Genomic DNA, 72,089 nt, shown 5'->3' on the forward strand with positions numbered 1-72,089 from the left:
TACCTGAGCATGAACAGGAACAAATCCTACGCAAGTGTCACTCCGAGGCTTATGGAGGACACCATGCTGGAGATAGAACTGCACATAAGGTATTGCAATCCGGTTTTTATTGACCTACTCTCTTCAAGGATGCCCGTAAGTTTGTCTTATCTTGTGATGAATGTCAAAGAATTGGTAATATTAGTAGACGCGAAGAAATGCCTATGAATTATTCACTTGTTATTGAACCATTTGATGTTTGGGGCTTTGATTATATGGGACTATTTCCTTCCTCTAAAGGGTATACACATATTTTAGTTGTTGTTGATTACGTTAGTAAGTGCGTAGAAGCTATTCCAACTAGTAGTGCTGATCATAACACCTCTATTAAGATGCTTAAAGAAGTTACTTTTCTAAGGTTTGGAGTCCCTAGATACTTAATGACTGATGGTGGTTCACATTTTATTCATGGTGCTTTTCATAAGATGCTTGCTAGGTATGATGTTAATCATAGAATTGCATCTCCATATCATCCACAATATAGTGGTCAAGTAGAACTGAGCAACAGAGAGCTTAAATTAATTTTGCAAAATACTGTTAATAGATCTAGAAAGAATTGGTCAAAGAAACTTGATGATGCATTATGGGCCTATAGAACTGCATATAAAAATCCTATGGGTATGTCTCCATATAAAATGGTTTATGGAAAAGCATGTCACTTAACTCTCGAACTAGAACATAAGGCATATTGGGCCATTAAAGAGCTCAACTATGATTTCAAACTTGCCGGTGAGAAGAAACTATTTGACATTAGCTCACTTGATGAGTGGAGAACCCAGGCCTATGAGAATGCCAAACTGTTTAAAAAAAAGTTAAAAGATGGCATGACAAAAGGATACAAAAACATGAATTAATTGTAGGTGATTATGTATTGTTATACAACTCTTGTTTAAGATTTTTTGCAGGAAAACTCCTCTCTAAATAGGAAGGTCCTTACGTTATTGAGAGGTCTATCGTTCCGGTGCCATAAAATCAATAACTTCGAAGGCACAAATCCGAGGGTGGTAAACGACCAAAGAAAAAAAACATTATATCTCAGGCAATCCTATAAATGTTGAAACTAATGTTATTGAAACCGTAACCCCAGATGAGTATATAAGGGACACCTTCCAGAACGTTTCAGCCTCCGAAAAGGAAGAGGTATGTGGTACGGTAAGTAAATCGTCTCCAAGACAGTTCTAATAGCATTTTTTCTCCATTTTGGAATATTTAAGAAAATAGGAAAATAAGAAGTAGTCCGGAAAGGACACGGGGCGTCCACAAGGGTGGAGGGCGCACCCCCTGCCTCGTGGGTACCTCGTGTGTCCTCTAGACTCTGTTTTCTTGCACGATACTTCTTTTGGTCAGTAAAAATTCATTATATAATCTCCCGAAGGTTTTCACCACCGTACCACGAAAATATCTCTTGTTTTGTTTCGAGCTGTTTTTCTAACAGATCTAGATCACCATGACGTCTTCAAGCGCCCCCACGGACAAGTCTTTCGAGAGGGTCATCAACCCCTACCTCGCGGAGGTGCTGCAACACCCTCAAACCATTGAGTTGCGTGAGGGGGTGCTGCACATCCGCGATGTTGAGGTACCAAGGAGGACCGGAAGCGTGGAGACAAGACTCGAAGCAATGGAGCAACAAGTTTTCAAGTGCCAGGGGATGGTGGAACGCGGACTCGACGTCAACCACATGATGATCGCGGAGTTCGCCAACAATCACAAGCTGGATGCCAAGAACATTGGGGAGACCATCTTCAAGCTTCACGAGAAAATCGAGCACCTCCAAGCCCAGATCTATGACCTGCAAAACCAAAACTGTGAGTATGAATATAGATTCAAGAGGATGAGTTTGGCTACAGATATGAGGATCCCGGAGACTCGATCATCCATCTATGATGGTGATCCTATGACTTGGAAGATGGAAGACAAGCCTACATCATCAACAACTCCATCATCACTACCACCAAAGGAGAATTGAGTATCGGGTATGGGCACTCCCCTTCACAACTTCCAAGCTTGGGGGAGTGCCCCGGTATTATATCACCATCACACTTTTATCTTTACCATTGTTCTTAGTTCGATCGTTTTGGTAATATCTTGAGCTAGTAGAATAAAGTTTAGTATGATCTAGTTTTGAGTTTTGCTTTATGATCCTTCTATGTAATCGAGTCTGTGAGCTATATATAATAAAGATTAGTGTTGAGTCAAGGGCTTTGCTATCGTGCTATGATCTTGAGAAAAAAGAGAAAGAATAAAAATAAATAAAGAGATCATATTGATCTTATGGAGAGTAATGACTTCACATATAAAGAGTATGATGAATAAAAGTTGTTGAGAGTTGACAAACATAGTTTTGGTCATAGTTGCAATTAATAGGAAGTAATAAAGAAAGAGAGGTTTTCGCATATAAATATACTATCTTGGACATATTTTATGACTGTGAGCACTCATTAAAATATGACATGCTAAAAAGTTGATGTTGGACAAGGAAGACAACGTAATGGGTTATGCTTTCTTACATCCGAAATAAATTATGTTTTCATGGATCATCCAACATGTTGAGGTTGCCTTTCCCCCTCATGCTAGCCAAATTCTTTGCACCAAGTAGAGATACTACTTGTGCTTCCAAATATCCTTAAACCCAGTTTTGCCATGAGAGTCCACCATATCTACCTATGGATTGAGTAAGATCCTTCAAGTAAGTTGTCATTGTTGCAAGCAATAAAAATTGCTCTCTAAATATGTATGATTTATTAGTGTGGAGAAAATAAGCTTTATACGATCTTGTGATGTGGAAGAAATAAAAGGGACGGACTGCATAATAAAGGTCCATATCACAAGTGGCAATATAAAGTGACATTCTTTTTTATTAAGATTTCATGCATCCAACCATAAAAACACATGACAACCTCTTCTTCCCTCTGCGAAGGGCCTATCTTTTATTTTTGTCCTATACTTTATACAAGAGTCATGGTGATCTTCACCTTTCCTTTTTACATTTTATCCTTTGGCAAGCACTGTGTGTTGGAAAGATCCTCATATATATAGCTAATTGGATGTGAGTTTTCATGAACTATTATTGTTGACATTACCCTTGAGGTAAAAGGTTGGGGGGCAAAACTATAAGCCCCTATCTTTCTCTGTGTCTGATTAAAGTTTCATACTCATAAGTATTGCGTGAGTGATAGCAATTGTGAAAGACTAAATGATAGTTGAGTATGCGGACTTGCTGAAAAGCTCTTATATTGACTCTTTCCGATGTTATGATAAATTGCAATTGCTTCAATGACTGAGATTATAGTTTGTTAGTTTTCAATGAAGTTTCCGATTCATACTTCACATCGTGAATAGATTGTTACTTTCGCATAAGAGATCATATGACAATATATATATATATGTTGTTGTTCTAAGAATGATCATGATGCCCTCATGTCCGTATTTTATTTTATCGACACCTCTATCTCTAAACATGTGGATATATTTTTCGTTATCGGCTTCCGCTTGAGGACAAGCGAGGTCTAAGCTTGGGGGAGTTGATACATCCATTTTTGTTGGGGATATTACTACCAGTATGACCCGCCCAGGAGGGGCCGGGTCAACCCTAATGGCGGTTTACATAAGAAGCCCAATATGCATTCAAGATGATAGTTTATTAAACATATACCAGGCCTAAAGCCCTGGGGCCGGCTTAAGGCCCGTTGTTGTAAACCGCCGTATGAAAGGAAAGACTTGTAAAGAAAGGCATGAAAAGGAAGTCACCGAGCCGGCCGTGACTCTATAGGCCACCAGGCGTCAACCCGTGTATATAAGGGGACGACCCGGTGGCGGTTTAAGGGCAAGAGACAACAGATCAATAACCAAGCCAGCGAGTTGAGCCTCTTGGAGATCGAAACCTCAGCAATACCAATCCCAACTAGATGTAGGCTTTTACCTTCATCGTAAGGGGCCGAACTAGTATAAAAACCCTCTCGTGTCCTTTGTCCCGATTAACCTCTTTAAGCTTCCTAGTGCGATGGCCCTACGACTAAGTCCTTGCTCTAGGACATCTGCCGTGAAAATTCCATGATAGTTGGCGCCCACCGTGGGGCCAGCGCACGGTGGATTTGAGTTCTTGAAGGGCAACTTCGAAGGGCTCAAGGGATACGTTGTGGGCCGGATGACCAAGAGTCGTCGCGGCAAACTCTACATCGACGACGAAGGCTGGGCCCCGAGGCCGGCTCAATCGAGTACGGGTACTGGGTCCCCTTCGGCAGAATTCATGTCTTCATCAGCCGGATCGGTGAGTCGGGCCCTGAGCAGGACGTCCACACCAACCTCATCGAAACGGCTCAGCGCGCCAGGACCGCCCGTGTTCAATCCGTCGTGAAACATACCTTTGTAGGCTGCATCCATGGCGGTGAATACTTCGAAGGATCGGTGGAAGGCGGAGAGACGGCCATCTGCTCTGATACGACTTCGTCAACAGGTGAAACGGACTCATTGTACCAACTGCAAGACGACATACTCGGGGCTATTCCGATGGCAGCAGTATTCCAGATCCCCTTGGGCCGCCGAATTGGGCCGGAGTCTTCATGGCGGGGACGCAGCCCAGGCAGAACTCCATCGCAGCGGCAGCAGCAACTACCGGGTCGGCAGCAGCCGGGTCAGGAGTCCCCGCACGCCCCCCGGCTCAGATTCTAATGGACCTAATGGATAGGATGATGACTCTGTTAACCGCTGTGGTAGAACCAGCGGATAAGGCCCGGCACGATGTAGAAGTGGCACGCGTGCGGGAGGAGATGGTGCAAGCTAAGGAAAATCTAGCCGCAGAGGAAACCCGGATAGCGGCAGAACGAGCAGCTCTGGTTGCTCGTGCTCAGAAACTTCAAGCAAAAACTTTCCGGCTCTCGGTGGACCTTAATGTGTCAAACGAGGTCATGAGGAGGAGGCATCAGAAAACTCAGTTGCGTCTACCTTTAATGCTGGATCCGAGGAACCTGTTCCATACACCCGGGGCTAGGGGGGAGCAACCCGCCGGAGGCAAACCGGGTCACGACACCCGGTGCACCAATTCAGCCACGCGCTATGGAGCCACCTCATCTAAATACAGCTCCTCCTCGTTATGTATCAACACCTCCTGGTCACTTCTCCAACCCTTTAGAAAACCTCATTGCAGCATCGGCTCGTTTGGCGGATCTCCCAATGGAAGGCGACTCGCCAGCAGCAATTGAAACCCGGAGGGTGAGAGAACTACTTCAGATAGCTCTGGCCCAGTAGGATGCATACTCCTATAGTCGAGACAGGATTCATTCAACTCCTCGCCCAAGCCGGAGCCCGAGTTACAGTAGGCACATGGAGTCTGCAGAGATGTCAAGTAATGCTCAACGCCACAACCGGCCATATAGGCATGAGCCGGTGCTGGCTGGAGCCCTTAACTTGGCGGATCAGGAGAGGATTCGACAAGAGGCAGAGCGAGCAGCTCAAATAGCGGCAGAGAAGGTGGCTCACCAAACCTTTCCGGCTTATCCAGCAACCTCGGTTGAGGCAGGAGTGGCCACGAAAACCGGAGGCGTGCCTTGCTTGGTACCAGCCATACGCAATGAGCGGTTGCCAAAGGATTTCAAGGGGCCTCGTAAGGTGCCTAACTACACGGTCGACCTACAGCCGAGGGCTTGGATTGTGAGTTGTGAGATGGCTATGGAGCTATTGGAGGTGAGCGACGCTGCAATGGCCAAGTATTTTACCATGATGTTAGATGGAACAGCCCGGACTTGGTTGAAGGGATTGCCACCCAATTCTATCGGCTCATGGGCAAAGTTGAAAGAGCGGTTCATCCAGAACTTTAAAGACACGTGTAAGCAGCCAATATCGATTGTGGATCTGACCAATTGCAAGCAAGAGGATGGTGAATCTAAAACCCATTGGGTGCACCGGGTCAAGGAGATAATACATTCATCTGATAAGATGGATGCCGGTTCAGCAGTTTTGATGTTGGAGAAAAATTGCCGTTTTGAACCTCTGAAGCAGAAGCTGGGGCGGCTTAAAAGTGACTGTAATGACATGGGAACGTTGATGGCGGCTCTTGTCAAGTACGCTGATTCTGATACCACCAAGGACCCGGTGTCTGACAAAGAAAAGGCAACGAAGGGAAAGAAGAACGGCAACGGCAAGAGTCACCAGCATAACCGGGCGAATCAGGGAGGTAATAAACGTAAAGCTGATGAGTTTGTTGCTAATACTAATGCACAGGGTGGTAATCAGCGGCGCAAGGGCAGATAGCCCCCTCGATCGGGCGGGCTAGGGCCTACCCTTGAGCAACTGTTGAATGAACCTTGTCCGAAACATGGCACCCATGAGAAGCCGGCCACCCATCTGTGGAAGGACTGCATGATCATGAAGGCATTTAAAAATTCAAACATGTTTGATGGGGGACACGGCCCAGGTGGCGGTTCAGGTGGCGGCGGTTTTCATGGCCCGGGCGCCGGTTCAAGTGGAGGAGGTTTTCATGGTCAAGGTCATCCTGGTCACCAAGGCGGATATAATCAGCAACCCGGCCAAGGGAATCAGCAGCAGCAATCCGGTTATCAGAGCAACCCGAAGCAGTTGAGTAGTGGACAGTATCATGTATTTACTACCAGTTTATGCAAGAGGGACCAGAAGCTTCACAAGAGGGCCGTCAATGCCATTGAGCCGGCAATTCCGCGTTATCTACGTTGGTCAGAGCAGCCTATTGTGTGGAGCAGAGAGGATCACCCGCCCCGGGTTGATAATCCGGGTCACTTGGCTTTGGTAGTGGCACCTCAGGTTGGTGGATACAAGTTTACTAAAGTACTCATGGATGGGGGCAGCGGCATCAACATCCTCTACTATGAGACATTCCACCGGATGGGATTGACGGATAAGAATCTTAAACAATCCAACACTATTTTTCACGGGGTGGTACCTAGTAAGTCGGCATACCCAGTTGGTAAGATTGAGCTGGAAGTGGCTTTTGGGGATGAGTACAATTCCAGAGCGGAGAAATTAACCTTTGAGGTGGTTAAGATCAAGAGCCCATATCATGCTCTATTTGGGCGATCGGCTTATGCCAAGTTCATGGCTCGGCCGTGTTAGGTATATTTGCAGCTCAAGATGTCGGGTCATAAGGGCACCATTACAGTACGTGGGAGCCGGAAGATAGCCTTGGAATGTGAAGAAGGTGATGCTGCCTATGCGGAATCTGTCTATGCAACAGAGGAGTTAAAATTCTACAAGGACCATGTTGACCCGGCAGACATGACATCATTAAAGAAACCAACAACAGAGCATGAGACGGAGTTGAAATTCAAATCAGCTAATGACACCAAGATGGCTGACTTTGTACCTGGCGACTCATCCAAACAGTTCATCATCAGTGCAAACTTGGATCCGAAATAGGAAAGCGCGCTCATCGAGTTCATCCGTGAGAACCGGGACATCTTTGCATGGAAACCTTCAGACATGCCGGGTGTCCCGAGGGAACTCGCTGAGCACACTTTTAACATCGATCCAAAGTTCAAACCTGTTAGACAGTTTCTCCGACGGATCAATGAAGAAAGGCGCAAGGCCATCGGGGAAGAGGTGGCCCGGCTCTTGGCAGCCGGGTTCATTGTGCAAGTCTTTCACCCTGAGTGGTTGGCTAACCCGGTGCTTGTACTCAAGAAGAACGGCACCTGGCGTATGTGCGTGGATTACACAGATCTGAACAAGGCTTGTCCGGTTGATCCTTTTGCTCTCCCCTGTATTGATCAGATCATCGATGCTACGGCGGGTTGCACACGGTTGAGTTTCTTAGATGCTTATTCCGTTTATCATCAGATTAAGATGGCAGTCAAAGATCAGGAGAATACAACTTTTATAACTCCTTTTGGAGCTTTCTGCTATGTATCTATGCCTTTTGGGCTTAAGAGTGCCCAGGCGACTTAGCAGCAGTGTGTGCAGAATTGTCTTCATAATCAAATTGGGCGCAATTTTCCTGCTTATGTGGATGATATAGTGGTGAAGTCCAGGGAGGAGGAAACCTTGGTCACGAACCTGAATGAGACTTTTGATAATCTCCGGGTTTACAAAATGATGCTTAACCCGTCCAAGTGTGTTTTTGGAGTGCCAGTCGGCAAGCTCTTGGGTTTTTTGGTGTATAACCGAGGTATTGAAGCTAACCCGGAGAAAATCAAGGCAAGTACATCCCTAGCCAAACCAACATGCGTCAATGATGTTCAACAACTGGCGGGCGTGTGGCTGCTTTGAGCCGGTTCATAAGCGGGTTAGGGGAAAAGGCTATGCCTCTGTATCAGTTGATGAAGAAAACAGATGCTTTTGTTTGGAGCGATGCTGCGAGCGCTGCTTTTGAAGATCTGAAGGCACAACTGGCTGAGCCGCCGGTCCTGGCTGCTCCAATTGATAAAGAGCCGCTATTGTTATACGTGGCTGCCAATTCACGGGCTGTTAGTGTGGCTATTGTGGTAGAGAGCAAGGAGGCTGACAAGGAGCATCCGGTTCAACGGCCGGTTTATTATGTCAGTGAAGTGCTAATTGAGTCTAAGCAATGATATCCACATTGGCAGAAGCTTGTTTACGGGGTGTTCATGGCAAGCCGGAAGCTTAAGCATTACTGTCAGGGACATCCCGTTACTGTGGTTAGCTCTGCTCCTTTAGGAGACATTATTCAAAACAGAGAAGCCACTGGGTGAGTCGCCAAGTGGGCAATTGAGCTTGGGTCTCAAGGGTTGAAGTATGTTCCATGTACTGCAATTAAATCTCAAGCCCTGGTTGACTTCATCAATGACTGGACAGAGATGCAGATGCCAGAAGAGAAGCCAGACAACACATATTGGACTATTCTTTTTGATGGATCCAGGCAGTTGGAAGGTTCGGGGGCTGGAGTCGTGTTAACTTCCCCACGAGGTGACAAATTTTGTTACGTGTTACATTTGATGTTTCCTTGCACTAACAACGCAACAGAGTATGAAGCCTTGCTCCATGGTCTTCGAGTGGCAAAGGAGACGGGCTTGAGCTGGGTAAGATGTCTTGGTGACTCAGATCTAGTGGCTCAATAGGTATCTGGCAAGTGGGATTCCAAAGACCCTCTCATGGCGGCTTATCACCGAGAGGTCGATGCTGTTGCCGGATATTTTAAAGGATATCAAGTAGAACACATTGACCGTCGAAAAGAACGAAGCAGCTGATGCTTTAAGCCGGCTGGGGTCTCAGCGTAAGCCAGTGCCACCCAACACCTTTTTGGATGTTTTGCATAACCCCTCTGTCAAGTTGCCCACGGAAGAAGATTTGGCTGTTCCTGACTCGGAGGCGCAGTTGGTAGCAGCTCTTCATGTCATCCCAGATTGGACGGTGCCGTTCTTGGCTTACATGACCCGGGGAGAGTTGCCAGACGATGAGACCCTAGCTCGACAGATAACCCGGTGGTCTAAGTCCATGACTATTTCAGATGGAGAATTGTTCCAGCGCAGTGTTTCCAGAGCGTTTCAACAATGTGTTTCCCCTGAAGAAGGTCAAGAAATTCTTCATGAGATCCATGAAGGTGATTGTGGTCATCATGCCGGGTCAAAATCTTTAGTGGCCAAGGCGTTTCGTCACGGTTTTTACTGGTTGACGGCTCACGCTGATGCAGAAGATCTGGTCAGTAGATGTGATGGACGTAAAAAATTTGCACGACGAGCGCATGTGCCGTCTCATGAACTCCGGATGATTCCAATCACTTGGCCGTTTGCAGTCTGGGGGCTTGACATTGTGGGACCTTTCAAAAGGTCTAAAGATAAAAAGACGCATCTCCTAGTAGCGGTTGATAAGTTCACTAAGTGGGTTGAGGCGGAGCCTGTGAGTAAGTGTGATGCAGCCACGGCGGTTTAGTTCATGAAAAAAGTTATCTTCCGTTTCGGTTTTCCACATAGTATCATCATAGACAATGGCACCAATCTGTCTCAAGGAGCTATGGAAGAGTTTTGTCAGCGAGAGCACATCCGGTTTGATGTTTCTTCTGTGGCTCATCCTCAATCCAATGGGCAAGCTGAGAGACCAATCAGGAAATTTTGAAAGGGCTAAAACCCCGTGAGGGAGTCCTGGATTAGGGGGTGTCCGGATGGCTGGACTATACCTTCAGCCGAACTCCTGGACTATGAAGAGACAAGATTGAAGACTTCGTCCCGTGTCCGGGAGGGACTTTCCTTGGCGTGGAAGGCAAGCTTGGCGATATAGATATGTGGATCTCCTACCATTGTAACCGACTCTATGTAACCCTAACCCTATCCGGTGTCTATATAAACCAGAGGGTTTTAGTCCGTAGGACAACACATTCATACACAACAATCATACCATAGGCTAGCTTCTAGGGTTTAGCCTCTCTGATCTCGTGGTAGATCTACTCTTGTACTACCCATATCATCAATATTAATCAAGCAGGACGTAGGGTTTTACCTCCATCAAGAGGGCCCGAACCTGGGTAAAACTTCATGTCCCTTGCCTCCTGTTACCATCCGGCCTAGACGCACAGTTCGGGACCCCCTACCCGAGATCCGCCGGTTTTGACACCGAGATTGGTGCTTTCATTGAGAGTTCCTCTATGTCGTCACCGTTAGGCTTGATGGCTCCTACGATCATCAATAGCAATGCAGTCCAGGGTGAGACCTTCCTACCCGGACAGATCTTCGTCTTCGGCGGCTTCGCACTGCGGGCCAATTCACTTGGCCATTTGGAGCAGATCGAAAGCTATGCCCCTGGCCGTCAGGTCAGATTTGGAAGTTTAAACTACATGGCTGACATCCGCGGGGACTTGAGCTTCGACGGATTCGAGCCACTGCTGAGCACGCCGCACTGTCACGACGAGCATGATCTAGCTCTACCGCCGAACAGTGCCCTGGAGGCCGCACCCGCATCGGCTTCGACCCTTAATTTGGAGCCTACTGCACCGATCGAGGATGGGTGGTTGGACGCCGCCTCAGGGGCTGCGATCCCAACGGCGATTGAGCCGAACACTAGCCCCGCACTCCGCGAGACTCGTGACTCCAAGGAGCCGGACTCCTCTCCGGACTCCGAACCCTCCGCGCCCCTGTCGATCGAATCCAATTGGCCGCCGATCATGGAGTTTACTGCCGCGGATATCTTTCAGCACTCGCCTTTTGGCGATATTCTAAAGACACTAAAGTCTCTCTCTTTATCAGGAGAGCCCTGGCCGAACTACGGTCAGCAAGGTTGGGATATGGACGATGAAGAAATTCAAAGCCCACCCACCACCCACTTTGTAGCCACTGTCGACGATTTAACCGACATGCTCGACTTCGACTTCGAAGACATCGACGATATGGACGCCGATGCAGGAGACGATGAAGAACCAGCGCCTATTGGGCCCTGGAAAGCCACCTTGTCATATGACATATACATGGTGGACATCCCAAAAGAAGGAGATGGGATGGAACAGCGGTGGATGACCCCTCCAAGAAACAGCCTAAGCGCCAGCGTCAGCGGCGCCGCTCAAAATCCCGCCAAAACAAATACGATGAGTCCAGCACGGGAGATAATAATACTCCGGAGAGTGCCGAAGAAAACCCCCTCCAGCAAGATTCAGCACAGGAGGATGGAGAAGCCAGCCCTCATGAGAGAGCGGCAGACAGAGAGGTCGAGGATGATAACTATACGCCTCCCTTCGAAGATGAGGCAAGCCTCGACGATGATGAATTCGTCGTGCCTGAGGATCCCGTCGAGCAAGAGCATTTTCAACGCAGGCTTATGGCCACGGCAAGAAGCCTCAAGAAAAAGCAGCAACAACTTAGAGCTGATCAAGATTTGCTAGTCGACAGATGGACTGAAGTCCTTGCGGCCGAAGAGCATAAACTCGAACGCCCCTCCAAGAGCTACCCAAAGCGCAGGTTGCTACCCCGATTAGAGGAGGAAGCACTTAAACCTACATCACCAGAACTTGATGAGGTCGACCGGCCACCTCGTGGCCGCGACAGAGAGGCCTTTTGGCCCTCCACTCAAGCCGCACCCTGTACCAAGGCACGGGAAAATGCGCCAGACCTGCGAGATGTGTTGGAGGACAAGGCAAGGCAAACAAGATCGATCTACAGATCGCGTGGGCGCCCCATGACTCGAGACGATAACCGTCATGCCGGACACAAATCCGGTAGCGCCGGACACAGTAGACAAAGCTCATTGGAGCTACGTCGTGATATAGCCCAGTACAGAGGCGCCGCACACCCACTATGCTTCACAGACGAAGTAATGGGTCATCAAATCCCCGAGGGTTTCAAACCCGTAAACATCGAATCATATGATGGCACAACAGATCCTGCGGTAAGGATCGAGGATTATCTCCTTCATATCCACATGGCTCGCGGCGATGATGTCCACGCCATGAAATACCTCCCACTCAAGCTTAAAGGACCAGCTCGGCATTGGCTTAACAGCTTGCCAGTAGGATCAATCAGTTGTTGGGAGGACCTGGAAGCCGCATTCCTCGACAATTTCCAGGGCACTTATGTGTGACCACCAGACGCCGATGACCTAAGCCACGTAATTCAGCAGCCAGAGGAATCGGCCAGGAAATTCTGGACACGGTTCCTAACAAAGAAAAATCAAATAGTCAACTGTCCGGACGCAGAGGCCCTAGCAGCCTTCAAGCACAATATCTGTGACGAGTGGCTTGCTCGGCACCTTGGCCAGGAAAAGCCGAAATCTATGGCAGCACTCACGACACTCATGACCCGCTTTTGCGTGGGAGAAGACAGCTGGCTTGCTCATAGCAACAATATGACCAAGAACCCTGGTAATTTGGATACCAGGGACAGTAGTGGCAGGTCGCGTCGCAACAAGCAAAAGCGCCGCATTAACAGCGACAATGCCGAGGATACGACAGTTAATGCCGGATTCAGAGGCTATAAATCCGGTCAGCGGAAAAAGCCATTCAACAGAAATCCTAGGGGCCCGTCCAGTTTGGACCGAATACTCGACCGCTTGTGCCAGATACATGGCACCCCTGAAAAGCCGGCCAATCACACCAACAGGGATTGTTGGGTGTTCAAGCAGGCAGGCAAGTTAAATGCCGAAAATAAAGACAAGGGGCTGCATAGCGATGACGATGAAGAGCCCCGGCCGCCGAACAAACAGTGGACAGAAGGGTTTTCCCCCACAAGTGCGGACGGTGAACATGATATACGCAACCCACATCCCCAAGAGGGAGCGGAAGCGCGCGTTAAGGGATGTATACGCGGTAGAGCCAGTCGCCCCAAAGTTCATCCCATGGTCCTCCTGCCCGATCACCTTTGATCGAAGGGACCATCCCACTAGCACCCGTCATGGCGGGTTCGCCGCATTGGTTTTAGACCCAATTATTGACGGATTTCATCTCACTAGAGTCCTTATGGACGGTGGCAGCAGCCTGAACCTGCTTTACCAGGATACAATGCGGAAAATGGGCATAGATCCCTCGAGGATCAAGCCCACCAAAACAACCTTTAGAGGCATAATACCAGGTGTAGAGGCCAACTGTACAGGCTCAGTCACACTTGAAGTGGTCTCCGGATCTCCGGATAATTTCCGAAGCGAGGAGTTAATCTTCGACATAGTCCCATTCCGCAGTGGCTATCACGCACTGCTCGGGCGAACCGCATTCGCCAAGTTCAATGCGGTACCGCACTACGCATACCTTAAGCTCAAGATGCCAGGGCCTCGAGGAGTAATTATGGTCAATGGAAACACCGAACGCTCCCTCCGGACGGAGGAGCTCACGGCAGCTCTTGAAGCGGAAGCATAAAGCAGCCTCTCCAGGCAATTCTCCAGTCCGGTCATTAAACGTCTGGACACCGTCAAGCGTGCCCGGAGTAACCTACAACAAGACCGCCTGGCACGTTCCGAGCAGGCGTAGCAATGCGGCCCCAACCCTAGCCCTCGCAAACATGCAACACCAGTGCTTCGCGTACATACTATGCTCTAGAAATACCATGGGTACAGGGGGAGGGGCACCACCACGGCACGCCCGAAACACGGCTTAAACCGCACTAGGGGCTGCCGATTTTTTAATTTTCTCTTACTTTCAGGACTCCATTCTTCGGAAGGCCTGTTCGGCAATTCAATTGCCGCACAAACGATGCAAGAACCAGGGAAGCAGACAAGCCATGCCGCATTACGGAACTCCCAGGTGGTCTCTATCACGAGCAGTATACCTGTTTCACATATCATTCCGCAGCCTACCCCTGGAGCGGACATGTTAAATAGTCCAACCTTTTGCTTATCACATTATTTGTATCGTTCTGCTTTGATCGCAGCCCTTTTTAATAAACAATTCATAGATTTTGTCTATTTTTGCATTACTCTTTTTTTTACAAATATATGTTCCTTAACGACATGTTGCACCCGTACACTTTGGTACGGCCAAAATACGCCAGGGGCTTTAGTACCCCTCAATATGGTGTGAGAAGTCCGAACACTTTAAACAAGTGCGGCACCCCGAACTTATAGCATTATATGCATCGGCTCCGAATCATGTCTTGGGTCAATAGATGGGTTTGCCCGGCTCCTATGTTTTGGTGCCTTACGTTCCGCTATATCGGCTAAGGTAGCACTAGGAGAACTACTGCGATTGTGCCCCAGTTAAGCTGGGTCGAGCACCTCAGTAGAGAAAGCTAAAACTGACTGTCATGATGAAGCGAGAGCTGGTCGCTGTTCGAGAGGTTTTTCGAGTCCCTAAAGACTTATGTCGCTTAGAGCGAGGAGTCGGCTCTGTCCGGCCAAGGCGTGGATAGCGCCCCGACCTCGGTCTTCCGAATACCAGGGGCTTCGCCAAAATTTAAAATTATAGAATTCTATGGCTAAGTGAGAGTGTTCAAGCATTATAGTCTGATTGCCTTGTTCGTTGCGCTGAGCGCCTCCCTCGAAGGACCCAAACATGGGAAAAAGAGCGCTCAGGTTTATCCCCGAACACCAAAGCACTAGCAGCACGGGGGCAGAAGCCGACGACTCGCCATCTCTCAGAATTGATAAACAGCCGCACAGAAGGTAATATTTTAAATTCCAACAGCATTGCTTAGCGCATATGAACAAGTTTTCAGCGCACAGGACAAAAGGAGCGAGTTTTACTCAAAAATTACATCCCGGGAACATTCATCCGCCATAAGGCGGGCACCCTTCAGAACATCCTTATAATAATTCTCGGGCTTGCGATGCTCTTTCCCCAGCGGTGGCCCGTCCTTCACAAGCTTCTCAGCATCCAGCTTGCCCCAATGCACCTTAGCATGGGCAAGGGCCCTACGGGCACCTTTAATGCAGACGGAGCGCTTGATGACTTCGAGCCTTGGATAGGCCCCCACCAGCCGCCGCACCAGCCCGAAATAGCTCCCAGGCAGAGCCTCTCCAGGCCACAGCCGAACTATGAGGCCCTTCATGGCCTGTTCGGCCGCCTTGTGGAGCTCGATCAGTTGCTTCAGCTGGTCGCTCAGGGGCACGGGGTGTCCGGCCTCAGCATACTGAGACTAGAACACCTTCTCTGTCGAGCTGCCCTCCTCGGCTCGATAGAATGCGGCGGCATCGGACACGCTACGGGGAAGATCTGCGAACGCTCCTGGAGAGCTCCGGATTCAGGTAAGTAACAAGTAACTCACGTTTATGTGTTTGCTTTGCATAAAAAATGCCTTACCCACCGCTATCTTTTTCGCCTCAACCAACTCCTGGAGGGTCTTCTGGGATTCGGCCTTGGCAGACTTGGCATTTTCAATAGCCACCGCGAGCTCGGACGCTCGCGTCTTTGAGTCAAGCTCCAAACTCTCATGTTTTTCCATGAGAGCTTGGAGCTCTTGCCACACCTTGCCAACCTCGGCCTCATACTTCTCCCGCTCGGTGCGCTCCATGGCCGCCGTCTTCTCGGCCTCGAGCAGCGCTTGCTTAAGGGTCACCACCTCAGACGTGGCCCCTACAATAGCCACGATAATCCTGTCATTTTTTGCAATTCCACCTTTATATATATATATTTATATTTAAACAAGGTATTTCTTACCTTCCTTGTCCTCGAGATGCTTCTTGACACGCCCGAGCTCTTGCTTGGACTGCTTGAGGTTCTGCTTTAGCATGTCCACTTCCGTAGTCTGTGCGGCGGACGCCAATAGAGAAGCCTGCATACGCATATTGACTCCTTTTTGTTAGGCTCCTGCGAATTTCATTTGATCCTCTATTCGGCTTTTCTTCCCGAACGCCAAACAGAGCATTAGGGGCTACTGTCTATGCGGTAATATTATTTACACATTCTTTACTTACCTCAAAGCCTGTTAAAAGGCTAGCACAAGCTTCAGTCAGTCCGCTCTTGGCGGACTGAACCTTCTGGACCACCGCACTCATAATGGTGCGGTGCTCCTCGTCGATGGAGGCGCCTTGGAGCGCCTCTAATAGATTGTCCGGCGCCTCCGGTTGGACGGGGGTCATCGGCACGGAGGTCTTGCTCCTCTTGGAAGGAGGTCGCCCACCAGACTCTGGAACCTTTGAAGGTTCCGGAGTGGCGTCCGGCCTAGAGCCGAACTTGGAGCCCTGGGGATGTTATCCCCTTTACTTCTGGAGTCCGGGAGGTCGCCTTGCGGCGCCTCCAGGACCACCTCCTCCTGGCTTGGAACCTGTTGGGACAGCACCTCGGTGTCGTCCGTAGGGTGGGGGAGGTAGCAGGCGGAAGTGAATTCACGTCTGATGAATCCAGGGAGCCGCTCGATGACTCGTCGAGCCCGGCCTTGGGGGGTCTGTATAATCATATTCGACATAAGGGAAAGCTGTGCAATAAAGGAATACTATGAATCACTCTGGTATCCGGATACTTACGATTTCGCCAGGGGCTTGGCCCTGGGCGACCACTCCTCTTCGCCGTCATCGGCGTTGGTGGAGTAGTCCGGAGGAAGGGTTTTCCCCCTCTTGGACCCTTCGGCCTCCCCAGTTGGGGCGACCTTCCTTTTCTTCCCTTCCCCCGCTGGAGGGGGAGAGGTCTCTTCTTCCTCCTCCTCGTCTTCATGGGAGGAGTGCGTCTTGGAGTTGTTGGATGATGGATCCGACACCTCCTGGTGCCGGGCACTCTTTCGAGTCCTTGTGGCCTTCTTCTTGGCCTTCTTCTCCGGCACCACATAGGGTGCCCGAACCAGCAGCTTCGCCAAACGAGCGTCCGCTGGGCCTTCGGGCAAAGGAGCCGGACAGTTGATCTGTCGGGACGTCTCCTGCCAATCCTGTCAAAGGTAAGGGAGCTTAGATCCCGCATGGAGTCAAACTATGAAAAACTGATACCCTGTAGAAGGTAAAAATAGCTTACCGCACGAGCATGATGCTGCATGCCGAATCCGCGATCCTCGGTAGCGGATGCGGGGGCCTCGGCGCCTTTGAAAAGCACCTTCCAGGCATCTTCGTACGTCGTGTCGAAGAGCCTGCTCAGAGTTCGGTGCCGCACTGGGTCAAACTCCCACAGGTTGAAAGCCCGTTGTTGACACGGGAGGATCCGGCGGATGAGCATAACCTGGACTACGTTGACAAGCTGGAGCTGCTTGTCCTCCAGGGTTTGGACGTATGTTTGGAGTTCGGTCAGCTCTCCCTTTTTACCCCACGACAGGCCCGTCTCCTTCCAGGAGGTGAGCCGCGTAGGGGGTCCGGATCGGAACTCGGGGGCTACGACCCACTTAGGGTCGCGCGGCTCGGTGACGTAAAACCACCCTGATTGCCACCCCTTTAGGGTCTCCACAAAGGAGCCCTCGAGCCATAAGACGTTGGGCATCTTGCCCACCATGGCGCCTCCGCACTCCGCCTGGTTGCCGCGCACCACCTTTGGCTTGACATTGAAAGTCTTGAGCCATAGGCCGAAATGCGGGCGGATGCGGAGGAAAGCCTCGCACACGACGATAAACGCCGAGATGTTGAGGACAAAGTTCGGGGCCAGATCATGGAAATCCAGGCCATAGTAGAACATGAGCCCCTGGACAAATGGGTGGAGAGGGAAGCCCAGTCCACAGAGGAAATGGGGGAGGAACACCACCCTCTCATGGGGCCTAGGGGTGGGGATGAGCTGCCCCTCTTCGGGAAGCTGGTGCGCAATGTTGTTTGACAAGTATCCGGCCTTCCTTAGTCTTTTGATATGTCCCTCTGTAACGGAGGAGACCATCCACTTGCCTCCCGCTCCGGACATGACTGGGGAAGGTTGAGGTGGGGAGTGCAGATTTGGGCATTGGAGCTTGAGTGCGCGAAAATGGATAGGCAAAGGAGGAAGAAGGCGTAGGTGAAAAGGTGGATCCTTATCCCCTTGTATGGGTGGACGCGACTATGCGTCCCCACCAGCCTGGTAAAACTCGCTTATCTCCCAAGCACCGTAACCAATGGCGCGGTTGGGTTACCCACGCCCATATTGATGAGAATCCCGGAATAAGGGGACACGATCTCTGCTTTAACAAGACATGCCAAGGAAACCGCCTCGCATAACACGCTGAGGTGGGACAATGAAACGATTCGAATAAAGGCTTGGCCGTGGTGTGATCTCACGCTACGGAATACGTCAGCAGATTAGATTTGTGTAAATTTTATTCTCTCTATGGCAATATGTGGAAACTTATTTTGCAGAGCCGTACACTATCTTTGTGTTCAAAATCTTCTATGAAGTACTTCGAGGAGGAACCCGCCTTGCAATGCCGAAGACAATCTGCGCGCCGGACTCGTCGTCATTGAAGCCTGGTTCAGGGGCTACTGAGGGAGTCCTGGATTAGGGGGTGTCCGGATGGCCGGACAATACCTTCAGCTGGACTCCTGGACTATGAAGATACAAGATTGAAGGCTTCGTCCCGTGTCCGGGAGGGACTTTCCTTGGCGTGGAAGGGAAGCTTGGCGATACGGATATGTGGATCTCCTACCATTGTAACCGACTCTATGTAACCCTAACCCTATTCGGTGTCTATATAAACCGGAGGGTTTTAGTCCGTAGGACAACACATTCATACACAACAATCATACCATAGGCTAGCTTCTAGTGTTTAGCCTCTCTGATCTCGTGGTAGATCTACTCTTGTACTACCCATATCATCAATATTAATCAAGCAGGACGTAGGGTTTTACCTCCATCAAGAGGGCCCGAGCCTGGGTAAAACTTCGTGTCCCTTGCCTCCTGTTACCATCCGGCCTAGACGCACAGTTCGGGACCCCCTACCCGAGATCCGCCGGTTTTGACACCGACACCCCGGCTTATGGTTCCTTTATAGCGAACGCCGGGTTGTTGGGTAGAGGAATTACCTTCAGTGTTATGGAGCATCAATACTACGCCCAATAGGTCTATGGGTTACACACCCTTCTTCATGGTTTATGGAGCAGAAGCAATGTTGCCTAGTGATATCCGTCATGACTCGCCCCGTGTGGCAGCTTATGTTGAAGCTAACAACGAAAAGGCCAGACAGGACGCACTTGACTTGTTGGATGAAGAAAGAGACTAAGTAGCGGCCTGGTCAGCAATTTATCAACAGGACATGCGTCGTTATCACAGCCGCCGGGTTAAGTCTAGGACTTTTCAGGAAGGCGACTTGGTGCTCCAGCTCATCCAGGATCTATCAGATGCACACAAACTATCCCCACCTTGGGAAGGACCCTTTGTGGTCAGTAAGAATTTGAACAACGGGTCATATTACCTCATTGATGTTCGAGAGCACAAATATTCATGTAAGTCGGAGGAAGAGACCCGCTGGCCGTGGAACATTGCTCAACTTCGGCCATACTACACCTGAGCCACCGGCTCTCATCATGTACATACGTTCACATTGTATATACTATGATAAGCAATAAAGTAAGATCATTGGTCTCTTTTCTTTTCAAATACTATGCATCTTTGTTATTTCTTATTTTCAAATGACTATTAAGGAGCTGATCATATTTGAATCAAGTTTAACCTTTTTGGTCTAGCTTATGATCGTATCCGAATCTAGCTGCAAATCTCAATGTCACTTGGGGGCTTCCTGTTCAAACATAGGTCGTATTCGAACCAAAGAGAACATAGCTGTCTCTTGATCGGCTCAAGGCCAAACTCACTTGGGGGCTTCTTGATCGTATCCGAATCATAGCTTAACCCCTTTCGAGTCCGACTTGGATCGTATTCGAATTAGGGTCGTTAAAAACCTCTCAAGGTCATTTGGGGGCTTCCTGTTCAAACATAGGTCGTATTTGAACCAAAAAGAGAACATAGCTGTCGGTACCCTCTTGATCGGCGCAACGCCAAAGCCACTGGGGGCTATATGGTCGTATTCGAACCTTAGCTTAACCCCTTTGGTCCAGTTTACTGATCGTATTCGAATCAGAAACCCCTAACCTTTTGAATACAGAGTCAAAATTATGTTGCTTGCCCTTTAGTTTTTGTTATTTCAATATTACAAATAAGTTAGCCTGGTTTTCTTGACCGGCTCAATTATTCGACAACACAGCCGCCTGGGTTATTCAAGCCGGTGGTTCAAGAATCTAAAGGTACGAGCTGCTAAGATATGATCATCATTGGGTATTCAAGAAGTATTAACTTTTCATACATATTGAATTATCAATTTCATCACCCGGGTTATTTACATCGGCGATCTAAGGATCAACAAGGACAAGGAACAGAGATTTAAACATTGCAGAGACAAACGTTAAGCAATGCATACATTGACATCTGAAACACAGATTCACATATAAGTATTTTGTGCACGATAGCACAAACAAACATGCAGTGTTTTAACAGATAAGTTATTACAAGGCTTTATAAGCCTACGAAGATGATCATTGTCCCTCCCTCGCCAGCTCAACATCTTGAATCTGCCGGAAGTTGGGTTTTGACCAGTCAAAGCCGTTCATGGTGACAAATTCAGCTTCATCGTCAACCAGGCCAACCGGGTCAACCTCCGGGGCAAATGTGTCTTCTCTCACCGGTGGGATCAAGTCTGTTACTTTATATGAGGGAGGGGCCATCTTCTTATTCTCACTATCAAAACCGGGCTGATACTTGTCCACATTGGTGTCATCTCCAAGGCTAGTAACCTAAGGCCGGACTTCACGGACGCAGGCTATAAAGTCATCCTGATCAAAAGGAGACCCGTCCTCCTTCATGGTAGGATAGCCCCTTGCCATGTCCGCCGGGTCTAGATCTGGCACCCAAGCCTTGGAGCGGCTTAGGGCAGTCAAAGCTCCGGCTCGCGCGCAGGAGCGTTTCACTTCTTGGAACCTGGCAGGAAGGATGGACAGGTTCTTCAGGACGTCACTGGTCCGGTTAGACCCTTGATTAGTAGGAGAGATGGCAGCCAGAGCTCGTTGTGCGCCGATATACAATTGTGCAATTAAAGTGTATACTGCCTTCAGCTTAATCAACGGGTCTTGGTTCAGATTCTTACTTCGCGGACCTACATATATTTTTTCACAGAGTCAGTTGGCATATTATACTCTGGTTTGACAAGGAAAATATACGAAATATCAAATCAGGAAGCTTACCATAGATAGCAGCGACCATCTGGGACACTCGGCCCTTTAAACCGTTCAGCTCTGTTGAAATTTCTTTCAAAGCTGTTTCGGCTGTTTCAGCTCGTCGGGTCAGAAGTGTCTTCTCATTTTCCCAAGTCTTCTCTTTGGTAGCAAAGCCGGTCTTCAAATTTTCCATTTCAAAAAGACTTATTTGCAGTTTGGAGGTGGAAGATTTGATTTCTGACTCCTAACTCGCTAGCCGGGTCTTTGCATCAGTCAATTGAGAGTTCAGTTCAGACAATGCATTCTGTGAAAACATTCAGATAAGTCAAGACTTGGTTTCAAATTCCAGTATTCAATTTCAAGATTCAAGTCTCAAGTACTTTACGAATAAACCACACGACACTTGGGGGCTAATGTATGCCAAATCAAATTTTTACGACTCTATCAACATATTTGAAGTCCCAAGTCCTTTACAAAGTAATAGCACTTGGCACTTGGGGGTTAATGCACGCAGTTCAGCAAGTCTATCAAGGTTAAACCGGAGTGGTAAGTACTTTAAAGATGGTTTTAAATTCTAAAAGTACCGATTCATTAACGATCGAAATAAACCGGTCCTTGGGGACTATGGGTGAAGTTTTGTTCTATCAATATCAGGCAAAGATTCAGAGGTAAAAGTCTCGTCCTATATTTTAAGTCTACAGGTTATTCCGTTTCTCTCATAAATCTGAAGACTTGGGGGCTGAAGGAATATTGGTAAACCAGAAACAACATACCTCATACCTCAACTGAAGCTGCTTGACCATCTAGATCTTAGACTCACGACTGGAGTGTACATGACTGAGATAGCCGGATAAGATATCACTGGCATTGAGACGATCATAGTTGGCAACTTCAAAGCAAACTTTCTGCCTCTCTAAAGCTTCTTGCTTTGCGGTACACCGAGCCAGCACCGTCGGGTTCCCCGGCTCAACAAAGCGGCTCCCAGTAATCTGAACATCTTCAGCAGGTGGAGACGGCGGGTTGGTTGAGCTTGACGGTCCAACTGTGGAAGGATTCACAGTGGCTTCGTCAAGGGACGGCTCCGGAGGATTTGCTTCATTGTTAATAAGCGAGTGTTCTGGAGCGTTAGCCAAGGGAGAAGGAGGCCTAGCCGGTTCAGATGATAGTACTGGCAGGTCTTCCGCCGGTTTAGCCACCTTCGATTTCTTGGATTTAGCCTGGCCACTAAGGAATAATATTGCAGAATTGTCAGCATAAAGATACAATTGAGCAACCTGGAAGAAAGGAGGAGTTCTGATTACCCAGGAGCAGTCTTGAAAGCTGGAAGTTGTGTTTGTGATGAGTCACCTGAAGAACGAGACACCTCCTGAAAAGATAGAGAAAAGAGTTAAAAGAAATGTAAGGAGCAGGATTCATTAAAACGAGTTAAAGACAGCAATAAATAAAAATCGTTCGGGCGTTTCCGAGGGGTCTGTTGAAGGACAACAGCCGGTTCATCCTCAATTCCAACTTCACGGCGGCTTTCATGTTGCTGTTTTTTCAAATGAAAGTTGGGATCCAAGTAAGCTAAGGGGTTAGAAAACCTTACTTTACGGATCACTCGTCGAACTTTGTGTCTTGGTAAGGGCTCTGAGTCGGAGGAAATGATAGTTACCTCTACTTCCTCGGCCTGACTGGCCCCATTGTCGTCCTGGTAAGGATCAGTGTCAATAAGATTATTAAAAAATTGGCCAAGGGAGTCAAGGGCTACCTCCGAGTCAGACGTGTCATCAAGTTTCATTAAATGTTCAGCAGTGGTCCTCTTCTTCTTCTTCTTCTTTGATCTCTGGGTTGATTTCTTGGTGTTCATGGCGGCGAGTTTCGCCTTCTTGGCAGCTTCGTGATCGTATTTCACTTTCCAAAAGTCAAAGTTGGCCTACAAAGACAAGAGGAAGGATCAGTAATAAACAAATATGGCTGGACAAAATACAAAGGAAAAAAGATCAGAATATCCTTACTTTTGGTACCGGGTTAAGTCTACAGAAGGGATTTAACCCAACAACATAGCAATCTTCATACTTCGCATTCACCAGAAGGTTTGACATTGCGACAATATCCTCCTCGGTTAGTTGGACCGGGGTATGATGGAGAGAATCATCCGGGTCTCCACCATATTCATACATCAATTTCGTACGACGGCTTAATGGAATAATCCGCCATGAGATCCAGCAGCGGGTTAGATCGACTCCGGTTAAATCGTTCCCCAACAAACCGTTGATTCTTCTGATGGAGGGAAGCAACTTCTTGCATTCATCAACTGTAAGTTTGTCTGGCAGTGCGAACTTGGAGTCAAGATGATCGGGGTAGTAACCCGGCAGTGGCTTCTCATTGGCGGGTGAGATGTCCTAACAGTAAAACCAGGTTTGATTCCAATCCTTTGGGTGACTTGGCAAAACTATGAGAGGGAAGACAGCACCCTGCCGGCACTGAATAGAGATGCCTCCAAGCTCTAAACTAAAGCCGTTGGTGCACTCATTTTGCCGGTTCAGATAGAAGTATTCTCTAAATAGTTCCACAGTCGGCTCTTGCTGAAGATATACCTCACAGAGCACTTGGAAGTTACAAATTTTGGATATGGAATTGGGCCCAATGTCCTGAGGATGGAGTTTGAAAAAGTGAAGAACTTCTCTGAAAAACTTTGAACCGTGCGGTGAGAAGCCCCGGTTCATGTGGTCAGTAAAGACGATCACTTCGCCGTCTTTTGGATTTGGTCGTTCTTCTTCCGAGTCAAGAGCACGATAAGACATGATGTTTGTTGAGGGCAGAAACCCAATGAGGAAGAACTCTTTTAAACGCTCCGCGGTTATGGTTGAGGGAACCCAATTGCAGATGGTGGGTGTCTTTGACGGCATGATGTGCAAGGGACTGAAAAAGAAAAAACAGCTTGCTGGTTTAGTTTACGGAAAAATTAACAGTTAAAGGTTGAAGGTGTAAAACAAGTAACGGCGGCTTAACTAAGGGCTAATGACATATATGGAAAAGAAAGCCGGACTAGTAAGCCGCCATGACTACAGATTTTATCAGAAAGCAGATTCAGCTAAGTGTTGGCATAAACAAGTTTCACCAAGCTATCATTATTATTTTGGATCAAATGGCTGTTCCAAAAAGGAAATATTCTAGACCTAAAAACCTAGTACAGATGAGTTCGTCGGCTATAAAGAAGCATCTATACAAGTAAAAGGGATCTACTGATATCAAAAATGAATGCCAAACAGCTACCGCGCAAAGTTATATCTCTTTTTTGGATCAAAAGAAGTTGCGGAGAAGATCTACAAGATGATCCATGGCAAACAAGTGAAGAACACTGAAGAACTCGCAAATCTAGAACAGATCTAGGTGCGTAAGAGAGAAGAAACTTGCAAGATGTAGGCCTGCCGCGAAGAGTCGCCGCATTCTCTGGATGGACTCAGGGTGATGCGGCCAAGCTTGAGGACGACGATGAGAGTTGCGGCGGCGGCGGAGCTCGAACAACAGCGGAGGTTGCGAGAGGAAAAAGATGAAGAAGAGAGGAGAATTAAAAAACCGGCCGCGTGCCTATTTATAAGGGCATATGCAAACAGACGGGCGCGAAAATCAAGGAAGGACCAAAATAATGATTATCCAGCTAAACGAACGCCTCGATTCTCGGGAAGCATTAAAGATAAAAGATCTGTTAGAAGATGACATGATGAAAGTTTTTTGTGTTTTCAAAAGATGACGTCACGGCGGGTCATAGAGTTTTTCCAGATAGAAGATGGATTTCATCTAAGTATTGAAGATTGACAAAGAACAAAGTTCAAAGTCAACCTGGGGCCTAATGTCGGGGATATTACTACCAGTATGACCCGCCCAGGAGGGGCCGGGTCAACCCTAATGGCAGGTTACATAAGAAGCCCAATATGCATTCAATATGATAGTTTATTAAACATATAGAAGGCCCAAAGTCTTGGGGCCGGCTTAAGGCCCGTTGTTGTAAACCGTCGTATGAAAGGAAAGACTTGTAAAGAAAGGCATGAAAAGGAAGTGACCGAGCCGGACACGATTATGAGCCGGCCGGGACTCTGTAGGCCACCAGGCGTCAACCCGTGTATATAAGGGGACGACCTGGTGGCGGTTTAAGGGCAAGAGACAACAGATCGATAACCAAGCCGGCGAGTTGAGCCTATTGGAGATCGAAACCTCAGCAATACCAATCCCAACTAGACGTAGGCTTTTACCTTCATCGTAAGGGGCCGAACTAGTATAAAAACCCTCTCGTGTCCTTTGTCCTGATTAACCTCTTTAAGCTTCCTAGTGCGATGGCCCTACGACTAAGTCCTTGCTCTAGGACATCTGCCGTGACAATTCCATGACAATTTTGCATCATGCTTTTATATGGATATTTATTGCATTATGGGCTGTTATTACACATTATGTCACAATGTTTATGCCTATTCTCTCTTATTTTACAAGGTTTGCACAAAGAGGGAGAATGCCGGCAGCTGGAATTTTGGGCTGGAAAAGGAGCAAATAGCAGAGACATATTCTGCACAACTCCAAAAGTCCTGAAACTCCATGGAAGTTAGTTTTGGAATATATAAAAAAATATTGGGTGAAGAAAGCACCAGAGGGGGCCACCCACCATCCACGAGGGTGGGGGCGCGCCCTCCCCCTAGGCGCGCCCCCTGTCTCGTGGGCCACCTGGCAGGCCTCCGGTGCCCATCTTTGGCTATATGAAGTCTTTTGCCCCGGAAAAAATCATAAGCAAGATTTCAGGACAAAGCACCGCCGCCACGAGGCGGAACCTTGGCGGAACCAATCTAGGGCTCTGGCGGAGCTGTTCTGCCGAGGAAGCATCCCTCCGGGAGGGGGAAATCATCACCATCGTCATCACCATCGATCCTATCATCGGGAGGGGGTCAATCTCCATCAACATCTTCACCAACACCATCTCATCTCAAACCCTAGTTCATCCCTTGTATCCAGTCTTTGTCCCAAAACCTCAGATTGGTACCTGTGCGTTGCTAGTAGTGTTGATTACTCCTTGTAGTTGATGTTAGTTGGTTTATTTGGTGGAAGATCATATGTTCAAATCCTTTATGCATATTAATACCCCTTTGATTATGAACATGAATATGATTTTTGAGTAGTTACATTTGTTCCTGAGGAAATGGGAGAAGTCTTGCTATAAGTAGTCATGTGAATTTGGTATTCGTTCGATATTTTGATGAGATGTATGTTGTCTCTCCTCTAGTGGTGTCATGTGAACGTTGACTACATGACACTTCACCATTGTTTGGTCCTCGGGGAAGGCATTGGGAAGTAATAAGTAGATGATGGGTTGCTAGAGTGACAGAAGCTTAAACCCTAGTTTATGTGTTTCTTTGTAAGGGGCTGATTTGGATCCATATGTTTCATGATATGGTTAGGTTTACCTTAATACTTCTTTTGTAGTTGCGGATGATTGCAAGAGGGGTTAATCATAAGTGGGATGCTTGTCCAAGTAAGGGCAGTACCCAAGCACCGGTCCACCCACATATCAAATTATCAAAGTACAGAACGCGAATCATATGAACGTGATGAAAACTAGCTTGACGATAATTCCCATGTGTCCTCGGGAGCGTTTTCCTTTATATAGGAGTCTGTCCAGGCTTGTCCTTTGCTACAAAAAGGATTGGGCCATCTTGCTGCACATTATTTGCTTTTATTACTTGTTACCCGTTACAAATTACCTTATCATAAAACTATCTGTTACCGATAATTTTAGTGCTTGCAGAGAATACTTTACTGAAAACCGCTTGTCATTTCCTTCTGCTCCTTGTTGGATTGGACACACTTACTTATTGAAAGGACTACGATAGATCCACTATACTTGTGGGTCATCACTTGCACACTTTGTTACCACCTATAGGAATGACAAAACATTCTTGTTGCATCATATACAACTCTTCTTTAAGCAATCCATTAAGGAATATCGTTTTGACATCCATTTGCCAGAATTCATAAAATGTGGCAATTTCTAACATGGTTCGGATAGACTTAAGCATCGCTACGAGTGAGAAAATCTCATCATAGTCAACATCTTGAACTTGTCAAAAACCTTTTGCGACAATTCGAGCTTTGTATATAGTAATACTACTATCAGCGTCTGTCTTCCTCTTGAAGATCCATTTAATCTCAATGGATTGCCGATCATTGGACAAGTCAACCAAAGTCTACACTTTGTTATCATACATGGCCTCAAGCCATTTTGCGGAATTTGGGCTCATCATAGCTTCCTCATAGTGCGTAGGTTCTTCATGGTCTAGTAACATGACTTCTAGAAAGGATTACCGTACCACTCTGGTGCGGACCATACTCTGGTTGACCTACGACTTTCAGTAGTAACTTTATGTGAAGTTTCATGATCATCATCATTAGCTTCCTCACTAATTGGCATAGGAATCACTAGAACTGATTTCTGTGATGAACTACTTTCCAATTCGGGAGAAGGTACAATTACCTCATCAAGTTCTACATTCCTCCCACTCACTTCTTTCGAGAGAAACTTATTCTCTAGAAAGGATCCATTCTTAGCAACGAATATCTTGCCTTCGGTTCTGTGATAGAAGGTGTACCCAACAGTTTCCTTTGGGTATCCTATGAAGACGCATTTCTTCGATTTGGGTTCGAGCTTATCAGGTTGAAACTTTTTCACATAAGCATCATAGCCCCAAACTTTAAGAAACGACAGCTTAGGTTTCTTGCTAAACCACAGTTCACATGGTGTCGTCTCAACGGATTTAGATGGTGCCCTATTTAACGTGAATGCAGCTGTCTGATACGTCTCCAACGTATCTATAATTTTTGATTGTTCCATGCTATTATATTATCTGTTTTGGATGTTTATGGGCTTTATTATGCACTTTTATATTATTTTTGGGACTAACCTATTGACCCAGAGCCCAGTGCCAGTTTCTGTTTTTTCCTTGTTTTAGAGTACCGCAGAAAAGGAAAATCCAACAGAGTCCAATTGACCTGAAACTTCACGGAACTTATTTTTGGACCAGAAGAAGCCCACGGAGTATCGGAGATGGACTAGGAGAGTCTCGGGCTGCCCACGAGGGTCGGGGTGCGCCCCCTGCCTCGTGGACAGCCGGGAGATCCACCGACGTACTTCTTCCTCCTATATATATACCCATATACCCTAAAAACTTCGGGGAGCATAATAGATCGGGAGTTCCGCCGCCAGAAGCCTCCGTACCAACCGAAAACCAATCTAGACTCATTTCGGCACCCTGCCAGAGGAGGAATCCCTCTCCAGTGGCCATCTTCATCATCTCGGCGCTCTCCATGATGAGGAGGGAGTAGTCCACCCTCAGGGCTGAGGGTATGTACCAGTAGCTATGTGTTTGATCTCTCTCTCTCTCTCGTGTTCTTGATGTGCTACAATCTTGATGTATCGCGAGCTTTGCTATTATAGTTGGATCTTATGATGTTTCTCCCCCTCTACTCTCTTGTAATGGATTGAGTTTTCCCTTTGAAGTTATCTTATCATATTGAGTCTTTAAGGATTTGAGAACACTTGATGTATGTCTTGCGTGGGACACCCGTGGTGACAATGGGGTATTCTATTGATCCACTTGATGTATGTTTTGGTGATCAACTTGCGGGTTCCGCCCATGAACCTATGCATAGGGGTTGGCACACGTTTTAGTCATGGCTCTACGGTATAATCTTTGGGGCACTCTTTGAAGTTCTTTGTGTTGGTTTGAATAGATGAATCTGAGATTGTGTGATGCATATCGTATAATCATACCCAGGGATACTTGAGGTGACATTGGAGTATCTAGGTGACATTAGGTTTTGGTTGATTTGTGTCTTAAGGTGTTATTCTAGTATGAACTCTATGATAGATTGAACAGAAAGAATAGCTTCATGTTATTTTACTACGAACTCTTGAATAAATCGATCAGAAAGGATAACTTTGAGGTGGTTTCGTACCCTACCATAATCTCTTCATTTGTTCTCCGCTATTAGTGACTTTGGAGTGACTCTTTGTTGCATGTTGAGGGTTAGTTATATGATCCAATTATGTTATTAATGTTGAGAGAACTTGTACTAGTCAAAGTATGAACCCTAGGCCTTGTTTCCTAGCATTGCAATGTCGTTTACGCTCACTTTTATCATTAGTTACCTTTCTGTTTTTATATTTTCAGATTATAAATACTCATATCTATCATCCATATTGCACTTGTATCACCATCTCTTCGCCGAACTAGTGCACCTATGCAATTTACCATTGTATTGGGTGTGTTGGGGACACAAGAGACTCTTTGTTATTTGGTTGCAGGGTTGTTTGAGAGAGACCATCTTCATCCTATGCCTCCCACAGATTGATAAACCTTAGGTGTTCCACTTGAGGGAAATTTGCTACTGTCCTACAAACATCTGCACTTGGAGGCCCAACAACGTCTACAAGAAGAAGGTTGTGTAGTAGACATCAAGCTCTTTTCTGCCGCCGTTGCCGGGGAGGTTAGTGCTTGAAGGTATATCTTTAGATCTTGCAATCAAGTCTTTTAGTTTCTTGTTTTATCACTAGTTTAGTTTATAAAAGAAAATTACAAAAAATTGAATTCAGTTTGCCTCATACGCTTCATCTTTTTAATATCTTTCGTGAGTATGATGGAAAGGAAAATTGTGCCAAAGTGTCAGAAGAAGGTATATCCTATTCTTGAATCTTCAACTGATGGTATCCTGATCACAGATCGATCTTGGAAAATACCTTAGCTCCTTGCAATCGATCAAATATATCATTGATCATCGGTAGTGGGTACTTGTTCTTGATGGTTACTTCATTCAATCCTCGATAATCAACAACCATCCTTAACGATCCATCTTTCTTCTCCACTAGAAGTACTGGCGATCCCCAAGCCAAAGAACTTGGGCGAATATAACCTTTATCCAGTAACTCCTTAATCTGCTTCTTAATCTCATCGAAATCCTTTGCGGGCATCCTGTATGGTCTCTTAGATATTGGCCATGTGCCTGGCAAAAGCTCAATCAAAAACTCAATATCTCTATCCGGTGGCATGCCGAGCAACTCTTCTGGAAATACATCTGGAAAATCCTTCACTACTGGTACTTCCTCTTGCACAACTCCTGTTAACGAATTTACTTGAGTCCTCTTCAGCACATGCCGGGATACATACTTGATCCTTCTTCCTTCTGGGGCGGTAAGCAAAATTGACTTACTGGCACAATCGTTGTTTCCCCCATACATCGACAGCCAATCAATACCCAGAATTACATCCAAACCTTGTGATTCCAAAATGATCAAATCCGAGGAAAACACATGCCTACCTATACTCAATGGCACTTGAAAACATCCCTTACAAGCCATATACTCCGCTCCTGGTGAGCTTACTAGCATAGGTGTTCTAAGAACTTTGGTGGGCAGGTTATACTTATCCACAAATACCCTTGATATGTATGAATGCGATGCACCGGTATCGAAAAGAACGAGTGTGGTAAATGACTTAACCAAAAACTTACCGATTACTGCATCCGGCTGCTCTTCAACCTCCTCCCCGTTAACGTGGTTCACCTGTCCCCTGTTGAAAGGGTTCAGCTTCTTCCCAGACCTTCCATTGCCATTTCCATTCTAGGATTTAGGACATTCATTGGCATAATGTCCGGTCTTCTGGCACTTGAAGCAAGTGACTTGGCTCAGTTCTCTCTTGGCTGGGGTTGATGGGTTGGTGTGGTTCTGGCCGTTGCTTCCTCCATTCCCATTACCATTCTTGGTGCCATTATGATTGTGCGAGCTACCTCCTCCATGGGTATGCTGAAAATGTCCTCCCGGTCTAGGGGTAAAACATGGCTTCTGCAGAGCTCCAGAATTGTACTTCCCTTGTCCATACTTCCTCTTGCGGTTCTCAATCTGCTGCTGCTTCCCTTCGATCATAAGAGCACGATCTACCAACTCCTGGTAGTTGTTGAAGGTTGCTACCATCAACTGCATGCTCAAATCATCATTCAGTCCTTCCAGAAACTTCTCCTGCTTAACTGCATCCGTAGCAACGTCATCTGGGGCATAACGTGCTAGCTTACTAAAGTCCTCCACATACTGGCCAACTGTCCGTCCTCCTTGGCGCAAGTTGCGAAACTCTCGCTTCTTCATGGCCATAGCTCCTGCTGAAACATGGGCAGTACAGAAAGCCTGCTGGAACTGGTCCCATGTGACAGTGTCGATAGGGAAGGTGGCGGTGAAATTCTCCCACCATGATGTTGCGGGTCCTTCAAGCTGTTGTGCGGAAAACTTCACCTTTTCCGCATCTGTGCATCCTGCCGTGGTCAACTCCCTTGCTGTCTTGCGGAGCCAGTCATCCGCTACTATTGGCTCGATGCTACTGGAAAACACCGGGGGATTCAGCCTAAGAAAACGGGCTAAGTGATCAACAGGTGGTGGTGGTGGGTTGTTGTTATTCTTCCCCTGATTCTGATTCTGGACTAGCAACTGCATCAATGTATTATGCTGCTGGATCAACTGGGTGAGCTCTGGTGGGAAGGTAAATCCAGGGTCACGTCTCGGGGGCATCTGAGGGTTTAGAAAACATGAGATTTAAGAATAGAGAGAGGTCTAGAGAGAAAACACTACCCATATGCACATGAGGCAAAAGCTAACAATTCACTTCATTCAATCAAACAAGGGCATACAATCGATCTAACTATCGCAAAAGTGCTCGGACTACTATATTTACAAGGTGGAATACTACTACTGATTTGGTGGTCTACTAGAAATATTCTTCGGTTGCAGACTCCATGATATCTGCTCCAGCTCCATCAACATAGTCATCATCGCTATCGTCTGGATCCGAGTTGGTGTCATCGATGATGATGTAGTCTTCCAAGCGAATCTCCTTGGGTTCTTCGTCCTCTTCTACTGGTGTAGGGCCTCCCATAAATATTCCAATCTTCTTGATCAGATCGTCATTCTTCTCCATTAATACTTCGATTTCCTCTTCATAATCTTCACATGTAGCCTTGAGTTCCTCCTCCAGTTCCTTGATTCTTGTCCTCGCCTTCTTCAGATCTATCATGTCGACGCACATCTAGCTCTCCTGACGTCGAATGTGCTGGTTTAACTCCTGGATAAAAGCTGCAATTGATCTATCCTTCCTGGTGCCGATCATCTCCTAGTGCTCGTCTCGGCGCCCACAAATCTGGTATATAGTATCCTTGAGATCATTACGGTAAACTTCTCCAATGCGTCCCATGGTGATGTGAGCTGCCATGCTCTTTCCTAGACTCCAAGTTGGTGCATCAAAAGAAAACTCTATGGGCTCAGTGGCTGGCATGAACGTCCTTCCTGGAACTTGGACTTGAATCATCCACCACTCTTCTTCAGGTAAAGTGGCGTTGTAAGTCCCGGTGAAGCTTGGTACTCCTATGTTCAGATATCTAGTGACTTCCTTCAAATGACGTCCAAAGGGTGTATCTTCATCCGGTTGCATGAACTTGTTCCTTGCATCCACCATCCTAAAAGAGTAGAAAAGATGAGAAGTCAGAATGAGAAGAGAGTGAGTAGTGATCTAGGGCTTTAGCTTAGTGGTCATGTCCTACAGTCAGCGTGTGCTCTGATACCATCTTGTAGAGACCAGACCTCAAACGGTCCAATCTCTGTGCTCCGGTATCATCCCTGGATCAGTAATGCTGACACCACACAGTACTTGAAGGATTTATAACAGAGTAGCAATCACACACTTATTACATCGAGTCTCAAAAGAGACTTATTATAATACATATGGCTTAAGGCCATCTAATAACGATAACAACGAAAGACTTGGAATATAAGTGAGTCCATCAACTCCAACGGCATCACTGAGTATAGAATCACGACCTAAAAACACCTTACTCGTCGTCTGAAAAGTCTGCAACATGAACGTCGCAGCCCGAAACGGGTTAGCACATGGAATATGCTAGCAATGTAACACATAGAGAGCAATGAAAGAATAAGTCTATTCTATATGCATATTTGGTTGGTGGAACGCTCTATGGTTAAAATTTTGCGTAAAGCCAATTTTCCCTACTACAAAGGAATACATTTTATTTAACTATCATGGTGGTTGTTAAACATTGAGAGCGTTGACACCCTCTCAATCCCAATTAAGCATCATCATTAAAACCCAACAAAATTAATTAAAGTCACATGATGAGATTCACATGATAATCCAAGTACTAAATACTCGAGATGTCCATAACCGGGGACATGGCTAACCATGATTAGTTTATACACTCTGCAGAGGTTTGTGCACTTTTCCCCACAAGACTCGATCTCCTCCGTTGGGATTCTCGCACTACAGGGTGTTTGAGAAACGGATGACCGAGACATAGTCTTTTAGAAGCGCTAACACCTTACGAACGGGTAGATCGTTACACCTACTTTCCCCTACATCTGCTAGTCTACCACTGTAAGAGTTCGCACAACTTAGTCAACTATGCTCGAGCCCATAGTAGCTTGTGGCTGCACACAGAAGTTTCTAGTATGAAATAATCTCATGATCCCTTTGAGCCTGGGTGGCGGTCCAAAAGAAAAACAAGCAATCGCTAGAATACCCAGGTGCCTCAATCCACCCAGATGTGTATTTAAGGTGCCACCTTAAGATAGACTATTAATTTAACAAACTCACATCTGTCATGGATTTCACTCATACAATCCACGTCTACTAGCATAGCATGGCATAATAAGCAAACATAGAAGTAACTCCCCAAGGTTTGATAATATATAGGTAATAGGTACTACCTCAACTATTGATGCGACACCGTATACAGAGACTGATGTTTTGTTACTGGAGAAGTATGTCGTACCAGCTAAGCGCCGTGACAAAGGAAATCAAATTTTTACTGACAGTTGTATGCATAAACAAAGTACGACCATGACGTGTTCAGCTTTGGAGGTACAAGCACTACAGATTTGCATGTTCAAGTTTCAAATTGTTCCGAAGAAGGAAGTGGAGCCTACTTTCCGAACCCCATGCAATCTTGCTACGGTGGAAAAGATTTGAGCCAAAGTCAATCCTAAAGTTTAGCAGGTGTAGGCGTTTTCTTAGTTTCTCAATAGCACTAGTATATTTGTCCTTTTGTGATCAGTGTGCCAGACTTTTAAATTAGTTAATTAGTGATCAGTTAAAATAGGAGATAGAGTCAAGGTATTTTTTTTCTAGTCCATATCCTTTTAGTAACCAGCCAAGGAAATGAGTCGGGCTTGGCCCGTGTGCCTTCGAGCACTATTTAAAGGCCAGGACGGCTGTGTACGAAGGCAATTTTTGGTTTTAGGTTATTTTCACCTATGAATAGATCGGCAAGTCGGGGTCTCTTGGAGCCGCCGCTGGATATCTGTTGAATTGCTATATTGAGGCTTTGTGAATCTGGTTTGAGATTGATTTTCTTTCAATTTCTGCTGATCTATTGAAGATCGTCCATGTACTTCCTTTGTTGGGTGTGCGTGTTGTTTTCGCGGTGATTGCATCTACAAGATCGCGAGCGCCACGTCCTCTCAAGTCAAACAAATTAAGATCATCACTGTACATCGTACCGTGAAAGATTGGGAAAATTATTCGCACCATCGTTTTTCTGTTGAAGGTTGCATCAAGTGGTATTTAGAGCAAGGTTGTTCATGGTACAATTTTTTTTCTTGGCTATTTGATTCAATTGTTTGAAAGATGGTGAACTCGCAGCAAGAGAAATCTGATCATGAGAAGGGCGATGAACTTCCGGAGGATCTGAATATAAGTGATGATTTACGTATCCATCTGATGTCGATTAAGGGAGCGAACAAGAAGCTTGGGACAAGGGTTGAGGAGTTGTCTGCAAATATTGTTGGCGTCGGGGATAGGTTGAACGAGCGTTTGACTGCCAGCGACCGACAGCACACTGATAGTCTACAGGTGGTGACTGCGAGTCTTAATCGGCTCACCACAGCAGTTCAGCGCCTTCAGGCGAGAGATGTGGCACCCCGACAGTCCCGCTCACCACGACGACGTCGTGACCGCGACAACGATGATGACGGTGATTTTTCTGAGGATTCCGATGCCCGTGGAGGCTTACCTCACCGACCATGGCATGATGCTGGGGCTCACCGCCATGCTGGGCGGCGCCGTGACTACGGCGGCAATGGTGCCCACGAGGATGATGGTTTGGGTCGAATCAAGATAACCATACTTGAATTCTCGGGACGTTGTGCTGACCCGAAAAAATATTTGGAGTGGGAGATGTGCGTAAATCAAATTTTTGATGGTCACAACTACTTCGAAGAGAAGAAGGTTCGTGTTGCATCGATGGAATTTATAGAGTATGCTCTTGTATGGTGGTATAATAAAAACCATACTCGTGAGCGACCAACGACATGGGCTGACATGAAGTGAATCATGAGGGAACGTTTTGTGCCTGCTTATTACACTCGACAGCTTCATAGTAGATTGCGTCGTCTAGTGCAAAGTACAAATCAGTTGATGAGTACTACAAAGAGATGCAAGTTTTGATGATCCATACAGCTGTGCGTGAGTCTGCTGAGGCGACCATGGTACGTTTCTTTGAGGGGTTAGAAGAAAAGATTTGTGATCGTGTTGATCTAATGCAATATAATGATATTCATCAGTTACTTCATCAAGCGGAGCGTGCTAAACGTTGGGTATTGGAGAAGCAAGCTTCAGAGACTCGTCCAACTTACAACAGTGGGCGACGTGGTTCTTCTCCTCTTGAGGGTGGGTTTAGTGCTAAACCGACTCCTTCTTATAAGTTGGGAAGCATTGAACAGAGCAAAGTGGCGGGTGTGCCAAAGGAGGTTTCTCAGGTTTCATCTAGTGCGACGTCATCGCATCATCGTAATATTATTTGCCACAAGTGTGGAGGACATGGACACATGAAGCATGAATGTTCCAATCAACAAAGGGTTCTACTGGTTGATACGGAATATATTTCAGAGTCTGAAGAAGAGACGCCTAAGTTAGAGGATGGAATCGAAAGAGGTCATGGTGATACCATACTATGTTATCCTCAAGATGATCCTGATATGGAGAGTTTGCTAGCACATAAGGTCTAGCGAGATGACAAGACCATTGTTGAACAAGGACAACGGCGGAGTATTTTTCAAACTGCATGTACCATCAAGGGAGAAGTTTGCAAACTGATAATTGATGGTGGCAGTGCTAGCAACATGATTAACAAGGATGTGGTGGAGTCTCTTTTGTTTCCAACATGGGAGCACCCAAGACCATACTATATGAAGTGGATAAATGATGTTGGCAAAGTGAAGGTAACTCACAGGGTGAAGGTTCCTTTTTCTGTTGATGGCTATGTTGATAAGGTGGAGTGCGATGTTATGCCACTACATGTTTGTCACCTTATTTTGGGGCGTCTGTGGCAACATGATGTTAACGCTCTTCATCACGGGCGAACAAACAGGTACACTTTTATGCATAAGGGTGAGTTTCATGCTATTCTTCTGAAAGATGCACATAATATAAAGTGCACTGTAGAGGTGTTCAAGAACAAATCAGTAAGGCCTAAGTCGAAACCGAGGACAGTTTCTTTTCAAGGAAGGGAGGATGATGCGACACCGTATACAGAGACTGATGTTTTGTTGCTGGAGAAGTATGTCGTACCAGCTAAGCGCCGTGACAAAGGAAATTAAATTGTTACTGCCAGTTGTATGCATAAACAAAGTACGACCATGACGTGTTTAGCTTTGGAGGTACAGGCACTACAGATTGGCATGTTCAAGTTTCAAATTGTTCCAAAGAAGGAAGTGGAGCCTACTTTCCGAACCCCATGCAATCTTGCTACGGTGGAAAAGATTTGAGCCAAAGTCAATCCTAAAGTTTAGTAGGTGCAGGCATTTTCTTAGTTTCTCAATAGCACTAGTATATTTGTCCTTTTGTGATCAGTGTGCCGGACTTTTAAATTAGTTAATTAGTGATCAGTTAAAATAGAAGATAGAGTCCATGTATTTTTTTCTAGTCCATATCCTTTTAGTAACCAGCCAAGGAAACGAGTCGGGCTTGGCCCGTGTGCCTTCGAGCACTATTTAAAGGCCAGGCCAGCCGTGTACGAAGGCAGCTTTTGGTTTTAGGTTATTTTCACCTATGAATAGATCGGCAAGTCGGGGTCTCTTGGAGCCGCCGCTGGATATCTGTTGAATTGCTATATTGAGGCTTTGTGAATCTGGTTTGAGATTGATTTTCTTTCATTTTCGACTGATTTATTGAAGATCGTCCTCGTACTTCCTTTGTTGGGTGTACGTGTTGTTTTCGTGGTGATTGCATCTACAAGATCGCAAGCGCCACGTCCTCTCAAGTCAAACAAATTGAGATCATCACTGGACATCGTACCGTGAAAGATTGGGAAAATTATTCGCACCATCGTTTTTCTGTTGAAGGTCGCATCAACTACTTCCCAAACCCACAATTTAATTAGATCCTAATCATGCAATGTGTGAGGGTTGATCTAATGCAATAAAAACTGGGTAAAAGGAAGTATCATCAAAGTGTTACTTGCCTTGCTGATGATCCGCGAAACCTAGCGATTCGAAGTAGCAAGCGGCGCACTCCAGATACTCTATCACAAACAAACAAGCATACAATAAGTACTCAACTAATGCATAGGTAAAACTCAAATAAGAGATCTAACCAGAAAGTTCAACTTAAGAACTCCAGTTGGCAAAAAGAATCAAATCGAACGAAACAACGAAAGACAAACGGCAAAAGAAATAGGCTTCGTTTACTATTCTGGATCTAGGTTAAATTTTACAGAGGCAAAAACTTTTTTGAGTTGGTTAAACGAAAAGAGGGGTTCGAGACGAAACTCCAGGCGCTTGAATCGCCTGATTCCGATAAACGAGCGAAAAGTTATACTAGAACGAAAATCGGATCAGAAATCGCGATCAGAAAAATCACGGATTTAATCCAAGAAAAAGAAAAACGACGAACAGATTAACGAACGAACGTTCGTTATCTGGATCTAAACGATTAATGCGTCCGTTAAAATGAATGAACGAGCGAACACTCGCTAATTAACTAAACCGATCTATTGAAAAAAATGGATCTAAAAAATGAAAAAACCGATGGAAAAACCGAACGGTTTTTCTAAAAAACCGACGCGGCTCGACCTCGTCGACGGCGAACTCCGGCGGCGGCGCGGTGGCGGCGCGACGGCGGAGCGGCGGCATGGCGGCTAGGGCGGCGGCGGCTTAGGGTTTGCGGGGCGGGGCGCGGTTGTGGGCTGGGGGCGGCCCGGGGCGCGGTATATAAAGCCCCCCCCCCCCGGAGGAGTCCGGGCCGGATACGGCCCGTAGGTCGGTTCGGGCGTTTTTTTTAAATAATTATGCTCAGAAAAAAAACAAAAGGAATACTAAACTGACTCCAAAAATCCCGAAATAAATTTTTCCTGGCTTCTAAAATCAAGCCGCACAGGATGAACATTTGTTTGGGGCCTAAATACAATATTGAAAAACGCGCATTTTTCCTAAATTCAAATAAAAAAGCAAATAAAACCGAAATAATATCTTATTTGATTTTTCTATTAAATCCTGAATATTTCTTTATTTTGGGAAAGTCATTTTATTCCCTCTCTCATATTTTTATAATAGAAATAATTGAAGATAAAATAAATAAAATCAAATGATCCTATTTTCAAAATTTGAGAAAACCCAAATATGAAAATAACGAAATCCCCAACTCTCTCCAAGGGTCCTTGAGTTGCACGAAATTTCTAGGATCAACCAAAATGCAATAAAATATGATATGCAATGATCTATTGTATAACATTCCAAATTGAAAATTTGGGATGTTACAACCACTGTAAGAGTTCGCACAACTTAGTCAACTATGCTAGAGCCCATAGTAGCTTGTGGCTGCACACAGAAGTTTCTAGTATGAATAATCTCATGATCCCTTTGAGCCTGGGTGGCGGTCCTAAAGAAAACAGGTAATCGCTGGAATACCCAGGTGCCTCAATCCACCCAGATGTGTATTTAATTTGCCACCTTAGATTTAACAATCTCACATCTGTCATGGATACACTCACCCAATCCACGTCTACTAGCATAGCATGGCATAATAAGCAAACGTAGAAGTAACTCCCAAAGGTTTGATAATAAACAGGTAATAGGTACTACCTCATCTACTTCCCCAAACCCACAATTTAGTTGGATCCTAATCATGCAATGTGTGAGGATTGATCTAATGCAATAAAAACTGGGTAATAGGAAGTACGATCAAAGTGTTACTTGCCTTGCTGATGATCCGCGAAACCTAGCGATTCGAAATAGCAAGCGGCACACTCCGGGTACTCTATCGCAAACAAACAAGCGTACAATAAGTACTCATCTAATACACAGGTAAAACTCGAATAAGAGATCTAACCAGAAAGTTCAACTTAAGAACTCCGGTTGGCAAAAAGAATCAAATCAAACGAAGCAACGAAAGAAAAACGGCAAAAGAAACAAGCTTCGTTTACTATTCTGGATCTAGGTCAAATTTTACAGAGATAAAAACTTGTTTAAGTTGGTTAAACGGAAAGAGGGTTTCGAGACCAAACTCCAGGCGTTTGAATAGCCTGATTCCGATAAACGAGCGAAAAGTTAAACTAGAACAAAAATTGGATCAGAAATCGCGATCAGAAAAATCGCGGAATAATCTGAGAAAAAGAAAAACGACGAACAGAATAACGAACGAACGTTCGTTTTCTGGAACTAAAGATGAACGCGTTCGTTAAAACGAACGGACGAGCGAACGCTCGCTAAATAAATAAATTGGAAAAAACCGATCTATTTAAAAAATGAAAACTAGGGTTTTCTAAAAAAACCAAATCGTTTTTTCATAGAAAACCAGGCGGCAGGGCGGCTACCTCGGCTCGGTCCGGCGGAGTTCCGGACGACGGCGATGGCAGCAGCGGCGGGGGGCCGGCGGCAGCAGCGGCGGCAGGCGGCGTGAGGCGGCGGCGGCGGGGCTGCGTGGGCGGGGCGGCGCGGCGACTTGGGGCTCCCAGGGGGCCACGGGGTGGCTATTTAAGGAGGGGGGAAAGGCGGCGGCGACTCGGCTTGGGGAGGGGGTCGGCGGCGGAGGCATGCCCTGCTCGGTCTCCTCGAGTCCGGCGGCCGCACGAGCTAGGAGGCGGCGACGGCAGCGCTGACCTGGCTTGGGTGGGCCCTTGGCCCAGACGGGCGCAGGGTTTAAAAAAACAATTTCATCGAAACTAAGAAAATTCTAGAAAATAAATAAAAATGTAAAATTGCCAAAACAAATTTTCACCGTCTAAATAAAATATTTAGAACAGGATGAACATTTTCTTGGCGCTAAATGCAACTTTTGGAAATGTGCAATTTTTCCTAAATTCAAATAAAACCAGGAAAACTCCAGAATAAAACCTTGTTTGATTTTTTTATTAAATCCTCAATATTTCTTTATTTTGGGAAAGTCATTTTATTCCCTCTCTCATATTTTGATAATAGAAATAATTGGAGATAAAATAAATAAAATCAAATGATCCTATTTTCAAAATTTGAGAAAACTCAAATATGAAAATAATGAAATCCCCAATTCTCTCCGAGGGTCCTTGAGTTGTGTAGAATTTTCTAGGATCAGCCAAAATGCAATAAAATATGATATGCAATGATGATCTATTGTATAACAACAAATTGAAAATTTGGGATGTTACAAACTACCCCCCTTAAGATGAATCTCGCCCTCGAGATTCGGGTTGGCTAGAAAATAGGTGAGGGTGGTCCTTCAGCAAATCTTCCTCTCACTCTCAGGTGGCTTCATCCTCCGTGTGGTGGCTACACTGAAGTTTGCAAAACTTGATAACCTTGCTGTGGGTGACTCGGCTGGCATACTCAAGAATCTTGACTGGTTTCTCCTCATAGGTCAAATCACTTTCCAACTGAATCGCTTCCAGCGGCACTGTATCTCTTAGCGGTATATCAGCCATCTCCGCGTGGCACTTCTTCAACTGGGAAACGTGGAATACATCGTGAACTCCTGACAATCCTTCGGGCAATACCAACTTATAGGCTACTTCTCCCATACGCTCCAAAACCTTGTATGGTCCTACAAAACGTGGCGCTAACTTTCCCTTAACTCCAAAGCGCTTAACTCCTCGAAGTGGAGATACTCGAAGATAAACTCGGTCTCCGACTTCGTAAAATGTCTCCTTGCGTTTAGAATCTGCGTAACTCTTCTGCCTGGACTGGGCTACCTTGAGCCTATCGTGAATCAATTTCACCTTCTGTTCAGATTCCTTAATCAAGTCCAGTCCAAACAACTGGCGGTCTCCAACTTCATCCCATGACAATGGGGTCCTGCACCTCCTTCCGCACAAGGCTTCGAAAGGGGCCATCTTCAAACTGGATTGATAACTGTTGTTGTAAGAGAACTCCGCATATGGCAAATTGTCATCCCAACTAGATCCAGAATCTAGCGCACAAGCTCTCAGCATATCCTCCAAAATCTGATTGACTCTCTCGGTCTGTCCATCTGTCTGCGGATGGAAAGCTATACTGAACTCTAGCCTGGTACCCAGAGTTTCGTGCAACTGATTCCAGAACTTTGAGGTAAACTGGGTTCCTCTATCTGATACAATGCTCCTTGGAACTCCATGCAGACATACGGTCCTGGTCATGTATATCTTTGCCAACTTGGCAGTAGTATAGGTAGTCTTCACTGGGATGAAATGAGCTACCTTTGTCAAACGATCGATTACTACCCAAATCGAGTCATAGCCTGGATGAGTTCTGGGCAATCCTGTAATAAAATCCATGCCTAGCTTATCCCTTCCATTCGGGTATCGGCAATGGCTGTAGCAATCCCGCTGGCTTCTGATGCTCTGCTTTTACTCTCTGACATACATCACAAACTGCTACATATTCCGCAATATCCTTCTTCATTCCGGTCCACCAGGACATATCCTTCAAATCTAAATACATCTTGATATTTCCTGGGTGAATCGAATATGGTGAATCATGGGCCTCTTGCAGAATCAACTTCCTGATCTCCGAATCATTGGGCACATAAACACGGTCTTCAAACCATAAGGTATCGTGCTCATCCTCACGAAATCCTTTAGCTTTTACTTTGCTCATTTTCTCCTTAATAGAAGCGATCTCCTTGTCAGTCCTTTGAGCTTCTCTTATCTTATCCATCAAAGTAGACTGAATCTCCAATGCTGCTACATAGCCTCTCGGAACTATCTCCAAACATAGCTCACGAAGATTCTCGGCTAACTCTCTTGGTAAATCTCCCGTCATTAAGGTGTTGACATGACTTTTACGGCTCAACGCGTCAGCTACTACGTTAGCCTTTCCAGGGTGATAATGCAATCTCATATCATAATCCTTGATGAGCTCCAACCATCTCCTTTGCCTGAGATTCAACTCCTTCTATGTGAAAATATACTTCAAACTCTTGTGATCCATGTACACCTCACAATGGTTTCCAATGGGAAAATGTCTCCAAGTCTTTAATGCATGCACTATGGCTGCTAACTCCAAATCATGGGTGGCATAATTCAACTCATGAGGCTTAAGCTGTCGTGAGGCATATGAAACAACTCTTCCTTCCTGCATAAGCACTGCTCCAAGTCCTCGACGTGAAGCGTCGCAATACACCTCATAATCCTTGGTCTGATCCGGCAAAACAATACAGGTGATGTAACCAAACGTTTCTTCAACTCCTGGAAACTAGCCTCACATTTTTCAGTGCATTTGAACTTGGTATCCTTCTTCAACAACTCCGTCATAGGTTTCGCAATCTTCGAGAAATTTTCAAATGAATCTCCGCTAGTATCCTGTGAGTCCAGGAAAACTCCGGATCTCTCCAACTGTTGTTGGCGCTTCCCAATTTGTCACAGTGTCAACCTTGGTGGGATCTACTGCTATACCTTCTCCGGATATAACGTGTCCAAGGAATCCAACTTCCTTCAACCAAAACTCACATTTGCTAAACTTGGCATATAACTGATGTTCTCTGAGCTTTCCAAGTACCAAACGCAAATGCTCCTTATGCTCCTCTTCATTCTTTGAGTAAACCAGAATATCATCAATGAACACTACGATGAACTTGTCCAAAAACTCCATAAACACTTTGTTCATCATGTTCATAAAATATGCAGGTGCATTAGTCAAACCAAATGACATAACAGTATACTCATACAGCCCATACCTGGTGGTAAATGCCGCCTTAGGTATATCCTGTTCTCGAATCTTCAACTGATGGTACCCTGATCGCAGATCGATCTTGGAAAATACCTTAGCTCCTTGCAATCGATCAAACAGATCATTGATCATCGGTAGTGGGTACCTGTTTTTGATGGTTACTTCATTCAATCCTCTATAATCAACAACCATCCTTAACGTTCCATCCTTCTTTTCCACTAGAAGTACTGGCGATCTCCAAGGTGAAGAACTTGGGTGAATATAACCTTTATCCAATAACTCCTTAATCTGCTTCTTAATCTCCGCCAAATCCTTTGCAGACATCCCGTATGGTCTCTTAGATATTGGCCCTATGCCTGGCAAAAGCTCAATCAAAAACTCAGGGCTTCTTTGATTCAAAGGAATTTTATAGGATTTCTGGAGGATTGAAATCCTTAGGAGTTTTTCCTATGTTGGTCCTTTGATTCATAGGATTGGATCCCATAGGAATTTTTCCTATGGAATCTTCTGTACTGCATTTCATAGGAAATTTAACATCCACTAGAACCTCTTTTTAAGATTCCTTTGTTTTTCCCGTGGCATCAAACAATCATTGCTAATTCTATAGGATTCAAATGGGCATGCCACTTCAACCCTACACTTTTCCTATTCCTATGTTTTCAAAATCCTACGAATCAAAGAGGCCCTCAATATCTCTATCCGGTGGCATGCCTGGTAACTCCTCTGGAAATACGTCAGGGAAATCCTTTACCACTGGTACTTCCTCCTGGACAACTCCTGTTAGGGAATTTACTTGAGTCCTCTTCGGCACATGCCGGGATACATACTTGACCCTTCTTCCTTCTGGCGTTGTAAGCAAAATTGACTTACTGGCGCATTCAATATTCCCTTCATACTTTGATAACCAATCCATGCCTAATATCACATCCAATCCTTGAGATTCAAATACTATTAGGTTTGAGGGAAATACGTAGTTACCAATCCTTAATGGTAACCGATCACACCATAGACTAGCCATATACTCTGCTCCAGGTGAGGTTACTAACATGGGTGACCTAAGGGCTTGGGTTGGCAATTTATACTTATCCACAAATCCCCTTGAGATGTATGAATGCGATGCACCAGTATCAAAAAGAACGAGTGCAGTAAATGACTTAACCAAAAACTTACCGATTACTGCATCCGGCTGCTCTTCAACCTCCTCCACGTTAACGTGGTTCACCTGTCCCCTATTGAAAGGGTTCGGCTTCTTCCCAGAGCTTCCATTGCCATTTCCATTCTGAGATTCACGACATTCATTGGCATAATGTCCGGTCTTCTAGCACTTAAAGCAAGTGACTTGGCTCAGGTCTCTCTTGGCTGGGGTTGATGGGTTGGTACGGTTCTGGCCGTTGCTTCCTCCATTCCCATTACCATTCTTGGGGCCATTATGATTGTTCGAGCTACCTCCTCCATGGGTATGCTGAAAGTGTCCTCCCGGTCTAGGGGTAAAACATGGCTTCTGCTGAGCTCCAGAATTGTACTTCCCTTGTCCATACTTCCTCTTGCGGTTATCAATCTGTTGCTGCTTCCCTTCAATCATAAGAGCATGATCTACCAACACCTGGTAGTTGTTGGAGGTTGCTACCATCAACTGCATGCTCAACTCGTCATTCAGTCCTTCCAGAAATTTCTCCTATTTAGCTGCATCTATAGCAACGTCATCTGGGGCATAACGTGCTAGCTTACTAAAGTCCTCCACATACTGGCCAACTGTCCATCCTCCTTGGCGCAAGTTGCGAAACTCATGCTTCTTCATGGCCATAGCTCCTGCTGAAACATGGGTAGTATGGAAAGCCTACTGAAACTGGTCCCATGCGACAATGTCGATAGGGAAAGTGGCTGTGAAATTCTCCCACCATGATGTTGCAGGTCCTTCAAGCTGATGTGCGGCAAACTTCACCTTTTCTGCATCTGTGCATCCTGCCGTGGTCAACTCCCTTGCTGTCTTGCGGAGCCAATCATCTTCTACTATGGGCTCGGTGCTACTGGAAAACACTGGCGGGTTCAGCCTAAGAAAACGGGCTAGGTGGTCAACAGGTGGTGGTGGGTTGTTGTTCCCCTGATTCTGATTCTGGACTAGCAATTGCATCAATGTGTTCTGTTATTGGATCAACTGAGTGAGCTCCGGTGGGAAGGTAAATCCGGGGTCACATCTCGGAGGCATCTGAGGGGTTTAGAAAAGATGAGGTTTAAGAATAGAGGGCATACAATGAGAAAACACTACCCATATGCACGTGAGGCAAAAACAAACAATTCACTTCATTCAATCAAACAAGGGCATACAATCGGTCTAATTATCGCAAAAGTGCTAGGACTACTATATTTACATGGTGGACTACTACTACTATTGGGGTGGTCTACTAGAAATATTCTTCGGTTACAGACTCCGTGATATCTGCTCCAGCTTCATCAACATAGTCATCATCACTATCATCTGGATCCGAGTCGGTGTCATCGATGATGATGTAGTCTTCCGGGCGAATCTCCTTGGGTTCTTCGTCTTCTTCTACTGGTGTAGGGTCTCCCATAAATATTCCGATCTTCTTGATCAGGTCGTCATTCTTCTCCACTAGTACTTTGATTTCCTCTTCATAATCTTCACGTGTAGCCTTCAGTTCTTCCTCTAGTTCCTTGATTCTTGTTCTTGCTTTCTTCAGATCTATCATATCTGCGCACATCTGATTCTCCTGACATTGAATGTGCTGATTTAACTCCTGGATAAAAGCTGTGATTGATCTATCCTTCTTGGTGTTGATCATCTCGCAGTGCTCATCTCGGCGCCCACAAATCTGGTAGATAGTATCCTTGAGATCATTGCGGTAAACTTCTCCAATACATCCCATGGCGATGTGAGCTGCCATGCTCTTTCCTAGACTCCAGGTTGGTGCATCAAAGGAAAACTCTATGGGCTCAGTGACTGGCATGAACATCCTTCCTGGAACTTGAACTTGAATCATCCAGCGCTCCTCTTCAGGTAAAGTGGCGTTGTAGGTTCCGGTGAAGCTTGGTACTCCGATGTTCAGGTATCTAGTGACTTCCTTCAAGTGGCGTCCAAAGGGTGTATCTTCATCCGGTTGCATGAACTTGTTCCTGGCATCCGCCATCCTAAAAGAGTAGAAAAGATGAGGAGTCAGAATGAGAAGAGTGAGTAGTGATCTAGGGCTTTTAGCTTAGTTGTAGTGTCCTACAGTCAGCGTGTGCTCTGATACCATCTTGTAGCGACTAGACCTCAAACAGTCCAATCTCTGTGCTCCGGTGTCATCCCTGGATCAGTAATGCTCACACCACACAGTACTTAAAGGATGTATAACAGAGTAGCAATCACACACTTATTACATCGAGTTTCTCAAAAGAGAACTTATTACAGTAAATATGGCTTAAGGCCATCTAATAACGATAACAGCGGAAGGCTTGGAAGATAAGTGAGTCCATCAACTCCAACGGCATCACTGAGTATAGAACCATGACCTAAAGGCACCTTACTGCAACATGAACATTGCAGCCCGAAATGGGTCAGCACATGGAATATGCTGGAAAAGTAACACATAGAGAGCAATGAAAGAATAATGTTATACTACATGCATATTTGGCTGGTGGAAAGCTCTATGGTTACAGTTTTGCGTAAAGCCAATTTTTCCCTACTGCAAAGGAATAAATTTTATTTAACTATCATGGTAGTTGTTAAACATTGAGAGTGTAGACACCCTCTCAATCACAATTAAGCATCATCATTATAAACCCAACAAATTAATTAGAGTAACATGATGAGATTCACATGATAATCGAAGTACTAGATACTCAAGATGTCCATAACCGGGGACACGGCTAACCATGATAGTTTATACACTCTGTAGAGGTTTGTGCACTTTTCCCCACAAGACACGATCTCCTCCGTTGGGATTCTCGCACTGCATGGTGTTTGAGAAACGGATGACCGAGACATAGTCTTTCAGAAGCGCTAGCACCTTACGAACGGGTAGACCGTTACACCTACTTTCCCCTACATCTGCTAGTCTACCACTGTAAGAGTTCGCACAACTTAGTCAACAATGCTAGAGCCCATAGTAGCTTGTGGCTGCACACGGAAGTTTCTAGTATGAATAATCTCATGATCCCTTTGAGCCTGGGTGGCGGTCCAAAAGAAAACAGGCAATCGCTGGAATACCCAGGTGCCTCAATCCACCCAGATGTGTATTTAAGTTGCCACCTTAGATAAACCATTAATTTAACAATATCACATCTGTCATGGATACACTCACCCAATCCACGTCTACAAGCATAGCATGGCATAATAAGCAAACGTAGAAGTAACTCCCAAAGGTTTGATAATAAACAGGTAATAGGTACTACCTCATCTACTTCCCAAAACCCACAATTTAGTTGGATCCTAATCATGCAATGTGTGAGGATTGATCTAATGCAATAAAAACTGGGTAATATGAAGTATGATCAAAGTGTTACTTGCCTTGCTGACGATCCGCAAAACCTAGCGATTCGACATAGCAAGTGGCGCACTCCGGGTACTCTATCGCAAACAAACAAGCGTACAATAAGTACTCATCTAATGCACAGGTAAAACTCGAATAAGAGATCTAACCAGATATTTGAACTTAAGAACTCCGGTTGGCAAAAAGAATCAAATCAAATGAAGCAACGAAAGACAAACGGCAAAAGAAACAAGCTTCGTTTTCTATTTTGGATCTAGGTCAAATTTTATAGAGGCAAAAACTTGTTTGAGTTGGTTAAACGGAAAGAGGGTTTCGAGACGAAACTCCAGGCGCTTGAATCACCTGATTCCGATAAACGAGCGAAAAGTTAAACTAGAACGAAAATCAGATCTGAAATCGCGATCAGAAAAATCGTGGAATAATCCGAGAAAAAGAAAAACGATGAACAGAATAACGAACGAACGTTCGTTTTCTAGTACTAAATGATGAACGCGTTCGTTAAAACGAACGGACAAGCAAACGCTTGCTAAATAAATAAACCGGCAGGCGGCGTGAGGCGGCGGCGGCGGGGCTGCGTGGGCGGGGCGGCGCGGCGAATCGGGGCTCCCAGGGGTCCCCGGGGTGGCTATTTAAGGAGGGGGAAAGGCGGCGGCGACTCGGCTTGGGGAGGGGGTCGGCGGTGGAGGCGTGCCCGGCTCGGTCTCCCCGAGTCCGGCGGCCACACGAGCTAGGAGGCGGCGGCGGCGGGGCTGACCTGGCTCGGCTGGGCCCTTGGCCCAGTCGGGCGCGGGTTTTTTTAAACAATTTCGTCGAAACTAAGAAAATTCTAGAAAAATAAATAAAAATCTAAAATTGCCAAAACAAATTTTCACCGTCTAAGTAAAATAACTAGAACAAGATGAACATTTTCTTGGTGCTAAATGCAACTTTTGAAAACGTGCAATTTTTCCTAAATTCAAACAAAACCACGAAAACTCCAAAATAAAACCTTATTTGATTTTTTTATTAAATCATCAATATTTCTTTATTTTGGGAAAGTCATTTTATTCCCTCTCTCATATTTTGATAATATAAATAATTGGAGATAACATAAATAAAATCAAATGATCCTATTTTCAAAATTTGAGAAAACTCAAATATAAAAATAATGAAACCCCCAATTCTCTCCGAGGGTCCTTGAGTTGCGTAGAATTTTCTAGGATCAGCCAAAATGCAATAAAATATGATATGCAATGATGATCTATTGTATAACATTCCAAATTGAAAATTTGGGATGTTACAGAGGCCCTCCGTGATCGATTCCCCCTCCGGCGGAGCTCCGGAAAAGGCCCCAAGATGGTATCTCTTGGGTACAGAAGGTTGAGGCAGTGGAAATAGGGTTTCGTGGTGCTTCTGGATGTTTTCGGGGTATATGGATATATATATATATATATAGGAGGAAGAAGTAGGTCGGTGGAGCCATGATGGGCCCACGAGGGTGGAGGGCGCGCCTAGGGGGTAGGCGCGTCCCCTGCCTCGTGGCCTCCTCGTTTATTTCTTAACGTCCACTCCAAGTCCCTGGATCACGTTTATTCCAAAAATAACTCTCCTGATAGTTTTATTCCGTTTGGATTCCATTTGATATTCCTTTTCTGCGAAACACTGAAATAGGCAAAAAAAACAGCAATTTGCACTGGGCCTTGGGTTAGTAGGTTAGTCCCAAAAATAATATAAAAGTGTATAAATAAGCCCATAAACACCCAAAACAAATAATATAATATCATGGAACAATCAAAAATTATAGATACGTTGGAGACGTATCATGGCCCATTAAGGCCCACTACTTCCCCCGGCGAATTCCCGTAACTCTCCGGTACTCCGAATAATACCCGAATCACTCGAAACCTTTCCGATGTCCGAATATAGCCTTCCAATATATCGATCTTTACGTCTTGACTATTTCGAGACTCCTCATCATGTTCGTGATCTCATGCGGGACTCTGAACAACCTTCGGTACATCAAATCACATAACTCATAATAAAAATCGTCATCGAACGTTAAGCATGCGGACCCTACGGGTTCGAGAACTATGTAGACATGACCGAGACACATCTCCGGTCAATAACCAATTGCGGAACCTGGATGCTCATATTGGCTCCTACATATTCTACGAAGATCTTTATTGGTCAAACCGCATAACTACATACGTTGTTCCCTTTGTCATCGGTATGTTACTTGCCCTTGATTCGATCGTCGGTATCCTCATACCTAGTTCAATCTCATTACCAGCAAGTCTCTTTACTCGTTCCGTTATGAATAATCCCGTAACTAACTCTTTAGTCACATTGCTTGCAAGGCTTATAGTGATGAGCATTATCGAGAGGGCCCAAAGATACCTCTCCGACAATCGGAGTGACAAATCCTAATCTCGGTCTATGCCAACTCAACAAACACCATAGGAGGCACCTGTAGAGCATCTTTATAATCACCCAGTTACGTTGTGACGTTTGATAGCACACTAAGTGTTCCTCCGATATTCGGGAGTTGCATAATCTCATAGTCATAGGAACATGTATAAGTCATGAAGAAAGCAATAGCAACAAACTAAACGATCATAGTGCTAAGCTAATGGATGGGTCTTGTCCATCACATCATTCTCTAATGATGTGATCCCGTTCATCAAATGACAACACATGTCTATGGCTTGGAAACTTAACCATCTTTGATTAATGAGCTAGTCAAGTAGAGGCATACTAGGGACACTCTGTTTGTCTATGTATTCACACATGTATCAAGTTTCCAGTTAATACAATTCTAGCATGAATAATAAACATTTATCATGATATAAGGAAATATAAATAACAACTTTATTATTGACTCTAGGGCATATTTCCTTCAACTCCTTCTCTAGAAAGGATCCATTCTTAGCAACAAATATCTTGCCTTCGGATCTGTGATAGAAGGTGTACCCGACAGTTTCTTTTGGGTATCCTATGAAGACACACTTCTCCGATTTGGGTTCGAGCTTTATCAGGCTGAAACTTTTTTACATAAGCATCGCAGCCCCAAACTTTAAGAAACGACAGCTTATGTTTCTTGCCAAACTACAGTTCATACAGTGTCGTCTCAACGGATTTAGATGGTGCCCTACTTAACGTGAATGAAACTGTCTCTAATGCATAACCCCAAAATGATAGTGGTAAATCGACAAGAGACATCATAGATCGCACCAAACCTAATAAAGTACGGTTACGACATTCAGACGCACCATTACGCTATGGTGTTCCAGGTGGAGTGAGTGGTGAAACTATTCCACATTGTTTTAAATGAAGACCAAACTCGTAACTCAAATATTCGCCTCCGTGATCAGAACGTAGAAACTTTATTTTCTAGTTACGATGATTTTTCACTTCACTCTGAAATTCTTTGAACTTTTCAAATGTTTCAGACTTGTGTTTCATCAAGTAGATATACCCATATCCGCTCAAATCATCTGTGAATGTCAGAAAATAACGATACCCTCCGCGACCTCAACACTCATCGGATCGCATACATAGGTATGTATTATTTCCAATAAGTTAGTGGATCGCTCCATTGTTCCGAAGAACAGAGTCTTAGTCATCCTGCCCATGAGGCATGGTTCACAAGCATCAAATGGTTCATAATCCAGTGATTCCAAAATTCCATCCGCATGGAGTTTCTTCATGCGCTTTACACCAATATGACCTAAATGGCAGTGCCACAAATATGGTGCACTATCATTATCTACTTTGCATCTTTTAGCATCAATATTATGAATATATGTATCACCACGATCGAGATTCAACAAAAATGGACCACTCTTCAAGGGTGCATGACCATAAAATATATTACTCATATAAATAGAACAACCTTTATTCTCTGATTTAAATGAATAACTGTCTCGCATCAAACAAGATCCAGATATAATGTTCAGGCTCAATGCTGGCACCAAACAACAATTATTCAAGTCTAAAACTAATCCCGAAGGTAGAGTAGAGGTAGCGTGCCGACGGCGATCACATCGACCTTGGAACCATTCCTGATGTGCATCATCACCTCTTCCTTAGTCAATCTTGTTTAATCTGTAACCCCTGTTTCGAGTTGCAAATATGAGCAACAAAACTAGTATCAAATACCCATGCGCTACTACGAGCATTAGTAAGGTACACATCAATAGCATGTATATCAAATATACCTTTGTTCACTTTGCCATCCTTCTTATCCGCCAAATACTTGGGGCAGTTCCACTTCCAGTGACTAGTCTGCTTGTAGTAGAAGCACTCAGTTTCATGCTTGGGTCCAGACTTGGGCTTCTTCCCTGGAGTGACAACTTGCTTGCCATTCTTCTTGAAGTTCCCCTTCTTTCCGTTGCCCTTTTTCTTGAAACTAGTGGTCTTTATAACCATCAACACTTGATGCTCTTTATCAATTTCTACCTCCGCAGCTTTGAGCATAACGAAGAGCTCGGGAATTGTCTTATCCATCCCTTGCATATTATAGTTCATCACGGAGCCTTTGTAGCTTGGCGGCAGTGATTAAAGAACTCTTTCAATAAAACTATCATATGGAAGATTAACTCCTAGCTGAGTCAAGTGGTTATGGTACCCAGACATTCTGAGTATGTGTTCACTGACATAACTGTTCTCCTCCATCTTGTAGCTGTAGAACTTGTTGGATATTTCATATCTCTCAACTCGAGCATTTGGTTGAAATATCAACTTCGACTCCTGGAACATATCATATGGTCCATGACATTCAAAACGTCTTTGAAGTCCCGATTCTAAGCCGCAAAGCATGGCACACTGAACTATAGAGTAGTCATCAGACCATGTCTGCCAGATGTTCAAAGCGTCTACATTAGCGGGAGGGGGCTTGTCACCTAGCGATGCATCAAGGACATAATTCTTTTGTGCAGCAATTAGGATAATCCTCAAGTTACAGACCTAGTCCGTGTAGTTGCTACCATCATCTTTCAACTTAGCTTTCTCTAGGAACGCATTAAGTTCCAAGGAAATGGTAGCACAGGCCATTGATCTACAACATAGATATGCAGAAACTATCAGGACTAAGTTCATGATAAATTAAGATCAATTAATCATATTACTTAAGAACTCCCACCTAGATAGACATCCCTCAAGTCATCTAAATGATCACGTGATCCATATCAACCAAACCATGTCTGATCATCACGTGAGATGGAGTAGTTTTCAATGGTGAACATCTCTATGTTGATCATATCTCCTATATGATTCGCGTTCGACCTTTCGGTCTCCAGTGTTCCGGAGGCCTTGTATGTACATGCTAGGCTCATCAAGTTTAACCCGAGTATTCCGGACGTGCAAAACTGTCTTGCACCCGTTGTATGTGAATGTAGAGCCGATACGTCTCTGTCGTATCTACTTTTCCAAACACTTTTTCCCTTGTTTTGGACTCTAACTCGTATGATTTGAATGGAACTAACCCGGACTAACGCTGTTTTCAGCAGAATTGCCATGATGTTGTTTTATGTGCAGAAAACAAAAGTTCTCGGAATGACTTGAAACTCCACGGAATATCTTACAATAAATAATAAAAAATCCTCGCCAAAGATGAAGACCAGGGGGCCCACACCCTTCTCACGAGGGTGGGGCGCCCCCCCCTAGGGCGCGCCCCCCTACCTCGTGGGCCCCCTGGAGACCCCCCGACTCCAACTCCATATAAATGCTTTCGGGGAGAAAAAAAATAGGAGAGAAGAAATCATCGCGTTTTATGATACGGAGCCGCTGTCAAGCCCTAAAACCTCTCGGGAGGGCTGATCTGGAGTCCGTTCGGGGCTCCGGAGAGGGGGATTCGTCGCCGTCGTCATCATCAACCATCCTCCATCACCAATTTCACGATGTTCACCGCCGTGCGTGAGTAATTCCATCATAGGCTTGCTGGACGGTGATGGGTTGGATGAGATTCACCATGTAAGCGAGTTAGTTTTGTTATGGTTTGATCCCTAGTATCCACTATGTTCTGAGATTGATGTTGCTATGACTTTGCTATGCTTAATGCTTGTCACTAGGGCCCGAGTGCCATGATTTCAGATCTAAACCTATTATGTTTTCATCAATATATGAGAGTTCTAGATCCTATCTTGCAAGTCTATAGTCACCTATTATGTGTTATGATCCATTAACCCCGAAGTGACAATAATCGGGATACTTACCGGTGATGACCGTTGCCGGGGTACTGATCCACGGGCACCTATGGGACCGGCGGGCCGGGTCCCTTTCGGTTCGGCGGGGGCGGAGATCGTGCAAAGAGCAAATCGAGGCGAAGCACGCGAGCGATTTACCCAGGTTCGGGCCGCACGGATGCGTAAAACCCTACTCCTGCTTTGTGGTTTTGTATTGATTTCTAGCTCGGGAGCGCGGAGTGCTACAGTACACACCAGCGGCTAGCAAGACCGAGTGTGAGTGTTCGAACTGGCTAACCCCCCTCTACGTTGCACACGGGCCTCCTTTTATATGCTCAAGGGGCTACCTACAGGTGGCAACGGAGGTAAAGGGCAAAAATGGAAAGGTGCTGTGGTAGGCACAGCTACCTGCTACAGTGTATCATACCTAACCCTGACGGCAGGGGACAAGGGTCTTAAATGCCCATCTGTGTCGCCTAAACAGTGCGAAAAGGGACCGCCAGGGACGCCACCGTTCGCCACGATGGCGATCTTGTCAGCGCCGCTTGCCACCGCACGTCCCTAGCTGCACAGCCTTCCGCCACGTACGCCTGGAAGGGCCCAGAGCGACACGTTGGTGGATGTGCTGGAGCGCGGGCGCGGAGAGGTGGCTTGCCGCGGCAAGCGCCTTGCCGCGGTCGTTGTCTTGTCGCGTCCGGGAGCTTGTCGCTCACCGGGTCTTGCCGGAACGCGTGGTGCGCCGCGGCAAGTTCCTTGAAATGCCTTGAGTGGCCTTCCCGGCAAGCTCCTCTTGCCGGGGTCTTGTCTTCTTGACTTGGACACTTTGTTCTTGAATGGCTCCAAAGGAACCACGGAGGATCTTGGCGGTCACCCGGCAAGCCTTGCCGCGGGATGCTGCGACTGCCCGTGCACAAGTTCGGGATACTAGGGTACCCCTACTCTAGTACACCGACAGGAGCCCCCGGGCCTGGGCCATACACGGTGCCGAGCGCTGTTGGGCTAGGCCCAAAACAGGGCACGGGCACGCGCGACCTAGGTTACGCCATATCTCACTCCGTATCCACCGCGCCCTCCCCGAACGGCACGCGTTGAATGCGGCGTCGTGGGAGAGGTCGTGGGGGTTTCTTTATTCGGAAATGCGGAACGTCCGCCCCCTCCCCCTTTATAAGCAGGGGAAACACGGGCAGTTGGCCCACTCGCCCGTTGCCGTTCCCAATCTCAGAAATCTCCGCCGCTCCCTTGCCTCCCCAAAGCTGAGAGAGAGAGCAGCGCTCCGCCCCCCATCGCCACTAGCACCACCAACGCCGTCGACCTCCTCCACTACTTCCGCCATGGCTCCAAAAGCCGACAAGGGGAAGACCATGAAGACGACCGAGGCGCAGTGGCTCGCGGCGCTGCGGAAGGAGCGGTCCGTTTCCCCCCCCCCCAAGCTCGGCGCGAAGGAGCTGAGGGAGAACTACTATCTGTTCTGGTCGGCGGAGACGCGCGCGCATCCGCGCACAAAGGTTCTCCCCGCCGCCTCTTGGAAGAAGGCTCCGAATGGGTACCCCTTCTTCGCATTGTTCTTCTATTGCGGGCTCTGCCCGCCCTTCTCTGATTTCTTCTGCGACATCATGAACACCTATGGATTCCATCTCCTTGACTTCACCCCCAACGCCGTCTTGACAATGGCAGTTTTCGCACACCTCTGCGAAAACTTTGTCGGAGTCCTTCCCAACGTAGCCCTCTTCCGCCACTTTTTCATACCCCGAGTAGAGAGAGGAGAGCCTCCATCCGGCGGGATTGCATGGATCTCAAGGCCCGGCAAGAAAGAGACCTATCTGGAGGGAGAATTCCGCGGCAAGTGGGAGGAGTGGAGAGCTGATTGGTGCTGGATTAACGAGGAGAGCCCGCAGCCATTTACCATCCGACGCCAAATCCCAGTAGCACGCGGCAGCGATTGGAGTGACATGGCTCCGGAGGACGCCAGGCCGAAGATTGCCGTCACCAGGATCCTGCGCCTGAGGCTTGCCGGTCTTACTGTTGGCGCTGTTGGCGCAGACTTCCTTCGCTGCCGCATCGCCCCCCTGCAGGAACGGGGGAGGCCCACTTGGGAGTTCGAGAACGCGGCAGACATCATGAGGCTGCGGCCAGGCCTCAATTACAACTTCACAGTCCTGGAGCTCAACGCGATGCTGCAGGAGCTGTTCAAATATGACCCCCGGCATCCCGAGGTGTTCAGGTTGCCGGGGGGCGTCGTGCCTTTGTGCAACAATTCCGCGCTCGACCACATCCGTGCAATGATGCCGGAGTGCGACTCGCACGGGATTGTGCCAACTTGGCAGGAGCCTGCAGACGAGGTCGTGCAGCAATTCTTCGACGACTTGGTGGAAGTGCCAATCCACCTCGACGAGAAGGACGGCCTCACCCGCGACACCACGGATGCGGAGATGGCGCTCATCGCCACTAGGCTGGAGGAGGCAGCGGCAGCCGTAGCCGCGGGCGAGTTCGGGTTCACTGTGGAGGAGGCCGATGCAGCAGAAGCGGCAAGCCGTGCCGAGCGACGGGAGCCTGCCGGCAAGAAGGGGCTTGCCGGGCAAGACACCGAGCCGAGCGAGCCCGCCAAGGACACGAGCGGCTCGTTGCAAATCGACTCTTCTTCCACCTCGTCTTCAGACAGCCCACCAGAAGCAGAGCCTCCCTCCCCACCAAGAAGGCGCCTCCGCAAGGTTGGTGATGTGGCAGAGCGGCAAGCGGGCCAACAGTCGCCGCGCCGCGTGACACGCTCGACCACGGCAAACACCGTTGCCGCGGGAGCGCCTCATGCTACGACGGCAACTGGAGCGGAGTCTAGCCGGATCACCGCTTCAGTCCCTGCCACTACTCACGCCGCGCCAACAGCCGGAGCGGGGTCGTCTCAGACCGCCGCCACTGCTCCCGCCAAGAGGCCAAGGGAAGCTTCTCCTTCGCCTCCTCGCGCCGGGCGCGCGCCAGGCTTCGACTTCTCCGCGTTAAGCTCCGACGAGGAAGAAGAAGAAGAGTAAGCTTCTCTTGTTGTACTTGCATTTCTTCAACTCTTGCTGTTGGTCTTGTTTCTCACTTGCTTTTCCCTGAATCTGTTCCTCTTTAGGACTCTGGCCCAGAGAGCGGCAAAGAGAGCTAAGGCCCCGGTGATCATCATCGAGGACGAGCCCACTGCGACAACAGGTGGCGCGCCCGAGACAACCTTGCCGGAGCCGGCGACTTTCCTCCATGGCAGCCCCCAACGTGAGTGTGTGAATTATTTTCTGCGGCGAGGTGCGCATGGGTACTTGTCTTTGCTGATATCTGCTTGTTGACTTGTGTAGGAGCCGAGCAGCCCCACCAGGAGCCAAGGGAGAATCCCCCGACAAGGGAGAATTCTCCAGCAAGGGAAGGCTTCCCGGTGAGGGAGAAGTCTCCGGCAAGGGAGGGTTCTCCGGCGAGGGACAGTGCCAGCGGCCCCCCGACGACGAAGACCACGACCGCAGAGCCTGGTGCAGGTACTCCCCTTGCTCCAAAACTTCTCTTGGATCCTTCTTTTCTTGATCTTTATGAGTTTCTGCCGGATTCTGTTTGACTCTTCTCCCCTTTTCCGGCCATCAGATCCATCCGCTGCAGAGCAGATGGAGACAGAGGTCGCCGCCGACGAAGCTGCCGGTGCTGGAGACGCCACCGGCGCAGAGGCCGCCAAGGCTGACGCCGCAGCAACTGGCGAGGAATCTGGCGATCGTACTGACGGCCCAGAGGCCGCAGGAGCGCCAGGCGCTACGCCGACCGCCGACCCATCCGCAGAAGCCGCAGCACCAAGTTCCAAGGATCCCCAGCCGGGCGTTTATTTGAAGGCCGGCGACGACGTCTTCATCAATCTTCCCTGGGCATCAAGCTCCAGAGCGCCGGTCGAGGGGGAGGTCTTCGACGGAGAAGTGCTCGCCTCCGCGGGGCTGAAGCTGGTCGACGCGCCAAGCAGCAGCAGCAACGAGCCCGAAGAAGAGCGGCTGCTGCGCAGGTTGATGTCGCTCTACCGCGCGCGACAAGCCAAGCTGGAGTCCCGCGAGGCGCTTGTCGCGAAGGCGGGAGCAGACATTGAAAAGCGCGCGGAAGAGCTCGGGGGTTTCCACCGGGAAGCCCTCAGATCCCTGGCGGAGGAGCGGGAGTAGCTCGCTGAAGCGCGGAAGGTCTTTCTCCTCGAGAAGGCTGAAGCTGAAGAGCGCCAGCGACTTGCCGCTGTGAAGCTAGCCGCGGAAGAGGGCGAGCTGGCGCAGCGGAAGGTCAATCTCGACGCCCACGAGGAGGAGCTTGCCTCACGCGAGGAGAAGCTTGGCGGAGCCCTCAAGCAAGCGGAGGACGCTGCCGCCGCCGCCGAGGCCGCCAAGGAGGAGTTGAAGACGAAGGTGGCGCGGCTGGAGGCCGATCTCTCCGAGAAGGGCAAGGAGCTCAGCGTCGCCAAGGCCTCCAACGTGGATCTTGAGTTGAAGCTAACCACTTTGACCAAGACTCTGGACAGCGCCAAGAAGCGGGAGGCGGCCTTGAAGGAGGAAATCAAGGCCGACAAGGCGCTGCTGGAGAGCGCTGCCACCACCCAGAACACCTTCAGGGAGACTGTGACGCACTGGACGGAGAGTCTGGTGAATGCCGCCACAGATATCGACCAGGAGCTGGCGCAGCTGGGGATGGAAGATCTTGGGTATCCCTCCGACGACAACCTCCAGCCCAGTGCCAAGCTCATCCTATTCTTCAAGGGCGTGGCGACGGCCCTTCAGCGACTCCGAGAGAGGATCCCCAAGCAACTAGCTGACGAGTCGCGCGAGATCTGCGCAGGAGCCCTCGAGAAAGTGTTGATGAAGGTGGCCTTCCGCAATCCGGGCCTCCGCCTCACCAACATCCTCAGGTCCTTGCCGCCAGAAGCTGATCTGGAGGAGCTCAAGGCCCTTGTCGCACCCATTGTGGACAAGGTGAGCGGGATCAAGCGGGTCGAAGGCGATCGCGTAGATTAGGCCACTCATTTCTTCTTTTCTTGTTGCTGCCCATCATGTCATGAAAACAATCTGTTAGAGCTGCGACAAGCTATCTTTGTAATGTAACTTGATTGTGGGCAATGATTGCAACGTTACTCCCTTTACTTGATTCCTTCCTTTGTATGTTTTTTCCCTACGCTTTTAGGGAACTTGCCGGTGCAGGCACCTGAGCCGCGAACGCTGAGTGCGGAACGTCAGCAGCCTGCTGGCGGTGCCGCTACCGGCAAGAAACCTTGTCGCAACTAGTTGCAGCTCACTTAAGTTGCTGAGCGAACTCGAAACAAAGTAAGTGCACTAGCGGCTCACTTAAGTTGCTGAGCGGACTCGAAGCAAAGTAAGGGCGCTAGCAGCTCACTTAAGTTGTTGAGCAGACTCGAAACAAAGTAAGGGCGCAACTAGCTATGAGTTGGTTCCTCCGCGCACAGGTTTCCCATACAAAGTGTGGTCGTTCAAGGGAGATAACTTAAAATTTAAAAAATTTGATTGCTCAAACTTTGGCAACTTAGCTTTTCTGTTGTTTGCTTCCCGGCAAGGCGAAACTTTCTTGAACGACGCCTGGCCCATACCATCCATCGCTTTTCCTTTGCCCCTGGCAAACTTGTGGGCGAGGGGAACCTTGCTTTCAAAAGGAAGAAGAGACAATACAGATATGGAGCTTTACGACTCGTTATTGCTTACCGTGGATTAGGTGCTGCACAAAGTGTCAGATCATATATGCCAGAAAATGGAAAGCATAAAATTGACAAAATGTGCGGAGCACATGAGCTTTACTTATGCACGGGATCTGCGCCCGGCTTTGTACAAAGGATTACGTGCAACAGCGGCAAGACTTGTACAAAAGGTGGTTGCCGGAACGGGTTCCGACAACCGCGCCTTACGGGTAAAACTTACGAAGATGCTCAATGTTCCAGGAGTTGCTCACCGGAGTGCCATCTTCGGTCTCAAGGCGGACATCGCCAGGCCTAGTGACTCGTTTCACCCGGTAAGGGCCTTCCCACTTCGGCGTCAACTTGTTGGAATTCTTGGCGGACTGAATGCGCCGAAGAACAAGGTCGCCTTCCTCGAGACTTCTGGCGTTAACTTTGCGGCTATGGTAGCGGCGCAAAGCTTTCTGGTAGCGAGCAGCTCGCACAGCAACCTGAAGACGGTCTTCCTCAAGGAGCAGCGCGTCATCTTGTCGCAGCCGCTCTTGCTCGAGCTCATCATAAGCGAGCACTCGAGGTGACCCGTATACGAGTTCCGTGGGGATAACTGCCTCTGCTCCATAGACTAGAGCAAAAGGTGTCTGTCCAGTGGCTCGATTTGGCGTCGTTCTGATCGACCAAAGAACCACCGGCAGCTCCTCGATCCAGTTTCTTCCGCACTTGTGCAGCCTGTCAAAAGTTCTGGTCTTGAGCCCACGCAGCACTTCAACATTTGCCCTCTCCGCTTGACTGTTGCTTCTCGGGTGAGCAACAGAAGCGAAGCAGACCTTGGCGCCAAGATCTTGGACGTACTGCGTGAAGGTGCGGCTCGTAAATTGCGTGCCGTTGTCGGTGATTATCCTGTTAGGGATCCCGAAGCGGCAAACAATCGACCTGAAGAACTTGACTGCTGACTGTGCTGTCACCTTCCTCACTGGTTCCACTTCCGGCCACTTTGTGAACTTGTCGATTGCAACGTACAAGTACTCAAAGCCCCTGACAGCTCGGGGAAAGGGGCCGAGGATGTCGAGCCGCCAGACCGAAAATGGCCAGGATAAAGGGATCGTCTGGAGAGCTTGAGCTGGTTGGTGTATCTGCTTGGAATGAAGCTGACACGCTTCACACTTGGTTACTTGTGCAGTTGCATCCTGGAGGGTTGTTGGCCAGAAGAAACCTTGCCGGAAAGCTTTACCGACAAGTGCTCTTGCGCCAATGTGGTGACCACATATGCCTCCATGTATTTCTGCCAACAGCTTTTGTCCATCTTCCCGGGGAATACACTTCAATTTCACACCGTTGAGTCTTCTTCTGTACAGTGTCTTGTCGACAAACTGGTACATACTTGACTGCCGGGCTAATCTCTCTGCTTCTTCTTGCTCTTCGGGAAGTCCTCATGTCTGAAGGAAATGGACAATCTGTTGTGCCCATGCTGGAGCTTGTGGCTCGACAACAAGGACTAAAGGCAAATCTGCTGCTGCGGGAACATCCGCTTCCACGGCAAGAACCTGCGGCTCTGCCGGAGCTTGACGTTCCCCGACAAGCTTGCCAGAGCAAAACTTGTCGGGAGCTTCTGCTTCAACGGAACAAACCCTAGGGCTTGTCGGAGCATCTTGCTCCTCAGCGCTCTTGGTGTTGATCTTGGAGACTGCTGCGGGAATATCCGCTTCTACGGCAAGAACCTGCGGCTCTGCCGGAGCGTGACGTTCCCCGGCAAGCTTGCTGGAGAATAACTTGTCGGGAGCTCCTGCTTCAACGGAACAAACCCTAGGGTTTGCCGGAGTAGACTGCTCCTCAGCACTCTTGGCGTTGATCTTGGGGACCTTCTTGGCGGCGGCTTTGGGAAGCTCTGCCGGCAAATAGTCACCAGAAACCAACTTCCTCTTCTTGCTCTGTCCAGTTGATGGCGTTACGGACGGCTGAGTCAGCTTGAGCACAAAGATCCCTGGTTCCACAGGTAACTTAAGTGCGGCACACTTTGACAGGCCATCTGCAATGGTGTTCTGAGCTCTTGGAACATGCTCCATTTGTAGGCTGTCAAAGTGTTCTTCTAGCTTTCTCACTTCGTCGACGTAAGCTTCCATCAATGGACTCTGATAACTCTTGTTTACTTGGCGGACGACAAGCTGTGAGTCACCCCTGACAATGAGCTTCTTGATCCCAAGGTCTGCCGCGATCCGGAGACCGGCAAGCAAGCCCTCATATTCTGAAGTATTGTTCGTTGCTTGCTCCTTGGGGAAGTGCATCTGGACTACGTACTTGAGGTGCTCACCGGTGGGTGCGCCAAGCAGCACGCCAGCGCCGGCGCCTCGCAGCGAAAAGGCACCATCAAAGTACATCAGCCACTCTTTGCTTGCTTCCTTGTCGGGGATGCTCGTTTCTGGAATTTCTTCATCTGGTGTTGGCGTCCATTCTGCTATGAATTCTGCCAATGCTCTGCTCTGGATAGTTGAAGTGCTTTCAAACTTGAGGCCAAAGCTTGACAGTTCCAGTGCCCACTCAACAATCCTGCCTGTCGCTTCTGGATTCTACAGTATCCTCTTCAGCGGAAAGCGAGTGACAACTGTGATCTCATGTGCTTGGAAGTAATGGCGCAGCTTTCTCGAGGCCATGAGAAGGCCGAAAAGCAATTTCTGCACACCAGAGTACCTTGACCTAGCCCCCTGCAGAAGGGAACTGACAAAGTAAACTGGGCGCTGCACCATCTTCTTGTGTATCTCGTCGTGTATCTGCGCAGATCCATCTTTGTTGGGACCAGAGCTTGTCGGGGAAGCTCCCTGCTTGTCGCTGGATGCGCTTGCCGCGGTTGCTGGCTCATCATCTGCCTCCCTCTCTGCTACTAACGCAGCACTAACCACTTGATTGGTTGCCGCTATGTACAGTAGCAACTTCTCTTGTGGCTTAGGTGCGACAAGTATTGGAGGGGAGGACAGGTATCTCTTCAGGTCTTGCAGCGCAGCCTCCGCTTCCGGAGTCCATTTCATTGGACCTGCCTTTTTCAATAATTTGAAAAATGGCAGGGTGCGCTCAGCAGACCGAGAGATAAACCTGCTGAGAGCAGCCACGCAACCGGCAAGTTTCTGTACATCCTTGACGCGCTTTGGTGCTTCAATCTGCTCAATGGCCTTGATCTTGTCGGGATTGGCTTCAATTCCCCGCTGAGACACGAAGAACCCGAGAAGCTTGCCGGAGGGAACTCCAAACACACACTTCTCTGGGTTGAGCTTGAGGCTGATCTTGCGTAGATTTGAAAAGGTCTCGTCTAAATCTTGAATCAGGATTGCTCTGTCCTTGCTCTTGACCACTATATCATCCATGTAGGCTTCCACATTTCTGTGTATTTGTGGCTCAAGAGCAACATGGACTACTCTTGCAAATGTTGAACCAGCATTTTTTAATCCGAAAGGCATCCGTACGAAACAGTACGTGCCACATGGAGTAATAAATGCGGTCTTCTCCTCATCCTCTTCTGCCATGAAGATTTGATGATATCCTGAGTATGCGTCAAGAAATGAAAGCAAATCACATCCGGCTGTGGAGTCAACAATCTAGTCAATGCGCGGCAAAGGAAATGGGTCATTGGGACAAGCTTTGTTAACATCGGTAAAATCGATACAAAGTCTCCATTTCCCGTTTGCCTTGCGCACGACTACAGGATTGGCCAACCACGTGGGATGGAGCACTCCTCTGACAAGGCCTGGTGCTTCCAGTTTCTTGATCTCTTCTGCAATGAATTCTTGGCGCTCCACTGCCTGCTTCCTGACTTTCTGCTTGACGGGCCGCGCATGGGGACAAACGGCAAGGTGGTGCTCAATCACTTTCCTGGGAACACCGGGGATGTCAGACGGCTGCCATGCAAACACGTCGACATTCGCCCGCAGGAAAGTAACGATCGCGCTTTCCTATTTAGGGTCGAGCGTGGCACTGATGGTGAAGGTACCACCAGTGCCGTCCTCCTTGGCGGATACCTTCTTCGTCTCTGGCGGAGCTGCCATCGTCTTCTTGCACTTGCCGGTGGAGCTCGATGGTGCGTCCTCAACGGCAGCGCAGCACTCCAAAGAGGTGCGCTTGCCGGAGTGGGCATCAGAACTCTTGCCGGACTTGGTCTTCTTCCCCCCGAGAGCTTCAGCGGCAAGTGGATTGCGGTCTGCCGTGGCTGCTGCTTCCCGGTAGATCTTGTCGGCACAGATAAGAGCATCCTTCTTGTCGCCAGGGACAGAAATGACGCTTATCAGGCCTGGCATCTTCAGCATGTTATATGCGTAGTGAGAGGCTGCCATGAACTTGGCGAGTGCTGGACGGCCAAGTATCCCATTGTAAGGCAATGGAATATCGGCAACGTCGAATGTGACCTTCTCAGTCCAGAAGTTTAGCTCGCTGCCGAATGTTACCGGCAGCGTGACCTTCCCCTTCGGCTTGCTCCTTCCCGGATTGATTCCTTGGAATGTGCCGGTCTCTTCGAGCTCGCTGTCAGGGATTTGGAGTTTTTCGAGTACAGCGGAGGAGATCAGGTTTAAGCCGGCCCCGCCATCAACTAGCATCTTGGTGAATTTGAGGTTGCGGATAGTTGGTGATACCAACATCGGCAAACACCCGACCGCAGTTGTGCGATCAGGGTGATCCTCAATGTCGAAGATGATAGGCGTGCTGGACCACTTCAGAAGCTTGCGTGATTCGATAGGTGGTTCTGCTGCATTAACTTCCCACACCCACTGTTTGAGTCGGCGGTGTGAGGTATGCAGAGAAGCACAACCGTCAACGCACAAGACCTCTGTGGCTTTCTGAAACTCCTGCTCACTGGTCTCAACATCATCCATGTCTTCATCGTCGTCGTCGTCTTCATCGTTGTTGCGGCTGCGGGGAGGTCTGTCTCCTTGCCGCTGCTTGGCCTTACCGCGGCGTCCTCCTCGGCCGGCGCGCTTCTTGCCAGATTCTGCAGCGCCACCTTGGGCCCTCTCCTTGTCTCGCCGCTCGTACTCAGCCTTTTGCTGCTGGACAAGCTGCTCGACCTTTTTGCAGCTCTGGAGGTCATGGCCCTTGGTACGGTGAATCTTGCAGTATTGCTTGTCGGAGCCGTCCTGCTTGTCGGCGGCTGCCACAGCCTGGCAGTTGGCGCACGCGGCAATCTCCTTGCCGGAGCTACCAACTTTGGCCTTCTTGGCGCCACCTCCGTTGCCGGGCTGCTCAACGACTAGCACTTCTTTGCCTTTCTTCTTCCTGTTCCGCCGCCGGTTTTCCTTTGCCGGGGCAATATCCTCACTGTCAGATCCTTCTGCTCCGGTCTTCTCTCCGGGGAGTCTCCTCCCTTCCTCAGCGCGTGCACACTTGTCGGCCAGGGCATATAGCTCACTGACGTCTCTGATCCTGCACATCGCCATATCCTCCCGCATCCTGCGGTTACGCACGTTCTGATGAAACGCGCTGATGACCGCGGCGGGGTGGACGTCTGGGATGTTGTACTGTACATGGCTGAACCTCTGAATAAACTTGCGCAGGGGCTCTCCTTCCTTCTGGACGAGCAGATGAAGATCACTCTCTTGGCCATGAGGTTTGTGGCCGCCTGTGAAGGCGCCGACAAACTGATGGCCCAGGAGGATATGGAGTTGTCCGGCAAGTGCATGAGCCAGGACCTGACGTTGGGCTTGAGCACCAACGGGAAGTAGTTGGCAAGGATCTTATCGTCCCGCCCCCCAGGAGCCTGCACCGCGATGGTGTAGATGCTGAGGAACTCCGACGGATGCGACTTGCCGTCATACTTCTCTGGTACATCTGGTTTGAAATTCTTCGTACTGGGCCACTGGACTTGCCGCAGCTCACGGGTGAACGCAGGGCAACCTACCGCGTACGGCAAGTCGCCTGGTTCCCCTGGCGCATGCATGTCAACAGAGGGCCCAGCGCGCTGGTCTAATTGACGCCGCGCTTCTCTCCGGCGCTCGATGCGAGTACGAGCGTCTTCTTGTTGTTGTTCTTGAAGAACTTGGCGCTGATCGCGACGAGCTCGCGGATCTGACGACGCGGTGGAGTCGCTGTCAAGGTGGACCCGGCGAGTCGGCGATCTTGGCCTTCAGGGTGGAGAGTGCACAGTAGTTGCACCCTCACCAGTCTTGTCGTCTCTGGCTCGTGCCTGGCTGGCTTGCCGCGGCTGAGACGTGCTCGGCTGCCGTGGAGTGTCGCCGTTGGCGAAGCCGATGAGACTCTGGATAGTGGCCCTCCAGTCGTCGATCTTGTCCGCCGCTGGAGGGTAGTCTAGGAGCAGCTGAGTTCGCGCCAAAGCTTCTGCTGCGGTGGCGGGTGGCGGTGGCGAACGGTCCGAGGAGCGGGATATGCTTGGACTTCTAACTATGTTAGAAGGAGCAGTATCTCGTTCAGGCGACCGTGTCTCGCTCGCGCCAGCAGGTTGACATGCATGGTGGTCCTGAGCGCTCCGAGATCCACCAGCTCGATCTTGATCTAGCGAACGCATGGTACCGTGAGTACCATGACGCTGCCGGTCCCGCGCCTCCTGAGATGGGCGCGGTGCATGCACGGACGCCGAGGTCTTGGAGTGTGCCCGGTCATTGTGGGAGCCGGCTACGCCGCCGATGGGCAGCGCAGCCTTGTCCTGGGACCTGGCAGCACCGTGAGTTCCCTCGTCGACGCGTGTCCTTCCGCCGGTGCCTGCCCCACCAACCGTTTGCTCCGGCGGTGGCTGGCTCGGCGCGGACGGAGCAGCTGCCTCCGAAACTTTCTTCTTCGGCGGCATGTTGATGAAGATGATGAAGATCCAGCTCGCGAGAACGCCGGATCTGGTTCACACAACTTCGACGCCCCCCTACCTGGCGCGCCAAAGATGCCGGGGTACTGATCCACGGGCACCTATGGGACCGGCGGGCCGGGTCCCTTTTGGTTTGGCGGGGGCGGAGATCGTGCAAAGAGCAAATCGAGGCGAAGCACGCGAGCGATTTACCCAGGTTCGGGCCGCACGGATGCGTAAAACCCTACTCCTGCTTTGTGGTTTTGTATTGATTTCTAGCTCGGGAGCGCGGAGTGCTACAGTACACACCAGCGGCTAGCAAGACCGAGCGTGAGTGTTCGAACTGGCTAACCCCCCTCTACGTTGCACACGGGCCTCCTTTTATATGCTCAAGGGGCTACCTACAGGTGGCAACGGAGGTAAAGGGCAAAAATGGAAAGGTGCTGTGGTAGGCACAGCTACCTGCTACAGTGTATCATACCTAACCCTGACGGCAGGGGACAAGGGTCTTAAATGCCCGTCTGTGTCGCCTAAACAGTGCGAAAAGGGACCGCCAGGGACGCCACCGTTCGCCACGATGGCGATCTTGTCAGCGCCGCTTGCCACCGCACATCCCTAGCTGCACAGCCTTCCGCCACGTACGCCTGGAAGGGCCCCAGAGCGACACGTTGGTGGATGTGCTGGAGCGCGGGCACGGAGAGGTGGCTTGCCGCGGCAAGCGCCTTGCCGCGGTCGTTGTCTTGTCGCGTCCAGGAGCTTGTCGCTCACTTGGTCTTGCCGGAACGCGTGGTGCGCCGCGGCAAGTTCATTGAAATGCCTTGAGTGGCCTTCCCGGCAAGCTCCTCTTGCCGGGGTCTTGTCTTCTTGACTTGGACACTTTGTTCTTGAATGGCTCCAAAGGAACCACGGAGGATCTTGGCGGTCACCCGGCAAGCCTTGCCGCGGGATGCTGCGACTGCCCGTGCACAAGTTCGGGATACTAGGGTACCCCTACTCTAGTACACCGACAGCCGTAGTTTGAGGAGTTCATGTATTCACTATGTGCTAATGCTTTGTTCCGGTTCTCTATTAAAAGGAGGCTTTAATATCCCTTAGTTTCCATTAGGACCCCGCTGCCACGGGAGGGTAGGACAAGAGATGTCATGCAAGTTCTTTTCCATAAGCACGTATGACTATATTCGGAATACATGCCTACATTACATTGACGAATTGGAGCTAGTTCTGTGTCACCCTATGTTATGACTGTTACATGATGAACCGCATCTGGCATAATTATCCATCATTGATCCGATGCCTACGCGCTTTCCATATACTGGTTTACGCTTATTTACTTTCCCGTTGCTATTGTTACAATCACTACAAAACACCAAAAACATTACTTTGCTTTCATTACTCTTTTGTTACCGTTACCATCACTATCATATTACTTTGCTACTAAACACTTTGCTGCAGATACTAAGTTTCCAGGTGTGGTTGAATTGACAACTCAGCTGCTAATACTTGAGAATATTCTTTGGCTCCCCTTGTGTCGAATCAATAAATTTGGGTTGAATACTCTACCCTCAAAAGCTGTTGCGATCCCCTATACTTGTGGGTTATCAAGACTAATTTCTGGCGCCCTTGCCGGGGAGCATAACTCTATTCTTTGAGTCACTTGGGATTTATATCTGCTGGACACTATGAAGAACTTGAGAGATCCAAAAACCAAGATATATCCCTCAACTACGAGGGGAGGTAAGGAACTGCCATCTAGCTCTGCACTTGATTCACCTTCTGTTTTGAGTAAGCTTGCGACACCTACACCTCCTTCTGCTATTCGTTCTGATATGTCGCTGAAAGGATCGAGAAGTGGTGTCTAGAGGGGGGTGATTAGACACTAAGTACCAAAAGTTGCAGTTTTTAATTTCTTGAAGTTGAAGTGGAGTTTTGGCACAAGTTTAACAAACACAATACATATCAAGCAAGCATGCAAAGAGTATATGAGCAGCAGAAAGTAAAGCATGCAACTTGCAAGAATGTAAGGGGAAGGGTTTGGACAATTCAAACGCAAATGTTTTTGTCGTGGTTCCGATAGGTGGTGCTATCGTACATCCTCGTTGATGGAGACTCCAACCCACGAAGGGTAACGGTTGCGCGAGTCCACGGAGGGCTCCACCCACGAAGGGTCCACTAAGAAGCAACCTTGTCTATCCCATCATGGCCATCACCCATGAAGGACTTGCCTTACTAGCGGTAGATCTTCATGAAGTAGGCGATCTCCTTGCCTTCAGAAACTCCTTGGTTCAACTCCACAATTGTTGTCGGAGGCTCCCAAGTGACACCGAGCCAATCTAGGAGACTCCACTCTCCAAGAAGTAACAAATGGTGTGTTGATGATGAACTCCTCGCTCTTGTGCTTCAAATGATAGTCTCCCCAACACTCAACTCTCTCTCGCAAGATTTGGATTTGGTGGAAAGAAGATTTGAGTGGAAAGCAGCTTGGGGAAGGCTAGAGATCAAGATTCATATGGTGGGAATGGAATATCTTGGCCTCAACACATGAGTAGGTGGTTCTTTCTCAGAAAATGTGTATTGGAAGTGTAGGTATGTTCTGATGGCTCTCTCCACGAATGAAGAGTGGGTGGAGGGGTATATATAGCCTCCACACAAAATCTAATCGTTACAAACAACTGGCCAATCTCGGTGGGACCAAATTGATAAACTCGGTCGGACCGATTCAGCAAATCTAGTGACCGTTAGGGTTTTCGACGGGACTGACTGGATCAACTCGGTGGGACCGATGTGCTAGGGTTAGGGTAAATCCAAAACTCGGTTTGACTGATTACTCAAACTCGGTGGGACCGATTTGGGTAATAAGTGAAACAGAGAGTTGGCCAAGCAAACTCGGTGGGGCCGATTGCATATCTCGGTGGGACCGAAAATATTGCAATAGGTAACAGAGAGTTTTCAAGCCCATCTCGGTGAGACCGAGATCCCATCGGTGGAACCGAACTGATTAGGGTTTCTGGCAATGGCTATGTCAACTGAACTCGGTGGCGCCGGATAGAAAGAATCGGTGGGGCCGAGTTTGACTTTCGGTTTAGGTCATATGTGGATGTGGGAAGGTAGTTGAGGGTTTTGGAGCATATCACTAAGCACTATGAAGCAAGAACCTCATCAAGAAACTGAAAATGCATTATATCGACTAGAGGGGGGTGAATGGGCGATTTTTATGAAATTCTTCACTGAGGAATTTGCCGGTGAGGAAATTCCTTAGTGAAGAACTACTAGCAGCGGAATAAGTACTCAAAAGTAAACATAAAAGAATACAAGCATAGTCATCATGATGAAATGAAGAAAGGCACAGAGTACAGGAAGCATAATCACAGGATAACACAGGATGAAGACAAACAGACTGAAGAAATTGAACTGAGGAAATTGAGAAAATCTTCAGTCAAAGTCTTCAAACACGGATATGAACAAACACACAACACAGTCATGAGGAAATGGAAGAGTTGAGAGAATAGCACCAGTAAGCTTGGTGAAGACAAAGATTTGGTAGACCAGTTCAAACTGCTGTCTCAGTTGTATGTCTAGTTCGAGCGGCTGAGTATTTAAACTCGAGGACACACAGTCCCGGACACCCAGTCCTGAACACGCAGCTCAGGACACCCAGTCCTCACCGTATTCTCCTTGAACTAACGTCACACAGACCTCGTCCAATCACTCGTGGTAAGTCTTCAGGCGACTTCCAAACCTTCACAAACTTGGTCACTCGGCGATCCACAATTCCTCTTGGATGCTCTACACCATGACGCCTAACTGTCTGGAAGAAGCACAGTCTCCAAAGGTAACAAGCGCCGGATCCACTCAGGATCAATCTCTTCAGTGATGCTCAATCACTTGGGGTTTGTAGGTGTTTGGGTTTTTGGTTTTTCGGTTTTTCCTCACTTGATGATTTTCGCTCAAAGTCCTCAGAGGATGGATTGCTCTCAAATGACAAGTGTCAGTTTCTCTCAGAGCAGCCAACCAGCTAGTGGTTGTAGGGGGGAGGCTATTTATAGCCTAGGGAGCAGCCCGACATGATAAGACATAAATGCCCTTCAATGATATGACCGTTAGGTGGATAGATATTTTGGGACAGCTGGCGCCTAGCACAGCAATGGTCGGAATTTTGAGTAGCAAAATCCTCAGGGCTATCATGTTCCTCACTGTGTAGGCAATCCGCACTGGCGAATTCCTAACTCCTCAGTCAGGACAAATTCCTTAGAGACCAGAAGAACTTCGTCTCTGTCACTGAAGAAATTGACTGAACTGTATGAGATTTCCAATGGCTTCACTCGAAGGGATTGGTAGGTGTAGAATTTTGAGTTGAGCATCACATGGAAATTTTTCCTTAGTATTTCCTCGACCCCCTTTAACAGTACGGTGTTTCCTATGACTCAAGAAAGAGAAAATGAAACTACGAAAACAAAAGTCTTCACGCTTCGTATTCCTCGAATGAATACCAAGTCTTCACGGTCACACCATTTTCTTCACTTTCAAAGTCTTCATGAAAGTCTTCAGAAATACCAAAATCTTCAGTCGAAGATATTCATTTTTAGGGGTCGACTTTTCCTGTAAATATCAAACTCCTCATAGACTTATAGACCTGTGTACACTCACAAACGCATTAGTCCCTTAACCTATAAGTCTTCAATACACAAAAATCACTAAGGGGCACTAGATGCACTTACAATCTCCCCCTTTTTGGTGATTGATGACAATATAGGTTAAGTTTTCAACGGGGATAAACATATGAAGTGTAAATACTGATATTGAGGAATTTGATTGCAAGATATAGAAGAACTCCCCCTGAAGATGTGCATAGTGAGGAATTTGCTTTTGAAGCAATGCACACTTGAAGAGTTGAATCATGGAGATCTCCCCCTATATCTTGTAATTCATACACGCATTTAACATATAATATGAAGAATTTGAAATGCATGATGAAATATGGTGCTTGATGAAATTCAGCATGTGTGCAATAATATTAACGAGGAATAAGCATGTAGAATAGTGCATCAAAAGTATCAGAGCACAGTGCATCAAAAGTATCAGAGCACCATCGGGTTTAATATTACAACTCGATCCAATAAAGTTTCAGAAGAACGAGAGTTGTAACTTAGCAAAAAAAACACCCATATAGTAGACCCGCTTGAAGACTAACTCATATTTCTCCCCCTTTGTCATCGAATGACCAAAAGGATCGAAAATGAGGACTAACGCCCCTAAAGATAATCATGTTGAAGAAGGAGTGCCAGCGTTGTTGGGGTCGTTTGTTGACATAGGGCCTGCCGCAGTGTCATCCAAATCTTCATGTTCATCAGTGTCGCGTGATGAAGAATATGAGCTGGCCACC

This window comes from Triticum urartu, chromosome 2A, assembly GCF_056163025.1.
Source record: "Triticum urartu cultivar PI428250 chromosome 2A, HENAU_Tu73, whole genome shotgun sequence".
Taxonomy (NCBI): Eukaryota; Viridiplantae; Streptophyta; class Magnoliopsida; order Poales; family Poaceae; genus Triticum; species Triticum urartu.